We start from the raw sequence: 72,089 nt of genomic DNA on the forward strand, positions 1-72,089 counted from the left end.
AGATGAGATACGTAGGCATAAGACGCGACGTCTTACCGAGCACACTTATCTTTAACCCATAGGTAGTCGAGCTACGAAGACTCTGATTCTCATACTCAGATGAGATACGTAGGCAGTGGAAGCGACATCCTTGCGAGTCATTTTCTTTTAACCTTCCTTTTAGTAAATAGTACTTTAGATATACCTACACCCTTTAGACTAGAACAACAGTTATGAAAAGGGCTCCCTAGGAGTACCTAGGATGTTTTGGGGTGCTTAAAACCTTCCCATTGCATAACCAACCCCCTTACCCAGATCTCTGGCATTTTTACAAGTTTTTGATTCGATAAAACTTTTAGGTTTTTGTTTGCTTTCTAACCATTCCTTTGGATAAATAGAAGTGCGGTGGCGACTCGACTTATATGGTTTACCTCGGATTTAGTCAATATCTCTAATGGTAACGAATACCCCGCTATAGTGCCTAAGAAAGATGGAAAAGTCAGAATGTGTGTGGACTATAGAGACTTGAATAAAGCCAGTCCGAAAGATGATTTTCCTCTACCGCACATTGATATGTTGGTAGACAATATAGCTAAATTCAATGTCTTCTCATTTATGGACGGATTTTCCGGTTATAACCAGATTAAAATGGCACCCGAGGATATGGAGAAGACAACATTCATCACACCTTAGGGAACATTCTGTTATCGAGTGATGCCCTTCAGTTTGAAGAACGCCGGAGCCACGTATCAACGTGTTATGACTACCTTGTTTCATGATATGATGCACAAGGAGATCGAGGTGTATGTTGATGATATGATTGCGAAGTCGAAAACGGAAGTTGAACATGTAGAACACTTGTTGAAGCTTTTCCAGCATTTGAGGAAGTACAAACTCCGCTTGAATCCGAACAAGTGTATATTTGGAGTCTGTTCCGACAAGTTATTCGGCTTTATTGTCAGCGAAAGAGGTATTGAAGTTGATCCTACCAAGGTCAAAGCAATATAAGAGATGCCTGCGCCCAAAACAGAGAAGCAAGTCTGAGGTTTTCTTGGCCGCTTGAATTACATTTCGAGATTTATATCCCACATGACTGCCACATGTGCGCCTATATTCAAGCTCCTTTGGAAAGATCACTGTCATGATTGGACCGAGGATTGCCAAAAGGCCTTTGACAGTATTAAAGAGTATTTGTCTGAGCCTCTGATTCTGTCTCTGCCTGTTGAAGGGAGATCGTTGATTATGTACTTGACCGTGCTTGATGATTCTATGGGTTGTGTATTGGGTCAGCAAGATGAATCAGGGAAGAAAGAATATCCAATATACTACTTGAGTAAGAAGTTCACTGATTATGAGTCTCGGTACTCAATGTTTGAGAAGACATGTTGTGCTTTGGCTTGGCCTGTTAAGCGCTTATGCCAGTATATATTGAATCATACAACTTGGTTGATATCCAAAATGGATCCAATCAAGTATATCTTTGAGAAGCCTGCTTTAACTGGGAGGATTTCCCGTTGGCATATGTTGTTATCTGAGTATGATATTGAGTATCGAGCTCAAAAAGCTATTAAAGGTAGTATCTTGGCTGACCACCTGGCACATCAACCAATTGAAGATTATCAGTCTGTGCAATACGAATTCCCTGATGAGGAGATTCTGTATTTGAAGATGAAAGATTGCGATGAGCCTACGCTCGATGAAGGGCCAGAGCCTGGTTCCCGATGGGGTATGGTGTTCGATGGCGCTGTTAATCAGTATGGAAATGGTATTGGGGCAGTGATTATTACTCCTCAAGGCACACATTTTCCTTTTACAGCAAGGCTAACTTTCAAATGCACGAATAATATGGCAGAGTATGAGGCTTGTATTATGGGTTTCGAAGAATGTATTGATCTTAGGATCAAACATCTTGATGTTTATGGTGATTCGGCCCTTGTTGTTAATCAGATTAAGGGTGAATGGGAGACGAATCAGCCTGGCCTCATCCCATACAGATATTATGCGAGGAGGATTTCAACTTTCTTTACTGAGGTTAACTTCCATCATATTCCTCGAGATGAGAATCGAATGGCAGATGCTCTTGCTACGCTTGTTTCAATGATTGTAGTGAAGTATTTGAATGAAGTCCCCAATATCACCGTGATGCGCTTGGATAGACCAACTCACGTGTTTGCAGTTGAAGAAGTGAAAGATGATAAGCCCTGGTATTATGATATCAAGTGTTTTCTTCAGAGTCAGACTTACCCGCCTGGGGCATCTGTTAAAGATAAGAAGACTTTGAGAAGATTATCTGGCAGTTTCTACCTTAATGATGATGTGCTTTACAAGAGGAATTTTGACATGGTTCTGCTCAGATGCGTGGATAGACACGAAGCAAACTTGTTAATGACTGAAGTCCATGAAGGTTCATTTGGTACTCATTCCAATGGACATGCTATAGCAAAGAAGATGTTGAGAGCAGGTTACTATTGGTTGACAATGGAGTCTGACTGCTGCAAATATGTGAAGAAATGCCACAAGTGTCAGATTTACGCGAATAAGATTCATGTTCCCCCGACACTTCTGAATGTTATTTCTTCACCATGGCCTTTCTCCATGTGGGGAATTGACATGATTGGCATGATTGAGCCAAAGGCGTCAAATGGTCACCGTTTTATTGTCGTAGCTATTGATTACTTCACCAAGTGGGTTAAAGCAGCATCATATGCAAATGTGACCAGGCAGGTGGTTGTGAAGTTTATCAAGAATCAACTCATATGCCGATATGGTGTTCCAGACAAGATCATTACTGATAATGGATCTAACTTGAACAACAAGATGATGAAAGAGATGTGTAGCAAGTTCAAGATTGCACATCATAATTCTTCTCCCTATAGACCCAAGATGAATGGGGATGTTGAAGCTACTAACAAGAACATCAAGAAGATTATTCAGAAGATGGTTGTTACATACAAAGATTGGCATGAGATGCTGCCATTTGCTTTGCATGGCTATCGTACATCTGTTCGCACTTCAACAGGGGCAACCCCTTTCTCTCTTGTGTATGGCATGGAGGTTGTGCTCCCCGTGGAGGTTGAGATACCATCAATGAGAGTCTTGATGGAAGCCAAGTTGACTGAGGCTGAATGGGTTTAGAGTCGTTATGACCAGTTGAACTTGATTGAAGAGAAGAGATTGACTGCCATGTGTCATGGTCAGTTGTATCAGCAGATAATGAAGAAAGCCTTTGATAAGAAGGTCAAGCCTCGTGTGTTCCGAGAAGGCGACCTCGTGCTTAAGAAAGTCTTGTCTTTCGCGCCCGATTCCAGGGGCAAATGGACTCCAAACTATGAAGGTCCATATGTTGTTAAGAGAGCCTTTTCAGGCGGTGCTTTGTTGCTTACAACTATGGATGGGGAGGATTTCACTCGTCCTGTGAATTCAGATGCAGTCAAGAAATACTTCACCTAAAAATAAAAACAGAATAGCTCGCTAAGTTGAAAATCCGAAGGGGTGGCTTAGGCAAAAATGAGCGTCTCGGTGGATTGAAAACCCGAAAGGGCGGTCCAGGCAAAAGACTTTGTTCTATAGCTGTCGTCTGTCAAAGATTCTTGCTCAGTCATCGTCAACTGAAGCTTCAAATACATTGGATTCAGAGTTGGTGGAGAAACAGTCATTATGTTAAATGTAGCCTTTTTTCCAATATATATCGCCAATTTCAAATTTGTAAAGATCCATGGAGTGTCGCCATTTGTGGACTACCATCCTATTAAATAAATTTGAGCCTTTATCCAATTCTTGGCACTCTTACTTGTTTCTGTTTAACAAATGTTTGCATGTTTTAATTAATAAGTATCATTGTTTTAAACTGTTAGTACCTTAAGATTGACATTAATTTTGTAAAACAAATAATGTAATCACCTCTGTTGTTTTAATATGTTGGGTTGAAGAAGTTCAACATCTGGACCAACATGTCATGTAAGATGTCACGACATCGGGACTGTGACATCTCACATGTGTATAAAACTGAATCAGTTAATTCTGGTTTGGTTTGTGATTAATTAGGAGATCTGGTGAATATCCTAACTCCTGTGTGGAGATCTTGAAGATTCAATCAGAAGATTTGGTGAATATATTTGGTGAATATACAGTTCCCAAATATGGAGATCTTTTAGGAAATAAAAGATTGAAGACCTTGATTGTAGCAGAAGGATTCTGCCAGCTCTGTAACGGCAAAGGGAAGATTTGCTGCGATTTTTGAAGGCCCAAATCCAGTTGGGTGGTTAGGTTATAAATAGCAGATTGTAACCTAGGTTTTGTAAGCCTCAAACAATGTAAAAATTAGAGGTGTGTGTGAGGTAAACCTCCCAACCTGTGGGAAGGTTACCAGGTGTTTCTCAGTGCTTGAAAGCATGAGATTAATTGTAACTTAAAGCCTGTAGGCAAGAGTTGTTATGTTCTTGAACGAAGTTGTGAAGCATGTTCAAGTTGTTTAAACATTACATTGTAATTGTAGTGATAGGAATGGAAACTGGAGGTTTCTATCTAGGAGTGCCTAGGTATAGATTGCATTGGGTAGGGATTAAGTGAAGAGTTGTAAACGGGGGAGTTTAACTCTGAATTAATACTGCTAATAGTGGATCTTCTTCCTGGCTTGGTATGCCCCCAGAGTAGGTAATGTTGTACCGAACTGGGTTAACAATTACTGGTGTTTTTACCTTCTGCACACTATATTCTGTCTGTTATAACTCAGTCTGGTTTGAGTCTGTTTATGAAGGGAATAACAGACCTGACACATAGCCTGCAGTCTGAATGCAAAACAGAATGTTATGACATTCATCATTGACTGCTAATACTGATGTATAAGACTGGGTGGTCTGTTACAGTTCAACCATCTGTAATGTTGGAACAGGTGATGTTCAAATCAATGTTGAGACATCATGCTGATAACTGGGCAGGATCAATAAATATAAGTGTTATGTTTGATCTCTACTGTGTCTTTGTACTAGATGGACAAAACTGGATGTTCTTCTGTCCATGGTGGTATAGTAGCAGATGTCATGACATCTGTGACTGTGTGCATATGAGTACTGGGTTTTAATTTTTATAATTGTCTTGCTGTTTTAGTAACAATGTTGGATCAGATGTCATGGCTTTGTGTAGAACATCTGAACTCTGACTATATCAGAATTTTAATTGGTATCAGAGCAGACATCCTGTTCTGTTTCTGGATGAGATCCATGGGTGATACTTTCTGGTATCTTGCAAGGAGTTATGTTAGTACTGATGGTGGAACCTGTGGTAGGTTTTGTGATCCCCCTGAATGGTCCCTTGAAGTAGGTGGATGGACTATTCATGACAGGAACTGTGTGCACCTGTCTCTGGAGGTTGGCAATTGGCTTGTGTGTGGAACAGCTCTGCTAGTATTGAATCATATTCAAACTTTGTATGTGCTTAGAGGCTGATCTGGTGAAGTGTGTGTTCATAGGTTGAGTTGTATTATGATTTCCGCTGCATAATACCTGGCAAAACTCAAACTCTGATGTAGTTTCCCCTTATGTGGATGAAAGGCTGCTGTATTCAAGATTTCATCATAATCTACTGAAGATGTCAAAGATACTTGAGTCTCCTCAAGTCCACTCATCATGCCGTTCTCACTTCAGGATGGTAAGAATCACCTGATCACTGATTCTTTTACTCTCTTGGGTAGTGTATATGAAGACCTTGAAGACTTTCAAGGAGGGTTTGTTCCAAGGAGGTGGAACTAATGTTCTATGTGATGATAGAACATGTTGTTCAACAAGTATGCAGCTACTGGTTGAAGAGCAGATGTGTTTAGGTGTCAAACAAAGGGATACTTTTGTTTGGAACCTACTCCTGACCTGGAAGAGGAGACATCTGTGTGTGCTAAGTGTAGCACCTCAAAATTAGCCCTCCCCATTCATGCATTCATTTCATTTTTTAGGTCATTAACATTACATATTGCATTGCATCATATCCATAAGAATTGGCATCAAGAGAATTCATCAGTACAAGAGAGCAAGTCTTTCCTTGAGATGAAGGCCACATGACTATTTTAAAGAGCTTATATGAGCCAAGGTTCATTTTGAGGCAGTTTTGTCAAGTGGTAGAGGTCCAAAGTCGTCAGTGCATTTTCAGGTCATCTGAGACCCATACAAGTCAACTGTGCAGTCAACTGAGGGCTATGAGGTGGAGAAATGGTTTGAGACACTTCATTCATGTCCAAAAAAGGCTTATTCATCATGTCAAACACCTATCTTGAAGATTTTGAAGTCAAATCAAAAGTTTCCAAAAATGGAAAGTGACCTGTAATTTCAAGTTTCCAAAAATGGAAAGTTTTTGGACCACATTCAACTTAACTTTCCAACATCAAAGAAGCTTCAAATGAAATTTTGGTGAACATGAAAGTTGAATATCTTTCTCTCCTCTTTTCAAAAAGTCCAAGATCATGAGCATCTGACGAAGGGTTGAGAAGTTATGAGCAAATGATCACCAAGTGTGCATGGAAGTTCAACATCGCATAACTTTGGCTACAAAACTCCAAATTGAGCCACTCTTTTTGCAAAATGCTTGTCATGACCAATAGTTTTCAAATCAAACATTGCATTGCATGAAATTAACTCACATGATCATTTGTCCATGCATGTTTATTTTGGAGGGAAAATGGAGAATTCAAATTCTATTGATCATACATGAAAAATACCAATGCCATTGTGATCTTTGGATGATTTTAAGTGACTCTAAACCATGCATGTGCACTGTTCACGTGTGAAATCTCCATGCACCACACACTTGCCAAATTGGTCATACACCTCATTTCTCATTAAGTTTCCATTAGCCGAGCTTAATTTGGATTAGCATGGTAATTAACACAGGGTATAAATAGATAATCCTAACTGTTTTGCTCAGTTTTTCACATTCTAGATCTAGAAATTGCATTTCCCTCCAAAAATCCCCTCAATGCAAACTTGAATTTTCTACACATAACACATCAATATTATCGCATAATCATGTTCACAATGCATCATTGAGTATGAATCAAGGCTTGGTTTGAAGAAATTGGTGCAAAAAACGTGCATACACAAAGCTTGAAGATGAAGATGGTGTTCTGAAATTTAGCAAGATCCAAACCATTTCAGCTAAAATTTCGTGCATAAAGCTTCACCACGAGGTTGATAGAGGAGATCTAGAGCATTTGAGACCTTGAACACACTGTTTCATCACACTGCATAACAGGTTGGTGAAAATTCGAATCTCATTATTTGCCAATTCCGTGCCATGATCTTGTAGTGCGTGCTCCACTGATGATTCTGATATGAATATTATTGATTTTGGTTGGATATTGAGTAAGTTATGTCAATTTAAAGTTTGTATGTTCAATTTGTTCTTGCTCGATCCATGAGATATATGATGATTTAGAGTGAATTAGGCATGGATTTGGAACGTACGTTACGAGACCTTTCGAATGGTGTGCTTTTTAGAAAAATCTGGAAAAATTTCATGGAGGACCACCGGCGTGTGACCGGAGAAGATGACCGGAATCACTATTCCCGCCATCTGGTCCAGCGCCTAGGGTTTTCAATAGGACGCGCTTGCAACCTTCAGTTCCACGATTCGATTCTCTGGCCAGGCATTTTTTTAAATCCATTTGCTTCCTCCTGTTGGAACGCAGCGTTTTGAACGCGCCTATGACCTCATCCACTTCAGTTCGATTCTTGGCCTGGCGTTTGTTTCTTTTAATTTCACTTTAAGCGCACCTGTAGCCATAGAGACCTGAGTTCAATACTTGGTTTCAGCTTTTTTTTTCAGACTTCATTCAACCAATTAATTGCCATGCATATTTCTTGTATTACGTTATTTTATTTCATCAATTTCCAAAAATCATAACAAATAGAAAACTTGTCCAAATTGAATGCAACTTTTTTCCACATGATTGTTGTGATGTCTATTATTTTTTGATGTCATTTGCCTGATTTTATTGTGGCTGGATTTTTAAATGTGCTTGAGTGTTTGAACATGATACAAATTTGACATGTTGTGCTAATTGATTTGTGAAATGCTCATATTTGATCCAATTGCTTTGAAATTTGACATGCTCATTCATAACATGTTACAGGATTTTTGAGCTTTTGTTTGGCATTTTTAGCACATTTCGTCTCTGTTCTAGACACATGAATGTATGGTGTGACAATTTGTGTCACGCATTTGGATGTTGCCTTTGTTCATTTTCATTCTTATGCCATTGGATATCTTCTGGACCTAATTTTTTGCATGATGCTTGTGTTTAACATGTTGATTTCACATAAAAAAAATCATGATCATTGGATGCTTTTCTGTTTTAATATGGTTTTTCCCATTTGAATGTCCAATTGTGATCATCTTGTGTGCCTTTGCCTTATCTTGATCATTGGATGGCCTTGCCTTATGATTTGAGTTTGATCATTTTTATGACATGTTCTTATTTGATTAAACATGCTTCATGTGGATTGTTAGCTTCTGTTTTGGCTATTTGCTCTGCCTTTGACCCTAGTCTTGGTACTAGTGGTTTGTACTCACCTTTTGAGCTTTGTATTTCAGGTTCAAGCATTTAGCTCTAATGATTGATGTGATCTCATGACTTGAGATGCTAATTACTTTGTCCACTAACCTTTGTTATGTTATGTTGTAGGTCCATTGGTGATGAACTCACTTGAGTTGCTTACACTTTGACTTACCTTGTGTAGATGATGAATAAGCACCACTGTTGATTGTCTGTTTGGTTTTCTGAATATGATCTTGACTGTGTTGACTTTTGTACAGGTACATTAGTCGCTTTTAGCTCTTGTTTCAGCTTTGCTTTGGAGTGTGGTTGGTACAACACCTAGGTAATCACTCTAACTCCATGTAGTCTGGAAGCCCTGTCGTTTCTTTTGGCAGGCATTTGGCTGAAGTCCTCCTTAAGAGGCAATGACTGTGTTTGTTTATATTTGTGCTAAAGACCTCCTTGTTGAGGCATGTTACTTGTTAAGTCCTCCTAAGTGAAGAGGCAATTGACAGATAGAAGGGACTAGCAATCAGTCCCCTGTTAGTCGTTGAGTCGTTCATTATGCTCGCACTACGTGCTGATACTCTTGAACCTAACCCAAGATCCTTGTATATAGTGTCAGTCAAGTGGAATAGGGTCCCCCATTCTGGATCCCCACGTTTTCATTGATTTGCAGCTCACTCAGGCCAGGGTTAAGAGCTATGAGGTCTTATCCTCATTACCTTTCATCTGCTCACCCTGACGGTCAATGTTAGTGGTTAAGAGCTTCAGAGCACCCCTACAATTTTGGCTTGTTTGTCGAGGTTGATATGACCCCTCTTGACTAAAGCCTTACCCTCGGATGTTTGAGCCCCCTTGTTGGTGTGTTTACTTCATGTATATGTGTTTGTGTGGTGTGATCGTATCCCCATAGGATTGCTAGACTTCGTATAGTCTCTCGTTTGCATGTCAATTAAGGTAGCGCGGTTCCTTCGTCTAGGACTTCCTTTCTTGCGTGAGCATTCCTAAAACACAAACAAACTTTATCCTCTCTTAAGGACACGTTGACTCCTTCTACTACAGGCGAGTAAGTCTCCCAAGGTCGAGCATCCGGTAGATTGCGTAGTAACGTTGTTCATCTAAAAAACACAAAATAAACAGAAATAGGTTAGCCGAACTACGGCAACTCTGATTCTCATGTTCAAATGAGATACGTAGGCACGAGATGTGATGTCTTGTCGAGTTTGACTGACGACTAACATTTAATCCTTGCTGGTTTTCGCCCTCGTTGTGATCCTTTTCTCTCACCCTCGCTACGATCGAGACCTTCCTTTTCTCTTGCCCTCGTTGCAATCGAGGCCCTTTTTTCCCTTTTCGTGTGTGTTTGGAGTCGGATGTAAGTCCAGGGATTGGCATTCTGTTTCCTGTTCGTGTTTGTTGTTTGGAGTCGGATGTAAGTCCATCTATTGGCATTCTGTTTCCTATTTGTTCTGAGGAGTCGGATGTAAGCCCATTTATTGGCATTTTGTTTCCTGTTTGCGTTTGTTTGTTCGGAGTTGGATGTAAGGCCATTTATTGGCATTCCGTTTCCTGTTTGTGTTTGTTTGTTCGGAGTTGGATGTAAGGCCATTTATTGGCATTCCGTTTCCTGTTTGTGTTTGTTTGTCCGGAGTCGGATGTAAGTCCATCTATTGGCATTTCGTTTCCTGTTGTGTGTTTCTTTTGACGTCGCAGCGTCTCTTTTCAGTGTTTTGTTTCGGCGTGCGTTAGCTGAGCTACGAGTGCTCTGATTCTTACTCTGGTTAGAGAAGATACGTATGCATAGGATGTGATATCCTAGCGAGCACGCGTCCCATTTCCCCGAACTACGTCGACTCTGATGTTTGTTTCTAACAAACTGCGTAGGCCTAGGATGCGACATCCTGTCGAGTCCGCTTTCCCCGTCGTCTTTCACCTGTGTTTTATTCCAGTGTGTGCATTCTTTGAGCAGTATGTTAGCAACCTTTTCCTATTCTGTTGAGCGTGGATCCCGTCGAGTACGACGGACGTGAGAGGTGCTAATACCTTCCCCTTGCGTAACCGACTCCCGTACCTAGCAATCTCTGGTCGTAAGACCATTCCCTTTCCTTTTTCAGGTTTACTTCGAGCGTTTCCTTTCCCTCCTTTGGGATAAATAACGCACGGTGGCGGCTCTGTGTCTTTTCCCGTCGGTTGTTTTTCGCGAATGCGACAGCTGGCGACTCTGCTGGGGAGATTTCCCTAAGCGAGTCAATCATAGCGCTCTCTAGGATAGTTTTGGTTGCTTTTACTGTTTTATTTATGGCATTTATGATTATTATGCTGTGATTGTATATATTTGCATATATGTTTGCATACATCATATTATCATTGTGCTGGCTGTGTATCTGTTCCTCTGTTGGGTGGGGGTCACAAGAGGTAAAAGGCCCAATACACAGGCTATGAGTGAACTTTAGGACACCTAGGAATAGAGTGATTCATGGGAAGCGGTTGGTATGGCGCCACTTAGCGGAACATGACATCACGAGCAGTTCAGATTCTGATGGGGTATTATCGTTGCATACATCTGGTGTGCATATGATGATATTCTTGAAAGGATTGTTTATCCTGCGTTTCTCTTGATCTTACCTTGGCCTAGATGACACCCGTGAGTGGGGCGGGAATGAATCATTTGCAGGTACTGATGGTGACTATGGTTCAGTTGGATTTATAGATATTTATTTCCGGCACACCGGAGTGCTGTCCGTAGCATTTATCAGCGGGTTCCGTTTATTTCGGATCCCCAGGTTGAATTTGAGGGTACTTTTCCAGAGGATCTTGTGGCTATCTGTCCAGTGATTGTCCTGTGATGATGGTGGTATATCCTCCGTTCCGTTTATTTCGGAACTCCCCAAGTTGGATTTGTGGTTACTTGGTCCCTCAGATGGCTGTGATCAGTTCAAAGACCCGAATCTAGTACAGTTGATGTTCAGATGACTTGGAGGATGGCACAGTGACTTGCATTCATGCATCTGCATCATTCCCATTTTGCACTCATTTGCATTTAACCCAGGTTTATCCATACTCAGGGTACATTCTCGATTGAGATTCTGGTTGAGAGACATATTGATGTCAGAATGTTGTCGAATTATTATCCGTCTCGATGAAGCCAGAATCGAAGGACCGAATGTTCCTCATACGGATAGACATTGCATTCACGTGTGAGTCATATTAACCTGTCTTCTGTTTTGTAGGTGTCAGTATCTAACCTGTGTGATTGACTTAGGAATCACTGTTCGCGCATGCCGAGTCATTCCTTTGCACATAGCTCGTCCGCACTAATACCCCACCAGGCGGAACAAATCCAAAATGATGGATCCACCCAACGCTGACATTCTCGAGCTGAAAGAGAAGATGAGTGAATTGATCAACGTCATGCAAGGGTTCGCCTTGGGGCAGAAAGAAATCGCTGAGAAATTGGAGAGGATTAAAAGCTGGCTGAGAATGGGGAAAATACAGGGAAATGCTCCGTCGTCTGGAGTAAAGAAGCCCTTTGGTAATGGTCAGCACAAGAAGAAGGGTGAATCGAGTGATGTGTATGCCCGAAGGGAACACGGAAGGGATCGTTACCACCCGTATGCTGCTACAGTAACGATTACTACTGGTAATCAATCTGTGCAACGGCAACAACAGCCACCTCAACAGAGAGCACAGAGAGCTGGGTGCCAAGTGAGAAGAGGGACAACAGATCGTCAGTTTGATAGGCCACCCGTGACGTATGCCTTTCTGTACAAGAAGTTGAAGGATCTAGGGTTGGTTCAGCCGAGGACGTTGGCTCCGTTAAGACTAGATCAAGGGTCTGCAAGTCACGATGAGAACGCCAAGTGCGAGTTTCATTCTGGTGCACCCGGGCATAACATTGAGGGTTGTAGAGCTTTTAAGCATGTCGTTCAAGATTTGGTGGATTCTAAAGCCATCAATTTTGCACCGACACCGAATGTTGATGCTAACCCCATGCCGATGCATGGTCCTGTGGGGGTGAACGTGACACCAGAGGATAAAAAAAAATAGAGGTGACGAATGTGGATCAGTTGAGGACCCCAATGTCTATGGTCAAGAGACGTCTGATGAAGAGCGGAGTTTTCCCTGGTTGCGATAATTGTTGCACTGATTGCACTGTCACTATAAATGGGTGTGTAATGTTGAGAGAGACGATCCAAAGAATGATGGATGGGGGACGTCTCCGATTTGAAAAAGTTGATTGGGGAGAGGAGGGTATCTTTGTCATCCCATTGTCATCATTCAAATATGGGGAAATGGACGGTAAAATATGTGAAACATCATGTCAGGCATTTGAAACCGTCAAGGTGGAGAATGCCATTTTTACTGAGAAAGAGAAGAAGTCGTCCATCACTTCTTACAAACAGGCCATGGAAGTGGTGAAGAATGGAGAAGCACAAGGCTGGGGCAGAATGATAGACATTGCGGTGAAAGCAGATAGGTTTGGGGTTGGCTATCAGTCGGGCTAAGGCTCGTTTGGGCAAAACAAAGGACGTCGTCAACCGTTCATGTTCACCAGTGCTGGAATGCTGGATCCAGATCACGCCTGTGCGAAGGGTGAAGAGATTGACAGTGACTGCGAGCTCGATCGTTGGATAAAATCGTGCGTACCAGGGATGGAGGTCCAGAACTGGAAGGCCTAAAAGATCATCACTGTCACTCTGCGTGAAGAGTAATATTTCTGTTTTTCAATTCTATTTGCATGAAAGCCATACGTTTTGCCCGAAACGTAATGGTCCATTGTAAGGGTCACCTCATGTGTTTCATTTTGCAACATTTTGCATCATTAATAAATGGATGTTTTTGTATTAAAAGCGGTGTTCCCTGTTTTTCATTTATTTTTGCAGTTTAAAAAAATAAAAATGGCAATGTTTATTTTCATTTTTCCTTCCTTTTGATTGGCTTCGTTCCGACTTTTGTATTCTCCGGATCTCATTGATAACAATCCTATTACACCCTCATATGACTTTGACAATCCGATCTATCATGCCGAAGAAGAAGGCGAATAAGATTGTGAACTGCGGGAGGAGTTAGCCAGGTTGTTGAAACAAGAGGAGAAGGTGATTCAACCGCCCGAGGAGCGAGTTGAAATAGTTAATCTAGGCACCGAGGTGGTCAGAAAGGAAGTGAAAGTTGGGGCCGCTTCAGAGGAAAATGTCAAGAGCAAAATGATAGCCCTATTGAATGAGTATGTTGATATCTTCGCCTGGTCTTATCAAGATATGCCAGGGGGGAATACCGATATTGTTGTGCGCAAGCTACCATTGAGAGAAGACTATCCTCCAGTAAAGCAGAAGTTGTGGTGCCAAAGAAGGATGGAAAAGTGGGGATATGTGTGGACTACCGTGATCTGAACAGAGCTAACCTGAAAGATGATTTCCCATTACATCAGGTCGATGTGTTGATGGATAATGCAGCTCAATTCTCAGTGTTTTTCTTCATGGATGGCTTCTCTGGCTATAATCAAATTAAAATGTCGCCAGATGATATGGAGAAAACAACGTTCATCACACCATGGGGCACTTTTTGTTATAAGGTAATGCCATTCGGTCTCAAGAACGCCGGTGCCACGTATCAAAGAGTTATGGTGCTTTGTTGCATGATATGATTCATCATGAAATCGAATGTTATGTTGATGACATGATAGCAAAGTCCCAAACAGAAGAGGGGCATTTGGTAGATCTGGCCAAGTTGTTTGACCGGGTGAGACAATTCAGACTGAGGTTGAATCCGAATAAGTGCATGTTCGGAGTGCGGTCCGGTAAGTTGTTGGGGCTTATTGTGAGCGAAAGAGGAATCGAGGTCGATCCTGCTAAAAAAGAAAAAAAAGCAATACAAGAAATGCCTGAACCGAGAACAGAAAAAGAGGTTTGTGGTTTCTTAGATAGATTGAACTACATTTCATGGTTCATATCTCATCTAACAGCCACGTGTGAACCCATATTCAAGCTGTTAAGAAAATATCAAACGGTCAGGTGGAATAATGATTGTCAGGCGGCATTTGAAAAGATAAAAGAATATTTGCAGGAGCCTCCGATTCTGATGCCTCCTGTGGAGGGACGACCGTTAATTCTGTACTTGACAGTCCTCGAGGGGTCTGTGGGGTGTGTACTGGGGCAGCATGACGAGTCTGGTCGAAAAGAGCATGCAATTTACTACCTTAGCAAAAAGTTTACCGACTGTGAAACAAGATATTCACTACTCGAGAAAACTTGTTGTGCTTTGGCATGGGCTGCTCGCCGACCGAGACAGTATATGCTAGTTCATGCCACTTTGTTGATTTCCAAGATGGATCTGATCAAGTATATATTTGAGAAGCCAGCATTGACCGGACGGGTTGCATGAGGGCAAATGATTTCTGATTGAATACGATATTCAGTATACCTCTCAAAAAGCAATAAAGGGGAGTGTATTGTCTGATTACCTCGCCTAGCAACCCATTGAGGATTATCAACCGATGAAGTTTGAGTTCCCTGATGAGGACATCAGGTTTCTCAAATCGAAAGATTGTGAGGAACCAATCCCTGAGGAAGGGTCTGACCCTGAATCCGAACGGATTCTGATGTTTGATGGGGCCGTTAATGTGAATGGTAGCGGAGTTGGAGCTGTTTTGGTTACGCCGAAAGGATCCCACGTTCCTTGTGCTGCCCGGCTGACGTTTGAATGCACCAACAATGTGGCAAGTACGAAGCTTGTATCCTGGGTATCGAACCTCGGTGCGTCCATCTACTGGGGCAACGCCTTTCTCGCTTGTGTATGGTGTCGCATTACGCGAAAAACCGGCGGGAAACAAGAACAACAGAGCCGCCACCGTGCGTTATTTATCCCAAAAAAGGGAAAGGAAACGCTTAGAGTAAACCTGGAAAGAACATGGTCTCACGACCAAAGAGAATGGGATCGGGAGTCGGTTATGCGAAGGGAAGGTATTAGCACCCCTACGCATCCGTCGTACTCGACGGGATCCACGCACAATAGGAAGGAAAATGGTTGCTAAAACACTGCTCAAAACAATCATCTACACAGGCTGAAAGAGACACAAGAAAACAAGAGACTGACTCGGCAGGATATCGCATCCTGGGCCTACTTAGTCTATCAAGCATAGACATCAGAGTCGAAGTAGTTCGGACCGGGGAAACAACACATGCTCGCTAGGATGTCGCATCCTATGCATACGTATCTTCTTGGACGAAGAAGAATCAGAGCATTCGTAGCTCGGCTCACGCACACCAAACAAAACCACACAAACACGGGCGAACATGGAACCCGAATGCCAATCGCTGGACTTACATCAGCTTCCGAACCAAAACGCACCCACACTGGAAACCAGATGCCACTTGATGGACTTATACCAGACTCCAAGCACACAACAAGAGGATACGGAATGCCAATCGCTGGGCTTACATCCATCTCCTAACACCAACACAGGAAGAAGAAGGGTCTCGATTGCAACTAGGGCAAGAGAAATGGAAGATCTCAATCGCAACGAGGGCGAGAGAAAAGAATTAGTGTTAGTTGTCAGTCAAACTCGACAAGACATCGCATCTCGTGCCTACGTATCTCATCTGGACATGAGAATCAGAGTTGCCGTAGTTCGGCTAAACTATTCCTGTTGGTTTGTGTTTTTTTAAGTGGATAACATCACTACGCAATCTACCGGATGCTCGATCTTTGGAGACTTACTCACCTGTAGTAGAAGGAGTTGACGTATCCTTAAGAGGGGATAATGTTTGTTTGTGTTTTAGGAAAGCTCACGCAAGAAAGGAAGTCCTATACGAAGGAACCGTGCTACCTTAGTTGACATGCAAACGAGACTACGCGGAGTCTAGCAAACCTAGGGGATACAATCACACCACACAAACACATACAGCATGAAGTAAACACACCAACAAGGGGCTCAAACATCAAGGCTAGGCTTTAGTCAAGGGGTCATGTCAACCTCGACAAACAAGCCTCTGTATCAAGGTGAGGTTAGCTCTTAACCTTGACATTGAGAGTCAAGGTGAAGCTGATGAAAGGTGAGTGAAGATGAGACTTCACAGCTCTTATCCCTGGCCTGGGAGAGCTTTCAGACAAATGAAGTGTGGGTCCAGAAAGTGGGAACCCTTCTACACTTATGACACTGACTCAACTGATCTTGGGTTTTTACTCACTATGCATCAACACATGTGGTGTGAGCAAGGTGAGTGACTCACAGAATAGTAGGAGATAGGCTACATATCTCTTTTGTCTACCAATTGCCTCATATGAGGGCTTTTCCTGCTTGGGGACAAAGTAAACAATCACAAACATTGCCTCTTAAGGAGGACTTCAGACAGTTGCCTGGCCAAGTAATAGGTCAGGTCTTCCAGACTACATGGAGAAAAGAATGTTATACCTCAATGCTTAAGCAAATCAAAGCAATAGCAAGTTCTCAAAGGAACTAAAGCAACTATGGTACCTGAAATCAATCAAATATAATCAGTATTCAAGTCACAAAGTCAAAACAAACAGCATAAGAACCAACAGACAACACAATCAATCACATGTGCAAAGCATAAGCTCAAGGCAAGTGAGCTAAGCATCCTACAAAACAAAATAAGTTAGTCCATCACAATCAACTAAACCCAATCAACTCGCATTAATCTCCTTAAAGCATTTGCTTCCTAACCTGAAAAGCAAACTCAAACATGAGAAACAAGACCACTAGGACAAGCCTAGGGTCAAAATGAGATCAAAAATCCAAAACAGCAAGTGAAAATTATCCAAAATCAAGATCAAACAATTAGGAACCCAATCCAAGTGGTTTCACATCAAAACTATGCACCAAATCCATTTCATACACAAAACATGTCAAACTATGCACTTTGGAATCACATTGGAGCAAACAGAATGATCACAATCAAACCAATACCAAAATAGCTCAATAAATTCCCAGAAAATTCATGATCAAACAGCATCCATAACATGTCAATCATACCAAATTTCAGCTCATTTGGACCAAGGAAAGCAAGTCAATGAAATTCAAAAAGTTCAGACAAGTTTAAACAAGTCAATACAAGGCATCAAAACATGCATTCACTTCAACCAATCATAAAACAGAGACAAAACATGATAAATGAATGGGATTAAAACCATGATGCACTTCAAGATGTCTACCATACACATGTCAAATTTCACATCCATCCAATTAATAACCAGAATTTCACAAATCAAATAAAAACATGTCTCACAAATGGTCAACAAATGGTCAAGCAGCAAATAAAATCCCAATCAAATAGGAAATGCCTTCAAAAATTCCAGAAAAATTCACATGTATTCTCAACATTCACAAGTATTCTTCTGCAAAAATCCAGCTCAATTCAAGTTCAACAAGCATAGAAAATAAAATCAAGAAGATGCACAAACATGGCATGGCATAAAATGTAACACCTCCAAGGATCATGTCATAACTCTCAATCCAGGAACTCAAAAATTACAAACCACATATCAAAATGACCAGGAATGAGTCTAGAACATGCATGCAAAATTTCATGAATTTCTAATGAAGCATCATCATTTTATGATCAAAAGAGTAAGCATGGTGCACAAAAGGACACATTCAAACAAACCCTAGCCATTTATTTTTTTCACACGTGCACAATATTATTAAAAATAACCAGAAAGTCCAGCACATCACAAGGAGAATGGCACAAAAAATTGCATCAAATTTGGATTAAAATTGAGTGAGATACGAATTTTTGATTGTGGAAAGAAATAAAAAAAATGAAGAATGAAGCATGGAATTATGTGAACATGTAGAAAATAAATGGAAAAAGCCAAAGATGGACTTGGCACCAGCAAGGATCGAAGTCGGTCCTTATTTGAACAGAGGCGCGCGCAAACACAATTAAGCATGAACAGTAACGTGAATATGGATCTAGCAACCAAATTCTGGAAAATTTCTAAGCATTCATACGCGTTCTTGACCAAATCCAACATGAACAAATCTTAACCAAATTCAACAAACCGCATATCACCAGAAAGATCTCTCAATGCACAATATGAATATCAAATTAATTTGACCTAATTCCTCATAGATTTAAAGAATCGATGGCAAACATTACCACGCATCAAAATTCAACTCGACATAACTATCTTGTTTCTTAACCAAATTAAACGATTCAACTTGCAGAATTCTCTACGTGCTACGATCTACAAGAACCATATCAAGATTGCAAGAATTAACGCGGTCGAATTTTACCTTGATGATGAAGCAGCCGTTGGATTCGTGCGAATTTTGCTTGGATAGGTTGAAACAGATCTTCAATAATGATTAGGAAGATGTATGGAAGCAATGCTTTAGCTCAAAACTGCTTGAATCAGTACAAATCTCTAACTGCCATGTGAACCTTCAATGTCCAAAAGCCACGATCTAACATGGATTCTCCACTCTTTGCTTCAACAGAAACTCAGCAAGGCCTGCAAATGATGAATCAAGCAAAAACAAGCAGAAAGAATGATGAATTGTGATGAAAGAAAGTAGAAAAAGTTTGAACAAAATTGAGAGAATTTGGATGAATTTTCTGTTTGGATCTGAAAAAGTGATTGTGATTATCCTTTCTGTTATGATTAGGAACTTTATATGATGTGCTAATCCAATTTGTTAAACATGATTAAGCAAATTCAAGTGGATTAGCAAAAATGCAGTTTTCATGTGATTTGGCCAAAATGACCTTTTTCAAATGCAGCCAATAAAACAGTGCAAATGCAATTGTAGCAAGTCCAATTTTCAGTTTATAATATGTTGGAAGTGGTTTTGTATGGAAATTTCATGTATTTTTCAAAAACACCTTTTTTCCCACCAAAATGCAAAATGAACACTTGAAAAATGGACTTTTGCTATGATGATTTTTGATGAAATGTGATGATGCATCATGAAAGTTCATGTCAAATGTGGTTTGCTCAAAAAAAGATCACCCAATTTGGCCTTTCCATTCAAAAGTTATGGCACTTTGAATTTCAACTTTTTCTGAAAATGATTTGATCATAACTTGCCAACCACACATGAGAAATGAGTGTTCTTGGACTTTTTGGAAAGGTGAGATCAAGATCTTCAACTTTCATGTTGGACAAAATTCCATTTGAAGCTTGTATGATGATGTAAATTTGAGGAGAAGAACTTTCCATTTTTGGCAGTTTCCAATTACAGGTCACCTGCTATTTTAGGAAACTTTTCATCTGACTTCAAATTCTTCAATCTTGATCTTTGATAGGTCAAATGAGACTTGTATGGACATGAATGAAGCCTTTCAAACCATCTCCCACCTTTAAATCCATAAAATCAGGCACAGTTAACCACAGTTGACCACAGTTGACTTTCTAGGGTTTCAGCTGAAATTCAGCTTGACTGGTGACTTCTGAGCATCCAATCTTTGGCCAAACCACTTCACAATGATCACATAATCATATGAACTTGATAAACCAACCCTAGGGCTTTGTCTCAATGGAAATTGCACTTGCTTGCTTGATTGACTGATTTTCCTGACCAGTTGACCTAATCTTGTCTGATGACTTGCACCTGGGCAAAGGACAATGCAATGCTATGCAGTGGACTATGTTATGTTAATGACCTAATAATGAAAATGTATGTACACAAGGTAGGTGCAAATTTGAGGTGCTACAGCTGCCCCTATTCAATCAATTGGGAACCCGAAGGGATGAGAGCAACGGCTGTCAGACTTTCAGGGTAAACAGGGATTGAATACCAAGAACCGTAGAATTTGCACAATGCGGGGATCCACCAACGGAAACGTCCACTGGGATCTGCTGTTTATCACTGGGAATTTTGATTTTTCTGCTTCTTCTTCTCAAAGGCACAACCACCTCCAGACATCTCAAGACGATGAATGGGAACAGAAATCACAACTAGATGCCAACGGACAACTAGGAAAAACTCGACGTTTACCAAGACCAACGGAGAGGTAAATCAACTGGGGACGACCAGGAAGGGATACAACCATACGTCAGCGGACGACATGGGAAAAACTCATCGTTTACCGAAACCAACGGAGAGGTAGATCAACTGGGACGACCAGGAAAAACTCGACGTTTACCAAGACCAACGGAGAGGTAACCAGACATCAACGGACGACGGATGAACTGGGAAGACTCGACCAGACGTCAACGGACGAAAGGGAGAAGCTCGACGTTTATCGACACCAACGGAGAAGGACACCAGACATCAACGGACGACGGATGAACTGGGAAGACTCGACCAGACGTCAACGGACGAAAGGGAGAAGCTCGGCGTTTATCGACACCAACGGAGAAGGAGACCAGACATCAACGGACGACGGATGAACTGGGAAGACTCGACCAGACGTTAACGGACGAACGGGAGAAGCCACTTCACTGAAGAAGGGTACAACAACCTGAAACCAAATAGGACGTCACTAACGACTCTACTGGGGGTTCTGGCTGGGAATCAACCAGACATTAACGAATGACTGGAGACAGGGTATACAATCAGACGTCAACAGACGAATGAGAAAAACTCAACGTTTACCGAGACCAACGGAGAGGTAGCTCTGCATGGGGAAAGATGCAACTAGACGTCATCGGACGAATAGGAAAAACTCGACGTTTATCGACACCAACGGAGAGGAGGATCTGAGGGGAATCATCTGGCATTGCCAAATGATCTGTGGGGAATAAACAACTATTCGTCAACGGACGCATAGGAAAAACTCGACGTTTATCGACACCAACGGAGAGGAGGATTCTTCTGGGGATAATGAACACAACCAAATCATCAACGGATGATCGGAAAAACTCGACGTTTATCGACACCAACGGAGAGGAGGAATACTTCACTAGGGAAAGAGGACACAACCAAATCATCAACGGATGATCGGGAAAAACTCGACGTTTATCGACACCAACGGAGAGGAGGAATACTTCACTAGGGAAAGAGGACACAACCAAATCATCAACGGATGATCGGGAAAAACTCGACGTTTATCGACACCAACGGAGAGGAGGATACTCTTCTGAGGAAGGAGGACGACGTTACGAACATCGAAAGATGATGTTTACCGACATCAAAAGAAGACCAGACACTACGCATGACTGGGAAATCACCGAAAGATGGTGTTTACCGACACCAAAGAAGACCAGACACTACGCATGACTCGGAAATCACCGAAAGATGGTGTTTACCGACACCAAAGAAATAACACACGCTGGTGCTGACAGGATACTGACATCTACATGTGTCAGGGCAAGGCTAAACACTTGCAGGGGATCTCATTGGGGATCAAGGTCACGACAGCGAGCAAACAGGAAGGAACACCAAGGATATCGGGTCGTAGGTATGAAATAGGTGACCGACCAAAACGTGAATTGGTTTGTTTTCCAAAATACTCATCATCCTGAAGAAGGCTAGAAAAGCAGTCTTGTTAAAGGATGGACATCCGATTCCACAAGGAATACGAATCTTACTCAGCTGGGGAAAACAATCAAAAGATTGACCAAAGAGTGCATGAGATATATTATCTATAGCCGTCAAAACGTAGATAATACACTCGCAAGGAAGATTATCCATAACCGAGTGGCAGGTTGGTAAATGGATAAACGACCGAAAAGAAAGGCATCGGGGTACCAGATTAGGTATGCAAAAGATGACCAATCAAAAAGGGATAAAGTTGCTTACTCAAAGCAAATATCCGCGAGGTGAAGGGAATATCAATACCGAGACAGGATAATGATAACCACAAAGAGGGGATTACATCTACCGGTTAGTAGGTAGAAAACCCCGGAAAACAGTAACCGTCATCAATCAGGATGAGCACAGAGGGTTAACTCCACCAAGGGGAGAACGTGGGGTTTACATCTACAAGTTGACAAGTAGAAGACCACCAAGATAGGACTTACAACTACCGGTTTGTAGGTAGAGGCCACAAATTCCGCCAACAATCAGAATGAACCACAAAGGTTACCTCTACTAGGGGATGAAAGTGGGATTTTACAACTACCAACTAGCGGGTAGAAAACCACAAAGATAGGACTTACAACTACCGGTTTGTAGGTAGAGGCCATATTCCGCTGAGGACGAGATGAATGAGTGCCGGTTAGTGAGCAACTACTCATATGTACCACAGGGAAGCACAAGAGACAGCCACAAGGAAGCCAATTTAGGATCAATCCAAAGAGGCAAACTGAATCAAGACATCCTAATGAGGAAAGAACTCAATAGGGAAAACCCATCCCATTGCGTGTGCAAGGAGGGAACGGAAACAACCGTCGTCCACGAGGGTATAACTCAGTGGGGAGCACAGAAGGAATGGTAGACACTTTCTGCTTAAGGAGTCGACTCTATATGGAGAGATCAGACACACCCACATCTGCTAAGGGAAATGACCCAAGCTTGCAAGATGCTGCCAACTTCGGGAGTAACACTGCTGGGGATACCCACTCAACTAAGGAGTCACTTGTTGAGAAAACACCAACCTCTCAACCATGCTGGGGAACCCAATTCTGAATTCGATCCCATGGCGCAATGCTAAACTCTTTCCAACAACCCATTCTCGGATGATCACCACGGCCTCGGACTAATGGATGCGTTTGCAATGCTGATGCATGAGTTTTTTTTTAGCGCAATGCCCCATGATCATGGAAATGCTACGCACTAATGATGCAATATGCTATGCTTATCTAAATGATGAATGCATAAAACACACGTCTCCTCCAGAGACAACACCGGAGAGCTCCAGGAACTTTGCTGAAGACTTCAATACCACGTCCACTTCCACCCTGTTGGGGGAGAGACAGTCCTTGCTGGAGACGACCTCCATCGAACCCGAACTGCTTGGTGATTACTCTGCTAGAGGAGGCAACCCATGCTTATCTCTACTGGGGATGATTTTCTCCGAACCCGATCCGCTTGGGGACTTCGCTGAGGGAAAACCATCAACACAAACTCTGTCGGGAAGGCAGTAACCTTCAGACTTGCTAAGGAGACACTGATCTCGAATCTGTTAGGGAGATAACCCTCTCACACCCACTGGGGAAATACAGCCTGTTGGACACGGAACACCTGTCGAGTCGCCGAACAGCGACATCCATCGTCCACCCACAGTGTCGGCTTTCCACTTTTGAGAACTCCCAAACTCGCCCGGACTTTCCTGATTCATCTCACGAAGATCGAATTCCTGGGATTCATACAAACTTTCCAGTCCTTAGGCGTCTTCTTGATTAGCTTTCAGGGATCGTCGTCACAACTCTGTCACGGGCTTTTCACCGTTCGTCTATCCATTGCCCCTGGTCGGGCTCTGCAGGGATCTCCTTTGTCAAAAGGTTTCATACCACTACCTGCCAGCGAATGAAGATATCTAACAGTACCTGCACAAGAGATTGTTAGATAAAAGCGTGCCCTAGGCGTGCCCCGTATTTCAACATCTAGGTCACTCAAACTTCCGAATAAGATTTCCAGATTTCAATCTTATAAGCATGCACCGGAAGGGACCTCTATGTTTCAAAATGCAACTATTCTTATCAAAACGAACGGATGTTTTCGTAATCAAAGCGGTAATGAAAACAAAAACAAAACTATTTGACTGAACGCATTTATTGATTGAAAAAAGGTGGCTCAGAATCGAGCAACACACAGGAGGCAAACCCTGGAAAGAGGTGATTGCGCACAAAAGGAAAAATCTATCCTAATGGCAATGTGAAATCGTGATCTCATCGGGTTCCAACTCGGTTACACCCCATATGTCCTCAAGACTTTCCGCACTTTCGGCCTTCTGAACCAAACGCTTCCGATCGATCTCTGTCGGAGATTAGCCGAGTCATCTAAAGCTCAAACGATCATGCTAGACGCAGTTGTTCGTTTCAATCCCTCTTTTGCCTGGACCTCCCTTTCGGGTTTCAGTCCACCGGGATACCCTTTTTTGCCCAAGTCGCCCTTGTGGGGTTTTCGACTTGCCGGGTGTACAGTTTTTTCCTTTTTTATTATCCCTAACTTTTGCCCGAACCTTTTCTCTTTTTCTTGGTTCGCCGGGATGCCCTTTTTTGCCTGGACTCTTTTATTCTTTTTGTCCAGCGGGTCTTTTTTTTTTTTGAAGTATCTTTTAACTGCGTCTGCATTCACAGGGCGTGGCAAATCCTCACCATCCGTGGTTGTCAACAACAAGGCTCTGTCAGAGGAGACCTCTTTGACCACGAATGGACATTCATAACCGTTTATCCGCTTGCCCCACGACCGTTGAGGAGGAAGGATCCTTTTCAACACCACATCTCTTCCATGCTACCCACGAGGTCGCACTTCTCGGTTAACAACACGCTTCATTTACCGGGTACAACTGCCCCATGACAAGTAACTGTCAGCCCTTTTCTCCTCGGTCAGGCTCAACGTGTCATACTGAGTCCTTATCCACTCATCCTTTTTCAAGTTTACGTCCAACGGGACCCCATGACGAAACCTGAGTCTCAAATGGTAGTACAACCTTCATCCCATACCGGAGTGAGAAAGGCGTTGCCCCAGTAGATGCACGCACCGAAGTACGACACTCAGGATACCAACTTCGTACTCAGCCACCATCGTTGGTGCATTCAAATGTTATCGGGGAAGCACTAGCTCATTCACTTTAAACTCTCCCCATCAGACATCAGAATCCGTTCGGATTCAGGGTCAGGCCCCTCCTCCGGGATCGGTCACTCTCAATCTTTCAATTTGAGCACCTCGAGATGTCCTCATCAGGGACCTCAAGCTTCCTTGGTTGGGAATCATCAATGGGTTACTAGGATAATCGCACAGTACTCCTCTTGATTGCTTTCTGAGAGGTGTGTTGAATATCGTATCCAATCAACATCATTTGCCCTCTCGCAACCTGTCCGGTCCATGCTAACTTCTCAAGCACATACTCGATCAGATCCATCTTGGACATCCACAAAGTGGTATGAACCAGCATACTGTCTCAGTCGGCGAGCTGCCTATGCCAAAGTACAGCAAGTTTTCTCGAACCGCGAATGTATTATTTCACGGTCGATAAACTTTTTGCTTAGGTAAATTGCATGCTCTTTTCGACAAGACTCGTCATGCTGCCCCAGTACACACCTCATAGACCCCTTGAGGGCTGTCAAGCACCAGATTAACATTTGTTCCTTCCACGGGAGGCATCAGAATCAGAGGTTCCTGCAACTTATTCTTTTATTTCTCAATGCCCCTTGGCAATATCCACCTGACCGTTTGATCTCTTTTTGTTTTCGGTTCAGGCATTTCTTGTTTCCTTTTTTCCTCTTCTTTTCTTTTATTTCTTTCTTTCTCTTTGTTTTTTTTTTTTGCAGGATCGACCTCGATTCCTCTTATCCGCTTACAATAAGCCTCGGCAGCTTACCGGATAGCACTCCACAAGTGCACTCATTCGGACTCAACAGTCTGGGTTGTCTCAACCTAGTCAAACAACTTGATCAAGTCCACCAGATGCCCTTCTCTTGCTCGGGACTTTGTCATCATGTCATCAACATGGCATTCGCTTTCACGATGAATCATATCATGAAAAAAGTCATCGTAGCCCTTTGACTCGTGGCCCCGGCCTTCTTCTTCACCTTATAACAAGAAGGTACTCTTTGGTGTGATGGATATTGTTTACTCCATATCATCTGGCGACAATTCAATCTGGTTTTGGCCCAGAAGCCATCCATGAAGATAAACACTGAGACCTGAGCTATATAATCAACCAATACCTCATTGTGAAGTACCGGGAATTCATCTTTCAGATTAGCTCTGTTCACATCTTGATGGTCCACACACATTCTCATCTTTTAGCACCGGTTTCCGCTTCACTGGAGGACAGTCTTCTCTCCATGGTAGCTCGTGCCCCACAACATGGGTATTCCACCCTGGTGTATCTTGATGCAACCAGGTGAAGATATCAACCTGCTCTTTCAACAGGGCTACCATTTTGTTCTCGACTCGCCTCTGAAGCGGCCTCAACTTTCATTTCCCTTCTGACCTCGGCGGTACTTGGGATGACAATCTTGACTCGCTCCTCGTGCGGTTGAATCACCTTCTCCGCTTGTCTCAACACCCTGGCTAATTCTAGCAGATCACAATCTTCTTCGCCTTCTTCTTCAGCATGAGAGATCGGATTGTCGAAGTCATACAGAGGTGTAACCAAATTGTTATCGATGAGATCAGGAGGGTAATCACTTTTGTGGTCAGAACCAAATGAATCAAAAGGAAAGAGAATAAAAACATTGCCATTTTTATTTTTATTTTTTAAAACTGCAAAAAGTGAAAAACAGGGAACACCGCTTTTAATCACAAAAACATCCATTTATTACTGATGCAAAATGTTGCAAAATGAAACACATGAGGTGGCCCTTACAATGGACCAGTACGTTTCGGGCAAAACGCATGGCTTTCATGCAAACAACATTAGAACACATAAATGCTACACTTCCGGATGAGCGGCAGTGATGCTTTTGGAGGCTTTCCAGTTGCCTGGTACGCACGACTTTACCCACAACTCGAGCTCGCGGTCATGGTCGGTCTCTTCACTCACTGAACAGGCATGATCAGGATTCAGCATTCCTGCACTAACAAAGATGTACGGTGGACGACGTCCTCTGTTTGGTCTAGACGACTCTTGATCTGGATAACCAATCCCGAACATGTCTGCCTTTACCACTATGTCAATGATCCTTCCCCAACCTCGAGCCTCTTTGTTTTTCACCACTTCTAAGGCTTGCTTATAAGAAGAAATGGACAACTTCTTCTCCTTCTCAGTAACAACAGCATTCTCCACCTTGACGGTTTCGATTGCTTGACTGGGTGTCTCAACTTTTTCACTGTCCATTTCCACTTCTATCATCTTCTAGGTCGGATCTCCCATCAATAAACGCCCCTCTGTGGCGATGGCAGCACAACAATTATCAACAGCAGGGAAAGCTCCATCCTGCATCAGAGGTTTTGAGACCACAGACATTGGACCCTTTAACTGATCTTCCTCAGTCACCCCCATTCCTCTCTTAACCTTTTTCACCATCTTCATCTTTACAGGACCCTGCCTGGGTACAGGGTTGGCCTCCCCATTCATTATCTGTGCCAAGCTGATGGTCTTGGAATCCACCATGTCTTGGACGACATGCTTGAAAGCCCTACAACCTTCAATACTGTGTCCGGGTGCCTCAGAATGGAACTCGCACCTGGCATTCTCATCATAGTGTCCAGGCCTCCGCTGCCGTTCTATGGGAATCAATATCCTTGTCCGGACTAACCCCAAATCCCTCAATCTCCTGAACAGAAGAGTATAAGTCACAGGTGTCTCCTCAAACTGACGATCCTCCTTCTTCTTCTTCACTTGGCTCTTAGCTCTCGGTGCCTTCTGTTGAGGTGGTGGTTGTTGCTGTGGTACAGGTGGATTACCAACAGGAGTGGTTATAGTGGCAGCATAAGGGTGATAACGATCCTGACTGCGTTCCCTTTTTACCGGCATACCAACTGACTCAACCTCCTTCTTGAACGGACCACTGTCAGAGGGTTTCTTGGCTACAGTGTCAGAGGGTTTGTTCACTTCGGAGGATGGAGCTTTCCCCTAAACTTTCTCCACTATCAGCCACTTCTCAATCTTTTCCAATCTCTCAACCATGGCTTTCTGCCCCAAGGCAAGCCCTTGCACAACACTGAACAAATCCCTCACCATCTCTTTCAGTTCAAGGATGTCGGCGTTGGGAAGATCCATCAGCTTGGATTTGTTGCTTCTAGCAGGATATCTGAGCAAACGAGCTATACACACTGGTTGACACCTACAAAACAGCAAATGGGTTAGTATGACTCACACATGCAATGTCTATCCGTACAAGGAATATTCCGTCCTTTGATTCTAGCATCACTGAGACAAATAATTTTTCATCAATAACAATCTGACATCTGGATGTCTCTCAACCAGAATCTCAATCAAACAATGGACCCTGAGTACGGATCGACATGGGTTGAATGCAGATGAATGCAAAAATGGGATAGTGCAAATGCATGAATGCAGGTTACTGGGCCACCAAGTTATCTGAAGACCCATTCTCTGAACCAGTCACAGTCAACTGAGTCACTATAAATCCGACTTGGGGAGTTCCGAAATAAACGGAACTGGAGATTACATCATCATCACAGAAACATCCACTGAACAGATGACAGCCAGGTCCTCTGAACAGGTACTCTCAAATTCAACCCGGGGATCCGAAATAAACGGAACCCGCTGATAAACCACGGACAGAACTCCGGCGTCCCAGAAATAAATGTCCATAATCCATAGTCACCATCAGTACCAAGAGTCACCAACCAGCCACCAACAAGTCAGCAACAGTACCTGTAATAATTATCCCCTCCCACTCACGGGTGTCATCTAGGCCAGGGTAAGGTCGAGAGAAACGCAGGATAAACGACCCTTTCAAGAATATCATCCTGTGCACACCAGATGTATGCACCGATAATACCCCATCAGAGTCTGAACTGCTCGTGATATCAATGTTCCGCTAAGTGGCGCATACCACCCGCTTCCCATGAATCACTCTATTCCTAGGTTTCCTAGATTTCACTCATAGCCTGGGTATTGGGCCTTTTACCTCGAGTAACTCCCCCCCTAAATAGAGAAACACAACACAGCCAGCAGATGAATATGAATGAATGCAAACATTAATGCAAACAATAAACAATGAATGCAATAAATAACAGCTAATAACAACCAAAGCCCTAACCTAGAGAACGCTAGGAGAGACTCGCTCGGGGAAGATGGACCAGCAAGAGGTCAACTTCTCTAAAATCCCCAGTGGAGTCGCCAGTTGTTGCATTACGCGAAAAACCGGCGGGAAACAAGAACAACAGAGCCGCCACCGTGCGTTATTTATCCCAAAAAAGGGAAAGGAAACGCTCAGAGTAAACCTGGAAAGAACATGGTCTCACGACCAAAGAGAATAGGATCGGGAGTCGGTTATGCGAAGGGAAGGTATTAGCACCCCTACGCATCCGTCGTACTCGACGGGATCCACGCACAATAGGAAGGAAAATGGTTGCTAAAACACTGCTCAAAACAATCATCTACACAGGCTGAAAGAGACACAAGAAAACAAGAGACTGACTCGGCAGGATATCGCATCCTGGGCCTACTTAGTCTATCAAGCATAGACATCAGAGTCGAAGTAGTTCGGACCGGGGAAACAACACATGCTCGCTAGGATGTCGCATCCTATGCATACGTATCTTCTTGGACGAAGAAGAATCAGAGCATTCGTAGCTCGGCTCACGCACACCAAACAAAACCACACAAACACGGGCGAACATGGAACCCGAATGCCAATCGCTGGACTTACATCAGCTTCCGAACCAAAACGCACCCATACTGGAAACCAGATGCCACTTGATGGACTTATACCAGACTCCAAGCACACAACAAGAGGATACGGAATGCCAATCGCTGGGCTTACATCCATCTCCTAACACCAACACAGGAAGAAGAAGGGTCTCGATTGCAACTAGGGCAAGAGAAATGGAAGATCTCAATCGCAACGAGGGCGAGAGAAAAGAATTAGTGTTAGTTGTCAGTCAAACTCGACAAGACATCGCATCTCGTGCCTACGTATCTCATCTGGACATGAGAATCAGAGTTGCCGTAGTTCGGCTAAACTATTCCTGTTGGTTTGTGTTTTTTTAAGTGGATAACGTCACTACGCAATCTACCGGATGCTCGACCTTTGGAGACTTACTCACCTGTAGTAGAAGGAGTTGACGTATCCTTAAGAGGGGATAATGTTTGTTTGTGTTTTAGGAAAGCTCGCGCAAGAAAGGAAGTCCTATACGAAGGAACCGTGCTACCTTAGTTGACATGCAAACGAGACTACGCGGAGTCTAGCAAACCTAGGGGATACAATCACACCACACAAACACATACAGCATGAAGTAAACACACCAACAAGGGGCTCAAACATCAAGGCTAGGCTTTAGTCGAGGGGTCATGTCAACCTCGACAAACAAGCCTCTGTATCAAGGTGAGGTTAGCTCTTAACCTTGACATTGAGAGTCAAGGTGAAGCTGATGAAAGGTGAGTGAAGATGAGACTTCACAGCTCTTATCCCTGGCCTGGGAGAGCTTTCAGACAAATGAAGTGTGGGTCCAGAAAGTGGGAACCCTTCTACACTTATGACACTGACTCAACTGATCTTGGGTTTTTACTCACTATGCATCAACACATGTGGTGTGAGCAAGGTGAGTGACTCACAGAATAGTAGGAGATAGGCTACATATCTCTTTTGTCTACCAATTGCCTCATATGAGGTCTTTTCCTGCTTGGGGACAAAGTAAACAATCACAAACATTGCCTCTTAAGGAGGACTTCAGACAGTTGCCTGGCCAAGTAACAGGTCAGGTCTTCCAGACTACATGGAGAAAAGAATGTTATACCTCAATGCTTAAGCAAAGCAAAGCAATAGCAAGTTCTCAAAGGAACTAAAGCAACTATGGTACCTGAAATCAATCAAATATAATCAGTATTCAAGTCACAAAGTCAAAACAAACAGCATAAGAACCAACAGACAACACAATCAATCACATGTGCAAAGCATAAGCTCAAGGCAAGTGAGCTAAGCATCCTACAAAACAAAATAAGTTAGTCCATCACAATCAACTCACATTAATCTCCTTAAAGCATTTGCTTCCTAACCTTAAAAGCAAACTCAAACATGAGAAACAAGACCACTAGGACAAGCCTAGGGTCAAAATGAGATCAAAAATCCAAAACAGCAAGTGAAAATTATCCAAAATCAAGATCAAACAATTAGGAACCCAATCCAAGTGGTTTCACATCAAAACTATGCACCAAATCCATTTCATACACAAAACATGTCAAACTATGCACTTTGGAATCACATTGGAGCAAACAGAATGATCACAATCAAACCAATACCAAAATAGCTCAATAAATTCCCAGAAAATTCATGATCAAACAGCATTCATAACATGTCAATCATACCAAATTTCAGCTCATTTGGACCAAGGAAAGCAAGTCAATGAAATTCAAAAAGTTCAGACAAGTTTAAACAAGTCAATACAAGGCATCAAAACATGCATTCACTTCAACCAATCATAAAACAGAGACAAAACATGATAAATGAATGGGATTAAAACCATGATGCACTTCAAGATGTCTACCATACACATGTCAAATTTCACATCCATCCAATTAATAACCAGAATTTCACAAATCAAATAAAAACATGTCTCACAAATGGTCAACAATTGGTCAAGCAGCAAATAAAATCCCAATCAAATAGGAAATGCCTTCAAAAATTCCAGAAAAATTCACATGTATTCTCAACATTCACAAGTATTCTCCTGCAAAAATCCAGCTCAATTCAAGTTCAACAAGCATAGAAAATAAAATCAAGAAGATGCACAAACATGGCATGGCATAAAATGTAACACCTCCAAGGATCATGTCATAACTCTCAATCCAGGAACTCAAAAATTACAAACCACATATCAAAATGACCAGGAATGAGTCTAGAACATGCATGCAAAATTTCATGAATTTCTAATGAAGCATCATCATTTTATGATCAAAAGAGTAAGCATGGTGCACAAAAGGACACATTCAAACAAACCCTAGCCATTTATTTTTTTCACACGTGCACAATATTATTAAAAATAACCAGAAAGTCCAGCACATCACAAGGAGAATGGCACAAAAAATTGCATCAAATTTGGATTAAAATTGAGTGAGATACGAATTTTTGATTGTGGAAAGAAATAAAAAAAATGAAGAATGAAGCATGGAATTATGTGAACATGTAGAAAATAAATGGAAAAAGCCAAAGATGGACTTGGCACCAGCAAGGATCGAAGCCGGTCCTTATTTGAACAGAGGCGCGCGCAAATACAATTAAGCATGAACAGTAACGTGAATATGGATCTAGCAACCAAATTCTGGAAAATTTCTAAGCATTCATACGCGTTCTTGACCAAATCCAACATGAACAAATCTTAACCAAATTCAACAAACCGCATATCACCAGAAAGATCTCTCAATGTACAACATGAATATCAAATTAATTTGACCTAATTCCTCATAGATTTAAAGAATCGATGGCAAACATTACCACGCATCAAAATTCAACTCGACATAACTATCTTGTTTCTTAACCAAATTAAACGATTCAACTTGCAGAATTCTCTACGTGCTACGATCTACAAGAACCATATCAAGATTGCAAGAATTAACGCGGTCGAATTTTACCTTGATGATGAAGCAGCCGTTGGATTCGTGCGAATTTTGCTTGGATAGGTTGAAACAGATCTTCAATAATGATTAGGAAGATGTATGGAAGCAATGCTTTAGCTCAAAACTGCTTGAATCAGTACAAATCTCTAACTGCCATGTGAACCTTCAATGTCCAAAAGCCACGATCTAACATGGATTCTCCATTCTTTCCTTCAACAGAAACTCAGCAAGGCCTGCAAATGATGAATCAAGCAAAAACAAGCAGAAAGAATGATGAATTATGATGAAAGAAAGTTGAAAAAGTTTGAACAAAATTGAGAGAATTTGGATGAATTTTCTGTTTGGATCTGAAAAAGTGATTGTGATTATCCTTTCTGTTATGATTAGGAACTTTATATGATGTGCTAATCCAATTTGTTAAACATGATTAAGCAAATTCAAGTGGATTAGCAAAAATGCAGTTTTCATGTGATTTGGCCAAAATGACCTTTTTCAAATGCAGCCAATAAAACAGTGCAAATGCAATTGTAGCAAGTCCAATTTTCAGTTTATAATGTGTTGGAAGTGGTTTTGTATGGAAATTTCATGTATTTTTCAAAAACACCTTTTTTCCCACCAAAATGCAAAATGAACACTTGAAAAATGGACTTTTGCTATGATGATTTTTGATGAAATGTGATGATGCATCATGAAAGTTCATGTCAAATGTGGTTTGCTCAAAAAAAGATCACCCAATTTGGCCTTTCCATTCAAAAGTTATGGCACTTTGAATTTCAACTTTTTCTGAAAATGATTTGATCATAACTTGCCAACCACACATGAGAAATGAGTGTTCTTGGACTTTTTGGAAAGGTGAGATCAAGATCTTCAACTTTCATGTTGGACAAAATTCCATTTGAAGCTTGTATGATGATGTAAATTTGAGGAGAAGAACTTTCCATTTTTGGCAGTTTCCAATTACAGGTCACCTGCTATTTTAGGAAACTTTTCATCTGACTTCAAATTCTTCAATCTTGATCTTTGATAGGTCAAATGAGACTTGTATGGACATGAATGAAGCCTTTCAAACCATCTCCCACCTTTAAATCCATAAAATCAGGCACAGTTAACCACAGTTGACCACAGTTGACTTTCTAGGGTTTCAACTGAAATTCAGCTTGACTGATGACTTCTGAGCATCCAATCTTTGGCCAAACCACTTCACAATGATCACATAATCATATGAACTTGATAAGCCAACCCTAGGGCTTTGTCTCAATGGAAATTGCACTTGCTTGCTTGATTGACTGATTTTCTTGACCAGTTGACCTAATCTTGTCTGATGACTTGCACCTGGGCAAAGGACAATGCAATGCTATGCAGTGGACTATGTTATGTTAATGACCTAATAATGAAAATGTATGTACACAAGGTAGGTGCAAATTTGAGGTGCTACATATGGGATGGAAGTTGTGCCACCAGTTGAGGTCCAGATTCCATCATTAAAAGTCTTGATGGACGTGAAATTGGAAGAGGCTGAGTGGGTAAGGACTCGGTATGAAGAGTTGGGCCCAATTGAGGAAAAGAGGCTGGCAGCCATTTGTCATGGGCAGTTGTACCAGCAGCGAATGAAGTGGGCTCTTAACCGAAAAATGCGACCTCATGGGTATCATGTGGGAGACGTAGTGTTGAAAAGGATCCTTCCTCCTCAGAACGAACGTTGGGGCCAATGGACACCCAATTATGAAGGTCCGTCCGTGGTCAAGAAGGTTTTCTCTGGCAGAGCCTTGTTGTTGACGACCATGGATGGTGAGGATTTTCCATCCACTGTGAATGCGGACGCAGTTAAAAAAAATACTTCGTATAAGAGACCCACTGGACGAAAAGAATAAAATAGTCCAGGCAAAAAAGGGCATCCCGGCGAACCAAGAAAAGAATGAAAAAGGTTCGGGCAAAAATTAGGGATAAAAAGAAAAAACTGTACACCCGGCAAGTCGAAAACCCCACAAGGGCGGCTTGGGCAAAAAAGGGTATCCCGGTGGACCGAAAACCCGAAAGGGCGGTCCAGGCAAAAGAGGGATTGAAACGAACAACTGCGTCCAGCGTGATCGTTTGTACTTTGGTTAAGACACCTGGATAATCCCCGACAGGGATCGATCGGAAGCGTCTTTTTCAGAAGGCTGAAAGCACGGACAGTCTTGAGGACATATGGGGTGTAACCGAGTTGGAACCCGATGAGATCACGGGTTCACATTGCCATTAGGATAGATTTTCCTTTTGTGCGCAATTACCTCTTTTCAGAGATTGCTTCCTGTGTACTGCTCAGCTACGAGCTACCTTTTTCAATCAATAAATGCATATTCAGTCAAATAATTTTGTTTTTGTTTTCACTGCCGCTTTGATTGCAAAAACATCCGTTTATTTTGATAAGAATCTTTACATTTTGAGACATAGGGGTCCCTTCCAATGCATGTTTATAAGATTGAAAACCGGAAATCTTACTCGGAAGGTTGAGTGACCTAAGTGTTGAAATTTTGGCACGCCTAGGGCACGTCTTATCTGACGATCCCTTTTGCAGGTGCTGTTGGCTATTTTCACTCACTTGCAGGTTGCGGCGCGAAGCGTTTTGACAAAAGACCCTTTGAAGTCCAATCAGGGACGAGGGATAGAAGAATGGTGAAAAGGACGGCGAAAGAATGGCGACGATCCTAGAGGGTAATCAAGAAGACTCTTCAGAGTCTGAGGATTAGAGAGTTGACCCGGATCTGAGGAGATCGTTTGTCTCGAAGTAGAGAGAAGTCGAGAATACAAGGTGATGAATCAGAAGAGACCGGATGAGTCTGGGAGCTCTCAAAAGTGGAAAATTGACACCATGGTTAGATGGTGAATGCCAGCGTTCGACGAGTCGACAGGTGTTCCATGTCAAAAATTCGTACCTCCCCAGCGGGTTCGAGATTGGTGTTTCCTCAGCAGCCAGGCCTGAAGTTTGCTTTTTCCCCTAGTAGGGTTGAGAGTGTTATTTCCCCAGCAAGTCTGAAGGTTGTTGTTTCCCCAACGGAGGTTTGCGTTGGTAGTTTTTCCCCAGTGAAGTCCCCAAGCGGATCGAGTTCAGTGGAGGTCATCCCCAGTGTGGATTATCCTTTCCCCAGCAACAGTGCTATTCCCCAGCAGGGTGGAGATGGGAGTGATATCAAGTTCCTCAGCAGGGTTACTCGTGCCGTCCCCGAAGGGGGATATCTTTTTATGCATTCATCATTTAAAGGAGCATAGCATATTGCATCATTAATTGCGTAGCATTTCCATGGTTATGGAGCATTACGCTATAAAATTCATGCATCAGCATTGCAAGCATAAGCTAGTCCCAAGCCGTGGTTACCGTTCGAGGATCGGTTTAGCTGGTTGGTGAATATGTTGCTCTGAGGAGTTTAACATCACGACGTTGGGTCATCTAGGTCGATTTCAGATTTTGTTTCCCCAGCATGGTCGAGAGGTTGGTGTTTTCCCAACAAGTGACTCCCTATTTGAGCTGGTTTCTCTGCCGTTCCGAGAATGTCAGATCGGTAAGTATCCTCGGCAGAATTGTTGCGTGTCCCCACAGAATTGGGAGATCGAATCAGGAATTGTGGGCTCAGCAAAGTGATCATTTGCTTTCCCAGCAGGAGTTTTCCTCCCCTTGCGTCTTGCAGATTGGATCATATCCTCAGCGGAGGCGGATCATTTTTCAACATCTGTATGGCACATTGGCAGCAGTAGCTCTTGGCAGCATTCATAATCGATAATCCCCAGAGAGGTTTATTTCCTCACCCGTCCGTGAAAGGAAAGCTTGATTACCTCCCCAGCATAGTCCACGGCAAGTGTCTGCCTTGTTTTCTTTCTTCCCATTCATCGGTAGATGTCTGGTCGTGGTTTCTTTCTTCCCATTCATCGGTAAATGTCTGGTCTTGGTTCCTTTCTTCCCAGTCATCGATGAATGTCTGGTCATGTATCTTTTCTTCCCAGTCATCGGTAAATGTCTGGTCGTGTATCCTTTCTTCCCAGTCATCGGTAAATGTCTGGTCGTGTATCCTTTCTTCCCAGTCATCGGTAAATGTCTGGTCGTGGTTCCTTTCTTCCCAGTCATCGGTAAATGTCTGGTCGTGTATCTTTTCTTTGATAAATATCAATTCCTCAGTAGAGTCGTCGGTAAAACGTCTGGTCTTGTTCCAGTTGTAAACATCTATTTCCTCCCCAGTAAAGCCGCCATCGGTAAATGGCCTCACTTTCCTTAATATCAGTGCATATCAAGTCTTGTTTTGAAGCCGCCATCGGTAAATGGCTTCGCTTTCCTTGATATCAGTGAATATCAAGTCGACTGTTTTGAAGCCGCCATCGGTAAATGGCCTCGCTTTCCTTGATATCAGTGCATATCAAGTCTTGTTTTGAAGCCGCCATCGGTAAATGGCCTCGCTTTCCTTGATATCAGTGAATATCAAGTCGACTATTTTGAAGCCGCCATCGGTAAATGGCCTTGCTTTCCTTGATATCAGTGTATATTAAGTCGACTATTTTGAAGCCGCCATCGGTAAATGGCCTCGCTTTCCTTGATATCAGTGAATATCAAGTCGACTGTTTTGAAGCCGCCATCGGTAAATGGCCTCGCTTTCCTTGATATTAGTGAATATCAAGTTGACTGTTTTGAAGCCGCCATCGGTAAATGGCCTCGCTTTCCTTGATATCAGTGTATATCAAGTCGACTGTTTTGAAGTCGCCATCGGTAAATGGCCTCGCTTTCCTTGATATCAGTGTATATCAAGTCGACTGTTTTGAAGCCGCCATCGGTAAATGGCCTCGCTTTCCTTGATATTAGTGCATATCAAGTCTTGTTTTGAAGCCGCCATCGGTAAATGGCCTCGCTTTCCTTGATATCAGTGAATATCAAGTCGGCTGTTTTGAAGCCGCCATCGGTAAATGGCCTCGCTTTCCTTGATATCAGTGTATATTAAGTCGACTATTTTGAAGCCGTCATCGGTAAATGGCCTCGCTTTCCTTGATATCAGTGTATATCAAGTCGACTGTTTTGAAACCGCCATCGGTAAATGGTCTCGCTTTCCTTGATATCAGTGTATATCAAGTCGACTGTTTTGAAGCCGCCATCGGTAAATAGCCTCGCTTTCCTTGATATCAGTGAATATCAAGTCGACTGTTTTGAAGCCGTCATCGGTAAATGGCCTTGCTTTCCTTGATATCAGTGAATATCAAGTCAACTATTTTGAAGCCGCCATCGGTAAATGACCTCGCTTTCCTTGATATCAGTGTATATCAAGTCGACTGTTTTGAAGCCGCCATCGGTAAATGGCCTCACTTTCCTTGATATCAGTGAATATCAAGTCGACTGTTTTGAAGCCGCCATCGGTAAATGGCCTCGCTTTCCTTGATATCAGTGAATATCAAGTCGACTGTTTTGAAGCCACCATCGGTAAATGGCCTCGCTTTCCTTGATATCAGTGAATATCAAGTCGACTGTTTTGAAGCCGCCATCGGTGAATGGCCTCGCTTTCTTCGCCTCATCCCCTGCAGAGTGCAAATTTTACGGTTCTTTTGGTATTCAATCCTTGTTTACCTTGAAAGTCTGATAGCCGTTGCTCTCATCCGTTCAGGTTCTCAGTTGATTGAATAGGGGCAGCTGTAACACCTCAAAATTTGCCCTCCCCATTCATGCATTCATTTCATTTTTTAGGTCATTAACATTACATATTGCATTGCATCATATCCACAAGAATTGGCATCAAGAGAATTCATCAGTACAAGAGAGCAAGTCTTTCCTTGAGATGAAGGCCACATGACTATTTTAAAGAGCTTATATGAGCCAAGGTTCATTTTGAGGCAGTTTTGTCAAGTGGTAGAGGTCCAAAGTCATCAGTGCATTTTCAGGTCATCTGAGGCCCATACAAGTCAACTGTGCAGTCAACTGAGGGCTATGAGGTGGAGAAATGGTTTGAGACACTTCATTCATGTCCAAAAAAGGCTTATTTATCATGTCAAACACCTATCTTGAAGATTTTGAAGTCAAATCAAAAGTTTCCAAAAATGGAAAGTGACCTGTAATTTCAAGTTTCCAAAAATGGCAAGTTTTTAGACCACATTCAACTTAACTTTCCAACATCAAAGAAGCTTCAAATGAAATTTTGGCGAACATGAAAGTTGAAGATCTTTCTCTCCTCTTTTCAAAAAGTCTAAGATCATGAGCATCTGATGAAGGGTTGAGAAGTTATGAGCAAATGATCACCAAGTGTGCATGGAAGTTCAACATGGCATAACTTTGGCTACAAAACTCCAAATTGAGCCACTCTTTTTGCAAAATGCTTGTCATGACCAATAGTTTTCAAATCAAACATTGCATTGCATGAAATTAACTCACATGATCATTTGTCCATGCATGTATATTTTGGAGGGAAAATGGAGAATTCAAATTCTATTGATCATGCATGAAAAATACCAATGCCATTGTGATCTTTGGATGATTTTAAGTGACTCTGAATCATCATGTGCACTGTTCACGTGTGAAATCTCCATGCACCACACACTTGCCAAATTGGTCATACACCTCATTTCTCATTAAGTTTCCATTAGCCAAGCTTAATTTGGATTAGCATGGTAATTAACACAGGGTATAAATAGATAATCCTAACTGTTTTGCTCAGTTTTTCACATTTTAGATCTAGAAATTGCATTTCCCTCCAAAAATTCCCTCAATGCAAACTTGAATTTTCTTCACATAACACATCAATATTACCGCATAATCATGTTCACAATGCATCATTGAGTATGAATCAAGGCTTGGTTTGAAGAAATTGGTGCAAAAAACATGCATACACAAAGCTTGAAGATGAAGATGGTGTTCTGAAATTTAGCAAGATCCAAACCATTTCAGCTGAAATTTCGTGCATAAAGCTTCACCACGAGGTTGATAGAGGAGATCTGGAGCATTTGAGGCCTTGAACACACTGTTTCATCACACTGCATAACAGGTTGGTGAAAATTCAAATCTCATTATTTGCCAATTCATTGCCATGATCTTGTAGTGCGTGCTCCACTGATGATTCTGATATGAATATTATTGATTTTGGTTGGATATTGAGTAAGTTATGTCAATTTAAAGTTTGTATGTTCAATTTGTTCTTGCTCGATCCATGATATATATGATGATTTAGAGTGAATTAGGCATGGATTTGGAACGTACGTTACGAGACCTTTCAAATGGTGTGCTTTTTAGAAAAATCTGGAAAAATTTCATGGAGGACCACCGGCGTGTGACTGGAGAAGATGACCGGAATCACTATTCCGGCCATCTGGTCCAGCGCCTAGGGTTTTCAATAGGACGCGCTTGCAACCTTCAGTTCCACGGTTCGATTCTCTGGCCAGACATTTTTTTAAATTCATTTGCTTCCTCCTGTTGGAACGCAGCGTTTTGAACGCGCCTATGAACTCATCCACTTCAGTTTGATTCTTGGCCTGGCGTTTGTTTCTTTTAATTTCACTTTAAGCGCACCTGTAGCCATAGAGACCTGAGTTCAATACTTGGTTTCAGCTTTTTTTTCCAGACTTCATTCAACCAATTAATTGCCATGCATATTTCTTGTATTATGTTATTTTATTTCATCAATTTCCAAAAATCATAACAAATAGAAAACTTGTCCAAATTGAATGCAACTTTTTTCCATATGATTGTTGTGATGTCTATTATTTTTTGATGTCATTTGCCTGATTTTATTGTGGCTGGATTTTTAAATGTGCTTGAGTGTTTGAACATGATACAAATTTGACATGTTGTGCTAATTGATTTGTGAAATGCTCATATTTGATCCAATTGCTTTGAAATTTGACATGCTCATTCATAACATGTTACAAGATTTTTGAGCTTTTGTTTGGCATTTTTAGCATATTTCGTCTCTGTTCTAGACACATGAATGTATGGTGTGACAATTTGTGTCACACATTTGGATGCTGCCTTTGTTCATTTTCATTCTTATACCATTGGATATCTTCTGGACCTAATTTTTTGCACGATGCTTGTGTTTAACATGTTGATTTCACATAAAAAAATTCATGATCATTGGATGCTTTTTTCTTTTAATATGGTTTTTCTCATTTGAATGTCCAATTGTGATCATCTTGTGTGACTTTGCCTTATCTTGATCATTGGATGGCCTTGCCTTATGATTTGAGTTTGATCATTTTTATGACATGTTCTTATTTGATTAAACATGCTTCATGTGGAATGTTAGCTTCTGTTTTGGCTATTTGCTCTGCCTTTGACCCTAGTCTTGGTACTAGTGGTTTGTACTCACCTTTTGAGCTTTGTATTTCAGGTTCAAGCATTTAGCTCCAATGGTTGATGTGATCTCATGACTTGAGATGCTAATTACTTTGTCCACTAACCTTTGTTATGTTATGTTGTAGGTCCATTGGTGATGAACTCACTTGAGTTGCTTACACTTTGACTTGCCTTGTGTAGATGATGAATAAGCACCACTGTTGATTGTCTGTTTGGTTTTCTGAATATGATCTTGACTGTGTTGACTTTTGTACAGGTACATTAGTCGCTTTTAGCTCTTGTTTGAGCTTTGCTTTGGAGTGTGGTTGGTACAACACCTAGGTAATCACTCTAACTCCATGTAGTCTGGAAGCCCTGTCGTTTCTTTTGGCAGGCATTTGGCTGAAGTCCTCCTTAAGAGGCAATGACTGTGTTTGTTTATATTTGTGCTAAAGACCTCCTTGTTGAGGCATGTTACTTGTTAAGTCCTCCTAAGTGAAGAGGCAATTGACAGATAGAAGGGACTAGCAATCAGTCCCCTGTTAGTCGTTGAGTCGTTCATTATGCTCGCACTACGTGCTGATGCTCTTGAACCTAACCCAAGATCCTTGTATATAGTGTCAGTCAAGTGGAATAGGGTCCCCCATTCTGGATCCCCACGTTTTCATTGATTTGCAGCTCACCCAGGCCAGGGTTAAGAGCTATGAGGTCTTATCCTCATTACCTTTCATCTGCTTACCCTGACGGTCAATGTTAGTGGTTAAGAGCTTCAGAGCACCCCTACAATTTTGGCTTGTTTGTCGAGGTTGATATGACCCCTCTTGACTAAAGCCTTACCCTCGGATGTTTGAGCCCCCTTGTTGGTGTGTTTACTTCATGTATATGTGTTTGTGTGGTGTGATCGTATCCCCATAGGATTGCTAGACTTCGTATAGTCTCTCGTTTGCATGTCAATTAAGGTAGCGCGGTTCCTTCGTCTAGGACTTCCTTTCTTGCGTGAGCATTCCTAAAACACAAACAAACTTTATCCTCTCTTAAGGACACGTTGACTCCTTCTACTACAGGCGAGTAAGTCTCCCAAGGTCGAGCATCCGATAGATTGCGTAGTAACGTTGTTCATCTAAAAAACACAAAACAAACAGAAATAGGTTAGCCGAACTACGGCAACTCTGATTCTCATGTTCAAATGAGATACGTAGGCATGAGATGCGATGTCTTGTCGAGTTTGACTGACGACTAACATTTAATCCTTGCTGGTTTTCGCCCTCGTTGCGATCCTTTTCTCTCGCCCTCGCTGCGATCGAGACCTTCCTTTTCTCTTGCCCTCGTTGCAATCGAGACCCTTTTTCCCTTTTCGTGTGTGTTTGGAGTCGGATGTAAGTCCAGGGATTAGCATTCTGTTTCCTGTTTGTGTTTTTATTGTTTGGAGTCGGATGTAAGTCCATCTATTGACATTCTGTTTCCTATTTGTTCTGAGGAGTCGGATCTAAGCCCATTTATTGGCATTCTGTTTCCTGTTTGCGTTTGTTTGTTCGGAGTTGGATGTAAGGCCATTTATTGGCATTTCATTTCCTGTTTGCGTTTGTTTGTTCGGAGTTGGATGTAAGGCCATTTATTGGCATTCCGTTTCCTGTTTGTGTTTGTTTTTCCGGAGTCGGATGTAAGTCCATCTATTGGCATTTCGTTTCCTGTTGTATGTTTCTTTTGACGTCGCAGCGTCTCTTTTCAGTGTTTTGTTTCGGCGTGCGTTAGCCGAGCTACGAGTGCTCTGATTCTTACTCTGGTTAGAGAAGATACGTATGCATAAGATGCGATATCCTAGCGAGCACGCGTCCCATTTCCCCGAACTACGTCGACTCTGATGTTTGTGTCTGACAAACTGCATAGGCCTAGGATGCGACATCCTGCCGAGTCCGCTTTATCCGTCGTCTTTCACCTGTATTTTATTCCAGTGTGTGCATTCTTTGAGCAGTTTGTTAGCAACCTTTTCCTATTTTGTTGAGCGTGGATCCCGTCGAGTACGACGGACGTGAGGGGTGCTAATACCTTCCCCTTGCGTAACCGACTCCCGTACCTAGCAATCTCTGGTCGTAAGACCATTCCCTTTCCTTTTTCAGGTTTACTTCGAGCGTTTCCTTTCCCTCCTTTGGGATAAATAACGCACGGTGGCGGCTCTGTGTCTTTTCCCGCCGGTTGTTTTTCGCGAATGCGACACTAAGTTGACAAGGGTAGGGTCAACTGTGTGTGTGCTCAAGAAGGTCACTTTTAGAAGTCTGATCTCTAGAAGTGGAGCTGGTTGAGATGTGACATTGTGATATTTCCTGCTAGAGTGATCAGAGTTGGATAGTTGTTCCCTGAAGTACTATATTGTGTTGGAAGACAAGTCCCCTGGATGTTAGAAGTCAATAATGGGGTAACCTGATTGCTATTAAGAGGATTGGGACCATGAATCTTGTTATTCAAACACCACGCTCAGAAGTGGCAGTTCTTTCAAGGAGTGAGAATATGAAGATTCAAAGGTTGGTTGAGGTAGTATGCTCTGGCAATGCATATCTACTATTGACTGGTGTTGTTTTCTTTCACTAAGTACTTATGGTCAGCTGGAGTCTGATTGGTGTGATTGGAGTATGTATAGGTATAACTCATAGAGTTACTTGCCACTGGTAGGGGTGATGTATGTCATGTTGAGACATTTGTGTACAATGCATGGATATTGGTGTGAAGTTTCCATGATTGTTAATTTGAGGGGGAGTTTTGGTTAACCTCCTCACGTTCGGTCAGCCTAGGGTCTGGTTGGCTGTTGACCTGTGTCACATGGGTTCTGGTGGTTGTGTGACACATTTGCAAGGAAGAATTCATCTCTCTCATTCCTAAGGGTGAATTTAACCTGGGAAGATTTTCAAAACTGTTGAGGTGCTTGCAAGCAGAAGATGTTGACACTAGAAGAGTATTTTCAAAGTAGTCTTATGGTGGAAGTATCTGAAAGGAATATTGGGAAAGGATTTAAGATCAATGTCTACTTGTGCCAAGTACAAGTATTTAATTGATTATCCTTGGAGCTCAAGATAAATGATGTTTTTAAAAGATCCTGTGCAGAATCACAAGAAGGATAATACACTGATTTATGATCTATCACTTTGGTGGCAGCAAAAGCATATGATCTCTGAAAAGGTTTCCTGGCAAGAAACATGTTCAGCCTTGGTGTGTACAAGAAGAAGAAAACATCATAGTCCTGATGGTGGTTACTTGGATCAGTTCACTTCTGATCTAGGTAAGGAAGTGCATTAGCTAATGCACACTGTGGAGTCAAGAACAAGTGGCAGCGGTCTTGACATCATGGAAATAACTTTGCTTTAGGAAGTGGAATCCTTAGTATAGCTGAAGGGATAGTTTCTAACTGGTCCTTCTGAAGACTCATGCATCAGAGTGTCTGATGTCTTTGGAGAAGAAGCAGGGTTTCATCAAGGTGTGAGCTTGGATGATTTAACTGCAAACTTGCAGGATGGAGGATGTTTACTCAAACTTGGTTCCACAATCAAGTCTATGAGAACATTGAACTCTTGTTCTGTGAAGGGAGGAAGTTCTTTCAAGTGGCAGAAGAAGGAGCTGAATTCAACAGCTAGATTTTAAAACACAATGTTGTGACATTTGGTTCAACATCAGAATCTTAGTTGGTGAAGTGGCACATCAACTTGAGATAGAAGGGTCTACAGGGTTGTAGATTGGATACTTCAAAAAGATCGTTCTCATTGCAGTTCTTTGGAGTTGCTGGATGGAGAGGATGTTACATGTTCATGTCTTGGAAAATCTAAGTTTTGTTCAACATGTAGCTTGAAGTTCAAGTCTCACTTGGAAGGCCAGAATATCTTTGGGAGATGTCTGATAAACGGGGAGAGGTCAAAGAATGGCATTTGACTTTTTCATATGAGGATTCATGAAGGAGGTAATCAACCAGTGGCATTTGGTCTATCTCAGAAGTGAGTTCGAAGAATCAAGACAATCAACTTATGGCAGCTGATTATTCTTGAGGAAGGTCTGAGACAAATTACCTTAGGCAGAAAAGGAGTAAGTTGAAGATAAAAGGAGGTGTTTTCTATTCATCTCTTGGAGCTTGTGGAAGGAGTTCTGAGCTATCTATGGAAGAGTATCTCTTGATGGGATGAGAATGCATATGTCCCAATTGTGGTCTGGATCAAGCTTATGATTCAGTGATATCTGAAGAATATCAGATGGTGTCATGTTGTGAATTGGTTTTCTGTTCTGGTTAGAAGAGAGATAGTCACAGGGTGTGGATGTGTTCAGCCAAGAGGGTTGAACAGGGAGTGTGCTCTTGAAGACATGAAGATGCGTCTTATGTTTTCCATTCATCAAGTTGTATGGGTTCTCTTTAAATCAGGAAGTTTGTGAAGGTCCAACCTGGGGGTGTTGGATATGTTCATGTGTGATCTCCATGTTTCAAGAGGAGAGTTAGTTGTTCATGACAGGGGGAGTTCTGTCTTTGCATTGCAAGTAATCAACAAGCTTGTGGTCTATGTGTTCTCAAATAACAAGGTATGGAACCTTGTTAGTTAGTGGGATGTTATGGTGTGTGTCAAGACTGAGTAAGCAGAAGAATGTCTGATCGGATGTCATGACATTGCCTTGGACAATATTGTTATTTCCTTCTGAAACTTACAGTCATAAGGAAATATGGATGGGGTGTGTCTCATTATGTTATGAGCCTGTGTATTACAGTTGTGTGGAACAGGTGCTGGAGTTGCTGTTATGTTTGTTGTATGCACAGTTTTAGGGGGAGAAGAAGTACCCTGGTGCATTATGCATTTGTGTGTCTTACTAGTTGCATCCATAACTAGTAATTCTGTGGTTGTTGCACAGATTTAGGGGGAGGAGAAATACCCTTGTGCATATTACTAGTAGCCATAGCTAGTAATTGTTCTGTTTCTACTGTTGTTTAAACCTCTGACAAGTTGTTTAACTGTTGGTAGTTGTCCTTGTGAACAAAAAGGACAAAGTGTTCACAAGATGTCATAGGAGATGTCTTAACATAAGATATCCTATGTTCCTGCTGGAAGTTGTATAAGGATATGTGAATGTGTGGTGCCAGATGTCAAGCTACCACTGGAGGTGAGAAAGTGGTTTTAGGAAATGGTGATAGGGAGAATACATGAAGAATGCAGACAAAAACAGTGTCAAATGTTAAGACATAGCTTGCAACGTGTCTGACAGCATTTATGGAATAGTCTTGGAACTGTTGTTTCTGGAAAGAAACAGTCAAGAGCTATAAAAGGTATTCAAAGATAATCTGGGATATTGGTGGTGATTCTCTAACTGATTCTCAGCAAATATTTATGGATCTTGACCAAGCATTTACTCCTACCGTTAATTCCTTAGCATGGTCTGGCCTATTTAAAGGATGTATTAGCACTCCTCTTCTCACAAGAGCGACATTTCATTCCCTCTAAACCATGAGGTTTGTTAAGATCTGGGCATATTGCTCCTGGATCTGGTTTTGTGAAGGTGTCATTTATAAATGTTTAGCTAAAAAGGGGGAGAGAAACATTGTCCTGAGGATGCACCAGAAACAAGCAATATCTAGTAGCAAGGAGAAGATGGATTTAGACACAAAAGTCACTAACTGGGTATATCAGTTGTGTCTTGTGATCTGAGTTAAGAAGACAGTTGTGTCTTGTGATCTGAGTTACATTATCTATGTACTCAGCATTACATATTCTTCAGGAAGCCCTACTGTTGAGGGGAAGGGTTGTGGTGGAGTTGATCCTTGTACACCTTCTTCCTCATGTACACCAACAGTGGTGGTGGCATTGGGGCTGTCAATGCCAAAGAGGAAGTGCAGACCCATATTGGGTTATTTGTTTTAGCTAAAATTTGTCAAAGGGGGAGATTGTTAGTACCTTAAGATTGACATTAATTTTGTAAAACAAATAATGTAATCACCTCTGTTGTTTTAATATGTTGGGTTGAAGAAGTTCAACATTTGGACCAACATGTCATGTAAGATGTCACGACATCGGGACTGTGACATCTCACATATGTATAAAACTGAATCAGTTAATTCTGGTTTGGTTTGTGATTAATTAGGAGATCTGGTGAATATCCTAACTCCTGTGTGGAGATCTTGAAGATTCAATCAGAAGATTTGGTGAATATATTTGGTGAATATACAGTTCCCAAATATGGAGATCTTTTAGGAAATAAAAGATTGAAGACCTTGATTGTAGCAGAAGGATTCTGCCAGCTCTGTAACAGCAAAGGGAAGATTTGCTGCGATTTTTGAAGGCCCAAATCCAGTTGGGTGGTTAGGTTATAAATAGCAGATTGCAACCTAGGTTTTGTAAGCCTCAAACAATGTAAAAATTAGAGGTGTGTGTGAGGTAAACCTCCCAACCTGTGGGAAGGTTACCAGGTGTTTCTCAGTGCTTGAAAGCATGAGATTAATTGTAACTCAAAGCCTGTAGGCAAGAGTTGTTATGTTCTTGAACGAAGTTGTGAAGCATGTTCAAGTTGTTTAAACATTACATTGTAATTGTAGTAATAGGAATGGAAACTGGAGGTTTCTATCTAGGAGTGCCTAGGTATAGATTGCATTGGGTAGGGATTAAGTGAAGAGTTGTAAACGGGGGAGTTTAACTCTGAATTAATACTGCTAATAGTGGATCTTCTTCCTGGCTTGGTATACCCCCAGAGTAGGTAATGTTGTACCGAACTGGGTTAACAATTACTGGTGTTTTTACCTTCTGCACACTATATTCTGTCTGTTATAACTCAGTCTGGTTTGAGTCTGTTTATGAAGGGAATAACAGACCTGACACATAGCCTGCAGTCTGAATGCAAAACAGAGTGTTATGACATTCATCATTGACTGCTAATACTGATGTATAAGACTGGGTGGTCTGTTACAGTTCAACCATCTGTAATGTTGGAACAGGTGATGTTCAAATCAATGTTGAGACATCATGTTGATAACTGGGCAGGATCAATAAATATAAGTGTTATGTTTGATCTCTACTGTGTCTTTGTACTAGATGGACAAAACTGGATGTTCTTCTGTCCATGGTGGTATAGTAGCAGATGTCATGACATCTGTGACTGTGTGCATATGAGTACTGGGTTTTAATTTTTATAACTGTCTTGCTGTTTTAGTAACAATGTTGGATCAGATGTCATGACTTCGTGTAGAACATCTGAACTCTGACTATACCAGAATTTCATAAGCAAATAAAGTTTTTATAAACTGTTTTTAAACAAAATGAACATTCACAATGACTGAAAGGATAGTTAAAACGTCTTTAGTGCTCTCCCAAGGATAGTACGATTTCCAAAAGGTAAGACATTTGTTCATATTCTGGCATGTTTATATCCTCTTCATCAGCTTTCAATTGTTTCCTCATCGAAAAGTTATCTAGAGCAGTTTGGTGAAGGGCTTGTTTCCCTTTTCATCCCCAGCATGACAAGTGTTGACAAAGGTTTCGTTTCTGATCCCCTTTGTCAGGCAGTTTCCTTTAAGGGTCGCCTACAGTTCATCCCCAGTAGGGTTGCTTGATCCGAGCTCGATAACTTGTATCCCCTCCATGGTTGAAGGTTTCTTCTAAGTATTGAGAGGTGATGAGGAAGATGTGTTGTTTCCTTCCCCAGCAGAGTAAATTGTTCTTTCTCCCCTTGCCCCTGGAATCAGAGTAAATTGAAATGCGAAGAATTTGAAAGTTTAGTGGGTAAGAAGAGCTTTTTAAGAATGGCGATGGTGATTGTTATGGAGGTGTGTTTAAATAGGAGTGAGATGGAGAAGTGAAACATTGGAGGATTAATGAGGGAATATTTTGGAATGTGTAGGAAATGGGGTGGTTAGAGGTTGGGTAGGTGGGGAGGTAGAGTTAATAATGGGGAGAGTAAGTTTGAAAGGCAGAAACTGCAACTTTTTTTGTTTCTGTTCAGCATGACGACCGCCACAAAATTAAATCATGACGAGCGCCAGGTAGGTGTGGCGAACGCCACACGTGTCAGGAACAAATTTTTCTCACAGACTTCTTTCCTTATATTAATTTGTTTGACCTACATCATGGTTAGTGGTGCATAATTTTTTTTATAATGAAAATGGAAAATGTAATTCATAGAAAAATATAGAAGTACGACAATAATATGTAGATAAATGACTAACAAAAAATATAATCAAGGGAAATTAAACAAACAAGCAAAAATTTATTGAATCCAGATGGTAAACAATCATCATAGTAGTGAATGAATGTCATAAAGCAAAAAAAAATTGTCATAATGTAAATTAGCATAAATGCCAAAACAGAAAGAGAACAATAATAAAACGGGAGTATCACTATAAGAGAGAGAAAGAGAACAATAATAAGGTTAGTAGAAATATGTGTTAAGGAGAGATGTAGCATGCCTGAAAAGAATACAAGAGAAAGTTAGTAGATAATCTATTAAGGTTAAATTTCCCATTTATATATTCAGATAAGAAAATAAAAGGAAACGATAAACAAAATTCGTGGGTTACCTCCCATGCATCGCTTTGTTTAACGTCGGTAGCTCGACGACTCAAAAGTGTAAGTACTCATGGTGGTTCTTTCAAGGATGAATCCTCTGTCAAACTTTTAATTATCCTCGATTTCCAGGGTTACTTATCAATCCATCTCTCATATCCACCACCTTTTCTTTTCTTCCTTCTGCAAGGTGGTTTTTCCTTCTGAACTTGTGGTGGTGGTTCTGGCTCTATCCTGAGAACTTTTGGTTCAATTTTTTCATCCACCACCTCAAGTATAACTTTCGCCTCTTAATACTAATGAGTTCCCTAGTTTCATGGCCTTCTAATTTTCTTTTCTTATTAATGATCTTAAATAAAGGTGCATTGGTGTGGATATTTTCCAATAACTCCTCATAGCTTTCGGATTTAGAGTGTACCTTAACTTACATAGACCTTCGCGGGAAAGGAATCGGTGACTTATAGGGAGGAGGAACAACACATGATGCTTCATTATCTACCTCTTCGACAACCTCTCTTTTGGGTGGTGTCGGTGGATCTTTCTCAATCTCTACTCTTTTCTCACTTGAATCATCCTCATTATCACTCTCCTTAGGATTTTTGATAGATTTTTCACTAGTGGTTGTTAGAACATCCACATGTTTCTCAGGGAAAGGTCCTAAAGGTGTCTGTGCAAGTAGGGAGATTTTAGTCTCCATTGCCTTGTTGTGAGTCACTAAGGACTCGACCACAATGTTTAGATGCCTAAGGGTTTCATTGATATAGAGACTTTGTTTTCTAAACTCTTCCTTCTGGAGAGTTTGTGTCACCATAAATTTATGCATGGTGTATTCTAGTTTGGAGAGAGTTAGTGTCTCAACGTAATAATCCTATATAATCTTAAGATTGGATTTATGAGACTCATGTGATACTTCATAATATTGAGAGTGGTAATTGTAAGAATTTTTTTGTTAATGCATAGTAATAGAGACTAGGGTTCCTTAATCTAGACGGTGTAACAACAAGTTATGGTATTTTGACGTAATTAGTCCCCAGCAACGACGCCAAAAACTTGATCGCGACTTTATGAGTCTATCGGATTACCTAACTGTAAGTATATAGTCTATCACGTAGTTTTAAAAGATATTGATCCCACGGAGATCAATAGTCAAATCCATCGTTTCTAATTGTCGCGGTGTTTATCTAAGGCGATATCAAAAAATGTTTGGAACGGAAACAAAATGACAATAATAATGTTTAAACGAATTCAAAAATGTAATATTGGAACATGGATCACATAAATGTAAGAAGTTGGATATGGGAGACATGAAACCTACGAATGTGTCCTTCCAACTTGACGATAAATCGATTAAGTATCTTGTAGGCGTGTTAGAGGATGTCCCGGTGAGTGTTGAAGAGTATTATATTTCGGTTGAATTTATTATAATGGACATCGATGAAGATGGTCGAATCCCGATAATTTTAGGAAGGCCTTTCTTAGCTACGGGGGGGACCGTTATAGATGTCAAGAGAGGGAAATTGACCTTTGAGGTAGGAGATGAGAATATTGAATTCATTTTAGAAAACTATTGAAGAACCCTTATTTAAGGGATTCTTGTTGTTTGGTTGACTTACTAACCGATTATGTTCAAGAGAGTGCATTAAGACCTCCTCCGACCACTGAGTTGGAATAGAGGTTGCTCGACGATGCTAAGGTTGAGAAGCTTGATACCGAAGCTAAAGGCTGTGAGAATGTCTTGAGATAAAATCCCATTCCCATAAACTAAGGCCTTGATGCGTCTGCTATGAAAGGTAAAGAACCCAAGAACCATAAGGGTCGTCTAGGGCCAAGTAAGAATAGCCTAAGGAAAATAAGAGAGTGAAAGAGAAAGTCCATGAAAAACTGGACCAAAAGTATGAGCCTTCGCATCGGAGGACGAAAAAGGAAAAAGGATGCATCGGAGGGGAGATCAAAACTTCAAAAAAATAATAATTCAAATTCAAATACTTCTTGGGCCCCACACACCTCCATTTAACCAAATCATCACCCATTAACTTTCTTTAAAAATACTAAATATGATTTTCTAACCATCATTCATTATCTTTCTAAATATCTCATCTTCCCCAAATTCTCCAAACCTTTTCCAAACCATAAAAAAACTCCATTTTTTTCAAACACAAATCCTCCACCTTTAACCTCGTACTACCCCTAATCACCAAATTACTTTCACAAAAAGTTCACTATCCATCATCCAATTCTACTTCCGGGCACAAATTTCCCAAATAGATAGGATGTTCCACTCAATTGGTTTACTTGATTTCATGCAAAGGGAAGCACCAACCTTTGAGTGCATCACCATTCAATTTCTTAGCACCTTGGACTTTAAGTTGCAAAAGAACTATGTCGGCGGAACGAGATACTACTATGGTACTCTCAAATTCTGTCTTTTTAACCAAAACCATGAATTGAGTGTAGAGGAATTGGGGCATATCCTCCAATTACCCATCTATTGACCGAGAGATCTCCTGAAGGAGTTTCATGCTAAGAGTTTTTTGGTATTCTATTTCTGGCAACCACTTTTACATTGTCGCGGGGGCTAAGGCCTCAATTATCCAAAACCCATGCTTTTGGTATGCGCAAAAGACGTTTGCTTTCACATTGTTTAGACGAGGTGATAAAACCAGTGTGGCTACCCAAAGGGAGCTCTTTTTCTTGTATTGCATGACCACTAATGGTATTCTTAATGATGTAGTCTTTGCGGCAAATTATTTGGATAAGGTTGCTCGAGAGGTCACCAGGGACATTTCGGTGGGGGGTATGACTATCTAAACCACCGAGTTCCTTGGTTTTTAGTTCAATTTGGCTGAGGCCCATGCTTTTGAGGGGAAAAGTAAGATTGATATGGAAGCCCTTGTTCATCAATGAATGATTTCTGTGGACGAAAGCACCTATACGGTGATGATTTATGTGGACGGAAGCACCTATAAGGTGATAAATGTTTTATGTTCTGATATTGATATTATTAAATTTTAATTTCTTTAAGTGGCCAATTTGATGCATTTATTTGTACCGAACAATTTTATAAAACCGACTCAGATTCTTTGAGTCGAATAGTTTTGAACAGTTCAATTCAGTTTTACTCCAGTTTTGACTCATTAGTAATTTTGAAAAGTTGACAGGATTAGATTCAACTTCGGTTCCCAGTCCAACTAATTGAACCGCCGGTTCGATCAGTTTTGAAAACATTGTATACTGTCACAAAGATAAAGATAAAGAAAGTCTCTCAAACGTAAATAAAGAAAAATATAAAAAGATTATGACACATAATTGCCCTTTATATTTTAAATATTGTGTTGTTTTCTTTGTGATTAGGAGTTAAAAATTAAATAAACAACCATCATTATTTTATAAAGTCGAAAACTAAATTGAAATATTATATTTTCAGAGACCAAATTAAGAGTATGCTAGAAAGTAATGAGCCATTTCAAATTTAATTTAATTTAAGCAAACTATTAAATTATACTATACTCATCTAATTATAAGTTATTGACAAACTTAACATCTGATTAATCAGTAGTTTAATAATATATATATCTATTTAAAGCATTCGTAAGCAACAACTCCGCAGTAGCACTACTGGAAAATTCAACAGATGAATTCTGGGTTCGAATCCCAGCTGCGGAAAATATTTTATATATATATTTTTCTTTTTGGTTACAAAAATTATAAATAAAAAACGTCCAAACTTTTTTGTAAGGCCGTAACTTTAGAGGATAGTCCAATACCAAACCCAGTGTTGTTTTCGGGTTTTCACTCTCTTGTTCTTTTCTGCTCTGCGATATACAAACTTGCTTCCACCAAGCCGCCGTTACCATTTCGCCGCCGATGGGTTTTTCGAAGGAGCAGCTACTTCACCGGTTACAGGTTCTTTCATGCAACCGTGTCTTATCTTACTTGATTATTATCACATTCTTCGATTTTCCCCAAATTTCAGCGGCAATTATATTAATCGTTTATTTTCTTCGTTTCTTCAGGAGCTTCAGATTGAGTTCTCTAAGTATGAGCATCCCGTTGTTTTGACAGTTGAAGCTCAGGTAAATAAATAAATGCCTTCATAATTCAAATTCTATCATTTTTTTTCTTTCTGATTTAGTGTCAATTTTTCCCCTTCAGGCAAAGTATGTTGGAAATTTGGGTGGTGGACTCAGTAAAAACTTGTTTTTGAAGGTATATTTGTAATATAAGAGAAAGTAATCTATGTTTCTGTTACTTTGTTTTTGTTGTTGTTGTTAGAGATTGTATGTGACCTGATTATTTACTGGCATTGTGAAAAAGGATAAGAAAAACAGGTTTTATATTGTTTCTGCTTTAGCTGATACCAAAGTAGATCTGAAAGGTATGCATAATTTTGTAAATGTGGAGTTTCTTCACTTGCCTGTATTGGCTCGCGTATTAATGAAACTGCTTTGTTGCTTTGAAGCTGAGCAGTGTTATCTCAGCGGCTTGGTTTGGGAAAAGGTGGTTTAAGAATGGCACCTGAAGAGGCTTTAGGTGAATTACTTCAGGTCTGTCTGTGCCTTTGTTCTATCGTTTTGTTGTTTGAGTGTGTGTCTGTGTGTGTGCATTTTTTAGGATGTGCACATTATGTATTTTTTCTTTTCCTTTTCAATGGAAAGTTAGGCTAGTTACCTTTTTCATTGCTGGGCGTTATATATCTTCATGCGAAGAACATGGTTGATATTGTTGTGTTATGTGAATACTTATCTTTCAGGTACCCTTGGGCTGTGTAACACCATTTGCAGTAGTGAATGAATCAGCACGGTATGCTTCGGTTCTTATTGTGTCTGCATACACAAATTGATTGCATACCATTCTTTGTCATTTAGTAAACATATTTCCCTCAGTCAGTTGCAAAGATGTTTTGCCTTGAAATCTATGTTTACATTTTTTTTTTGTTAGTTTTCTCTTTTTAGTCTTAAACTTTTATATCAACTATTCTTGTTCTTTTAAAGGTTTCTTGTTTATTTTAGAAAATTCTAATAGTTCTAAATAGCTATTGCTGCTTTTCAATCTTCATATATCTTGAATGATTGAACTTGGATATGTTAAATGATTGCTTATGTCACGATCTTTGTGAACTGTTTGATTGAGCGCTAGCTTGGTTAATAATCATCTTCGTTAGAGGTGTTTATGTTTTTGATTATTAGACTGTTCAAAAACATTGTTCTCACCCACTTGGAAAATCTATATATAAGGAACTGATCTATTTTTTTCTCTATAAAAATGCCACATCTTTCACTTTCTGAAGAGATGTTTCGCTGCTATTAGATCAAGGATTCAAGACACAGGAGCATTGTTTCTTCCATCCACTGTCTAATGACGTGTCAATATGTAAGTGAGCCGTCTTTCTTATTAAAGAAAAAACAGATCGTTAAGGTCATGAAACCATGAGACGAGTCCACCAATTGATACCCGAAGTCTAACCAAGGCTTCCTTTCATGGCTATATACTATTGTCATTTTTTAAAATTGAAAGGTTATAGTTTTTGTGTCCACTTGACATGTCAATAAGGTCTTGGATTTGTCTGAGATCTCTTACACCATGATGTGCTACACAGTTCAATAATTAAAATTAGATGATCCTTTACAATTGCAGCTCTAAATGTACGAGGTCTTGACACATTTCTTAAATCAATCGGAAGAGATCCCTCATATGTCGATTTGGAGGTGAGTTAATTTAAGGTGACACCTCTTGTAGGTTTTGTTTTTTAATAATAAATTCTCCTATCCTACCATCATTTGTCTTGCCTTATTGCCATCCAGGCCAATCCTACAGTGGGCAAAGATCAACCCCCTGACCTAGCCGCATTAGTTCCATCCGGTTCAATAGTTTTGCCTGATCAACCAGGAAAACAATCATCTGCAGTAACTCCTAAGGACGGAAACCTTGTTTCTGAGGAAAATAAGTCCAAGACAGTTCCAGGTAAAAATTATACAAACTGATTAGTTCAATTTGTTTCAGTTGCCTTCATTTAAAAAATTTGTTTAGTAGAGAGGATTGTATACTTACATTATAACTGAATATTTTTTTCTTTGCATGATAGGTCCTAAAAATGTTCAGCACATATGTTATTTTGTAAGGGTAGCAAAAACTGTATCATAAAAGTCCTAGTGATTACTTACTAATGAATTTAAATCTTTCTGGTGCAGCCAAAGTTGTCAAGCCATCCGTAGCTGGGAACAATTCAAAAGGAGCCACGGGAAAAAATGTTCAGTCCTCAAGATCCTCTGCGGACGTTGGGAAATTAGTTGAAGAGATATTGAATAAAACATCAAAATTATTGCTTTCAGAGGTAAAAACAAACACATGCACTTTCTTTCATTTTCAAACAAATGCTATACTTTCTGCATCAGGCTGAATTGTGTTGGCTATACAGATCAATGACGAAACTATAAAGACACATGGAGACCAACTGGGTACTGTGGTATCCGACAAATTACAGAAAAACCTCATCTCAGATTTTAAAAATCTTGCTGTAAGTATATGACCATGGCCGTGCCTTCAAATTTTCCCCCATTTTAAAAATCAATGTCCCCCTTATATGAAAAAGTTAATTTCAATTTTTTTATCAGTATCACTATATTATTTTTACAGCTGATTATGTTTAGGATCACCAAAGTCTTATCACTAGATTCCTTTTTATTGCAGATGATATTTAAGAGCACTGCATATACAGAAGGGTTCCATGCTGGTACTCTCCATCAGCCAAAACGTTGATGCTGAGGTTTGTGTAAGAACATGAGATTTGTTGGCAGGAATACAAAAGAGGGATTGAAATTTTAACTCTATTTTGTCAGTGTTTTGATTGTGAGAATGCCATGCATTAACAGAATATTCATTTGTAAAAATATTTGATAATTCCGACGATTTCAAACAAATTGACATGAAAAAAAATGAAGTGGCACCGATTTGCATACTATTTCGGTTACAAGAGCAAATTTCACATTTTAGATTCTGAATCTAAGGCTCTATATGGTAAAATTAGCTGATGACTGATATCGGGTAGTTCTGGTAGTTGATACTTAATAGTGATGACGGATAGGTGATATGTTATTTTAAATGTTTGGTAAATTTACTGTTACATTATGTCATAAATACAAAGTGACATAAAATAACATTTTTAATTAAGAAATTAGTGATTTTATTATATTATTAAATTACTTTTTATTTAATAAAAATAAATGTATTTATAAAAAAACATGAAAAACATTTTTAATATATATGAAAGGTAGTAGATCGAAGGATAAGATTAGATTTTATTAAAAGCTACAAGCTTAAAAATTATTTCAAATAGTTTTTGAGAAAAAAGTTAAAACTTAATAGGAAAAACTATAAGCTAAAAGCTTAATGGCTTTTATTAAACAGAGTATTTTTTTTTTTTTGTTAATATGAGCTGAACATTGTGATTGGTTTAGGCATTCTCAAAACTGAGCTAGATTTAATTGGCTTTTAATCATTTACTTTTATCAGAGGTGGAAAACATTATGGAAATTCGAAAATATTTATTTGATTTTGAAAATAAATTTTCGAACGTACCTCATATATATAAACAATTAATTTATTTTTGAATCACACTTTAATTTTATAAATAAATTTATTCCAAAAATATATTTTCGATTTTTAAAAAAAATATATATTTCTGGAACCTATTAAAAATAAGAAATTTAATTGGTCTTAAGAAATTTGTTATTGCATCAAAATAATCTCTATTTTCAGATAATATTTTCTTTAAAATTAAATTTATTTAAATTTTTATCTATCTTGTGTTAATTTTGAGTTTGTATTTCATGGAACACAACGTTCACGTCTCAAACTTTTTATTAATTTTTCCTAGGGAGTTTAAATGATTTGTCGCTGCACAAAATTGAAATTACCAATCGACCAAGACAATTAAATACCCAAATTTAATTTGAAGATTCTTTCTTTTGAACCTTTGTCATAATTGGTGATTTTCCTCTATGGTTTCAAGGATGTACAAACATACTACAATTCTTGGTAATTTGTGAATGTTTATGGAAGAATATATAGAAAACCCACTACTATGATTAATAGGTTTCTGAAATGCATTTTCGAAGAGTCTCCAAAAATGTATTTTTGAATTAAGTTTTTACATAAAATTGAGTGTGACTCAAAAATAAATGAAATGTGTATAAAAAATGTATTCAAGAAAGATGTATCTTTGAAATTTAAAAGTATTAATCTTCAAAATTTAAAGATATTATTGTATTTCTACCGGGTATACTAATAATCTATAAGAGTACTTAAGAAATCCCCATAGAAATGGTTTTTATTTCATTCTTGTGTAACTTTTGTTATGTAATGAACTACGACTAAAAGGAACATAACACAGCAAGGAAAGTCACAATTCCAAAAACACTACAGCAAACACAATGATATATAACATGGTAACCAATTTGTTATTTTATGACAATCACCATTCCTAGTGTATGCGTATTTAGTTGATATCCAGTAACTATGTACATTTTTAGATTTAGATATTAATAAAATTAACAAATAAATGTAGCCTCTTATGAATGAAAGATAAACATCATTTACAACAAGTAACAGTTTTGCACGGATGCCTAACTTCATTTACTTAGTTTCGATTCTTGACTTCGATAGTAAGACCATTTTATTCCTGCAAAACATTACCAAACAATCCTTATTTAGAACCAGACTTTTATACTACAAAGTGAAAATACGTTGAGAGTTTGTCAATAGTAATAAAAAGTGCACGTATCAAGATTCAACCTATAACTTACTTGTGACTATGACAACCAGTCTACTGCGTTTACATGTTAACAACCTGAAATGATATTCATGATTTCAGCCTCAAGCTGAAGAAGTTAATCATTGGATTCATGCATTAAAGAATGCAGCAAAAATGCCACCTTGAATTAGATTCTGAAAAGAACATAAACGACAAATGAATTTAACTCTATGGAACTAATAATATTCAACCCCCAATCATAAGATGCATTTTCCATTTTTTAGTATTAATTATTTAAGTAAGCATTACTATGAACATGAATTATCATGAAACATTAGTTAATTTAATTAAATTATTATTAATCACCCCTTGTTGTTGAAGAAGCAGAACCAGAACCATTGTGTCTTTGAGGATGAACTCTTCTATACCTTCCATGAAAAGGCCAAAGAGACGAAACACGAGTCCACCTCAAGCACCTTCGTAACCTACCTCCACCACCTTCTTCTTCACTACACTCATCATCAGAACCTACAGGAACCTCTTGACGACAAATTGGACAAGAATTATGAAGTCTAAGCCACGGAACAATGCAATCAGAGTGATATATATGTTTACATGGAAGTTCCCTCGCTTCACCGCCAATTTCAAACTCTTCCTGACAAACAGGACAATGAGAATTCTCTTTCAGATTCTTACTCTCGATTTTCACCGTCGGAATCGCGTTTATGCCTCTCTCCGGCACCGGCGGCGGACCTTGCCGGTCGTTTTCAGTTATTTGGTCTACCAGTTCGTTAAAACCGGGGCCGAAAAAGTAATCTCCTGCATCAACGCCACGCGGAATCGGTATTGATCCCTGTCGTCCACGTGGATTAATCATGGGTTGAAACGTGTTTGAATCTGAAGGATCCACGGGTTGAAGGATAACCCATGTACGTGGATGATGTTGGATTCCGGGCTCGGGTTGTGTTCGGGTCGGATGATCCCCTGTGCGGCGGTGCACGGGAACTTCTCGTGGGCGTGGTGTTCGGGTGGGTGGGTCGATGATGAGGGAAAGTGCTTCTAGCAAACGCGCTTCTGGGGAAGGATCGTGTGCGGTGAAGTCTATCATGAGTCTCGGTCTTGGTATGGTGATTTCGCATATGAATTGACCGAAGCAGCGTGGGCATATTAATTCTGTGGAGTTATCGGATGCGACGCGGACGGAGCGGTTGCATTGGAAGCACCAGTAGAGATGGAAGTTCCTATGTTGGCCGTTGATTCTCTCTCTTGGAGGACTCAAAGACATGGTGATGATTATGATGATGTAGGAAGTTGATGAAAGAGGAAGGTTTTATATATGGAACATGGAGGAGAAGAAAAGGATTACTTATGCGGTTTGTACAAAGTGATTCCTTTCAATGAAACCACTGTTCCTTCCATTGGTAGGAAAAGGATAAGTGTTTGAGGTAAAAATCCAGGCAAAGTTTTTGTGATTTTGGAGGGAAGAGTGGTAACGGCTTACTTTTCTAACAAGAATGAACAGAGAAGCTCTAAAAGTCAGAATTCTTCTGATTGCCATACCATTTTGACCAAATTGTTCATTTACAACGTGCTTTGTAATCTTAGGCTTGAGTCGCGGTTAAATCGGACTTAAACTCTAACCTTCCACGAGTTATGATAGAAAATTTTACCCTATATTCTAATATTTATCCTTCCATATTCCTACAATTTATACATTTTAATCAAAATATTCATGTATAAATAATTTAAATTTGAAAATTTTATATTTTTTCCTTCATTTCATTTTGAAGACATCCAAGTTAAGAGAATTTGAAAAAAAATTTATTCATTTTATTTCCGAAGTGCTTGTCAAAGAATTTTAAAAATTTACGTATGACTTTTATATATATATATATATATATATATATATATATATATATATATATATATATATATATATATATATATATATATATATATATATATATATATATATATATATATATATATATATATATATATATATATATATATATATATATATATATATATATTTCTTTAGAGAAATCGTTAAGCGGATTAAGAAATGGATAACTTGTCGCAAATTTATCCACGATTTATCTGTGGATAATCTACGCTACTACAAATTACACCTAACATAACATAGTACTACATTGATTATTAAGCCAACCGAAATAATAATTTGTTGTGAAAACAATGTCGGAATAACGAAGTATAATCTGTTTCTTGATCGACAAGAAACCCACAAGGATAGAAAAGAGGGAAGCAAGAAGAACACAATGAAATTGATTATAAACTGCTATTCTTTACTTTCTCTTCGGAACAAGATTACTAGTGTTACAAATTAACAAATAACCTTTCTTATCCTATTTATAAGAAAACTAACACACTAAACTAATGGGCTTTTACACACATGCCCATTACACAAGCTAACTTAGAGAACAAGCTAACTTAAAAAATTGAGCATAACAAACATGCCAAATTCGACATGCTAATAATCTTAGCATACTCCGACTACAACATGTGAACAAACTTCAACGACATGCTAAGGTCCAGCCGAATTTCGAACCAAGAAGTTAATCTTCAACCATACTAGAGTTCGATCTAATATCTCATAAATCTCCACCTTGAAACAAACTTTATAGCATCAAGAGAACAAACTAGCTTTCTTCATGCAACTTTATCAACTACATACAGAGGAAAAACTTGCAACTTGATAATGTCTTGGTGATCATATCAATAGCAATGTCATCTGTCGAAACCTTTAACACTTGAACTTCTCCACGCTCGATTATCCCTCTGACGAAATGCAGCCTCACATCGATGTGCTTGGTTCGCTTATGATAGGATGACTTCTTCGACAAGTGTATAACACTCTGACTATCACATTTAACAGTGATAACTCAACCTTGAAGTTTGAGCTCCTTAGAAAAACCTTCAAGCCACAATGCTTCTTTTATAACTTTAGTGAGGGCGATATATTCCGCTTCAGTGGTTGATAAGGCAACAACCTCCCGAAGTGTTGCTTTCCAACTAATTGTTGTGCCAAACATAGTGAACACATATCCGGAAATAGATTTTCTGGAATCCATACAACCTACATAATTTGAGTCGACATACCCTTCGGTTTGTGCTTTACTATTTTCACCACATGCTCCACCATAAACCAGGACTCTGTTTAGAGACCCATTTATGTACCTTAGAATTCACTTCAATGCTTGCCAGTGAGTCTTTACAGGATTCACCATGTACCTTCTTACAAGACTTATTGCATATGCTATGTCGGCTATAATATAGACTATATCATACATAAAAAACCCTACTATGTTAGCATATGAGATGCTATTCATATAAGCTCTTTCGACCTCAGTACTAGGACACTGATTTGTACTCAGCTTGAATTGAGGTTTTGTCGGAGTCATAACAGGCTATGAATTCAACATACCAAACTTGTTGAGAATCTTTTGTAGGTATGTCTCTTAAGATAAGCATAATTTCAATTGCTTTCTATCTCTTCGAATGTCAACCCCAAGAATCCTGGATGCAACTCCCAAATCCTTCATATCAAACTCCTTATTGAGTTCTTCATTCACCTTCGTTATTTCCTTGACATTGTTGTTTGCTTTGAGAATATCATCCACATAAAGCAAGAAAATAACAAATGAATTTCTAGGTCAAAATCTGAAGTAAACATAATGGTCGAACTAAATTTTAATGAAACCAATTGTTGTACCCTAAAATTTACTTTCTTCTTTTCAACCCTAATTGGCTCATGTCTCATTATCATATATACTCATGCATATCATTGGTTCTATGGTTATGAGATCAAGGTATCTTGTTCTATTGACTCATCTCAAGCAAGAAAGAAGAAAGACAGGTATTTAAGTCAATGGTGAGGGGATGTCCTCAATCTTTTGGTTCACTCAAGCCACAAGGTTTCCATATGCCTTAAGAAGTTTCAACATGTTCATTGTATCCTCAAATGATTGAGATTGACAAGGGATTTGAAGATGATCATCATTCTCATATCATTTGGCTATTAACTAGGGTTTTGGTCAAAGTCAGTTTGTGACTAACTTTTTGAGCAAAACTTGTTTCCATGGTCTTATATATGTATCGAAGCATTCATGAGTGCGGTATTGGTCATTGGATGTAATCAGAAGAAGCTCAATTGATCAAGAGCATAGAGGAATTGACTGTGTCGAACAAAAGTCAACCGTGCAACCAAAAAGTCAACTCTTGACTTTTTAAGGTTAAACTTGTGTCTCATGAGTCAAATATGGCCAATGATTGATATTTGTCCAAGTGGAATCACAAGAATCAAGAAAGTCAAGAGATTTATCAAAATTGCCTAATTTGGGAATTAGGGTTTTATGGAAACTTACTATTTTTGGCAAGTTTGGTGTTAATAATCAGCTGTCTTCATGACCAATTTTCCCTATGACCAATGTTTCAAATCAAGTTGACCTTAATATGAAAGTTGTTCTCCTTTATCCTAGCTTTAAGGAGATACCAAGTTTGTGGCATTTAGATCATCATGGTTCAAGTTATGATCATTGTAAGATTGGTGTTTCAAAGTCATTAAAAGCTCAACACATAGAAAATTTTCTAAGTGTTTCAAGTCAGAACTTACAAGCAAGTTCATTACAATTTTAAGGAGTTTTATAGGCTTCATTTCAAAATACACTCAACATGAAAACTGTTCCTTGGTCTTCCCTCTTCCCATTGGTACCAAGTTTGTGAGTTTTAGTTGAACATACATCAAGTTATAGTCGTGCCAAGTTGACTGCATAGTCATATATTAAGCTTGACATGAAAACATGCAACAATTGATTTTTACATTTTGCTCCAAATGACCAAGCATGTTGCATTTCCATCACACATACCATCATGACCTTTCCTTAAATGGCCCAAACAAAGCAATTTCCATGCATAACTTTGTTCTCATGCATTTGGCAAAAAGAAGAAATGTTCAAGTGTGCAAACTTGCTGATTTTTCTCTCCCTCACGTTCCAACCTTCTCATGCTTTCTCAACTTCATTCTTGTTGTTCGAAAACACACCAAACATACCATTAAAACAACATGAAACACAACCATATGACCTCACTCTCATTTTGCACTCAAACTTCCAATCATGCCCCTCAACGGATTTCCAACCTTGGGCAACACTTCACCTCACTCTACACACTCTATATAAGTCCCTCATGACTTGATTTCACAGACACACACCATTAAAAAGAGAGAAATTGGATCTGCATATTGAAGCTTGCAAACATTTTTCTCCATTTGAAGCTCTTCCCTTTTCATTTCTCCTGCTCCTTTACTCTCATTTGAAGACCACAAAGCATTTTTGGTGGGGTTTCTGAAGCTTAAACAAGCACAAGAGGCAGTGGGCCTTCTCCACTAGGTAATCTTCTCCTCTCTTCATCTCCTTCATTTTGGATATGAACATGCCATGAATGACTTACATACATTGTATATGAATGTTTTAAAATGATAGCTCTGCTTGATTGTTTGAATGTTGGATGTTTGAGTTGCTGAAACTTTTTGAAAACAATTTGTTTTGCTTGACTTTTGTGCTATTTTTATCTATGATTAATCCATCTTTTTGAGATTTTCTTGACATGGTTGTGTTCTACTCTACGAGATCTGTATTTTTTGCTTTTGATTTCGTTTAATTTCCTGGATTGTGGATGAAGTTATATGCATGTGAAGTTGTTGGGTAGAGATCGAAGGTGGAGAAAAACAAGAAATGGGAGTTTGAATTATTTTCACGGTAAATAAAAACTTTTGCAACACCACACACACGAAAATAAAAGCAGATAACACGAGGAATTTATCCTGTTCGTTGTAAAATCAAAGCTACTCCAGTCCACCCGGCCAAGGTGATTTTGCCTTCAATAAGGACTTAATCCACTAATCTTGAAAGATTACAACAAACGTCTAAGAGCTCAGTGATCTTTTAGTCCTCTCAAGTCTACATACTTCACAAGTCACTTATATATGTGTATTTTAGAGAAATCGTTAAGCTGATTAAGAAATGGATAACTTGTCGCAAATTTATCCACAACTTATTTGTGGATAAATCTACACTACTACAAATTATATCTAACATAACATAGTACTACATTGCTTATTAAGCCAACCGAAATAATAATTTGTTGTGAAAATGATGCCGGAATAACAAATTATAATCAGTTTCTTGATCGACAAGAAACCCACAAGGGTAGAAAAGAGGGAAGCAAGAAGAACACAATGCAATTGGTTATAAACTGTTATTCTTTACTTTCTCTTCGGAACAAGATTACTAGTGTTACAGATTAACAAATAACCCCTCTCATCCTAATTAGGATTTGCATTATACAATCATGAGAGACTAGTTTCCTATTTATAAGAAAACTAACACACTAAACTAATGGGCTTTTACACACAGACCCATTACACAAGCTAACTTAGAGAACAAGCTAACTTAAACAATTGAGCATAACAAACATGCCAAATTCGACATGCTAACAATCCTAGCATACTCCGACTATAACATGTGTGTAGCGGTAAATTCATGATCATAAAGCTATGGATAAGCAAGACATCAAATAACAAGAGTCGCCACCGCACCTTTATTGTTTCCAAGGGAAAAGGGAAAAGTACGAAAAAAAACCCCCCAAAAAAGAAGTTTTCAAATCAAAACTAATAAAATGCCAGAGATTACAGGTAAGGGGGTTGGTTACACAGAGGGAAGGTGTTAGCACCCAAAGTGTCCTAGGTACTCCTAGGGAGCCCTTTCTTGTGTGCATATGTGTTTTTGTACAAATGATGTTTGCAAACAAATAGAATAAGGGGATGAGAAAAGAGTTTGTTAATTATATTTTTGTGTTTGACAAGACCTTCAGACATGTGCCTACGTACCAACATAAAAATGAGGGATCAAAACCTCGTAGTTTGTGGTATCAATTTCAAAATGGATGCACTTCTTTTAACAAAATTTTAAGTTTGAAAGGCACAAAGGCCTAAAAATGGTTTTAATGAGTTAGTTCCTTTTAGATTTTGAAATTTTAAGTCAAGTATGGTTAAGTTTATTTACAAGTTTGATTAACAAAATGAGTTTAAAAATGCAATGGCATAAGGCCAACGTTTCTAATTTGCAAAAGTGGTCAAAAGTTTAAAAATTAAACACAAGCAAATAAGATTTTTGAAAGGAGGGAGAGATTTTGAAATTAAAGAAGTGGGGAGGAGATGAAGAGACCAATTCTAAGAATAAATTTAAAAGTTGAGAGTTGAAAAGATTTAACCAATGGGCTGCAATCCATCAGACAAGAATGTCATATAGAAACCCAACTTTGCATTGGACTTTAGAATCAAGCAACAAACAATGTACAGCATATCAACTTGAAGAGAAAGGCATCAAATAAAGATAGCCACATCCAAGTTTAGCAACTCCATGATCTTCTTCAAATTTTCCCATGTAGCAGATGAATTCCATAATGCATAAATCACAGGTTTAAAGTAACAGTTTCACAATGATCATGTTACAGATGAACTCAAATGGATCTCCACTGATGTATCAGATGAAGCTTCAAATTACAAGCACTTGGTTACATGAAAGTTGGCATTGGCCAAGTCCTTTGCAAAGGGGAATGTTTCCTAAATTCTAACTTTGCATTGGACTTTAGAATCAAGCAACAAACAATGTACAACATATCAACTTGAAGAGAAAGGCATCAAATAAAGATAGCCACATCCAAGTTTAGCAACTCCATGATCTTCTTCAAATTTGCCCATGTAGCAGATGAATTCCATAATGCATAAATCACAGGTTTAAAGTAACAATTTCACAATGATCATGTTACAGATGAACTCAAATGGATCTCCACTGATGTATCAGATGAAGCTTCAAATTACAAGCACTTGGTTACATGAAAGTTGGCATTGGCCAAGTCCTTTACAAAGGGGAATGTTTCCTAAATTCTAAGTCCAATTGTCTCAGATCAAACCAACAGCCCACACAAGATATTTTTTAGGGTTTTTGTTCTTATTATGTATATTATTGGTCAAAGACCATACAAACAAACACAATATACACAAACAAAATATATCACACAATATGGTCCAAGTGGACAAAGTGAAAATGACATTAACATAAATAATTAGAATGGTATGAATAATGGAAAGTGAATAATGCTTAAAAATTAAATTGCATTGAAAGTAAAGGACTTGAAATTAAATGTTAGTTGTTAATGAGTTAGAAGTTAGTATTGCTTTTGCTTTGCATTTGTTTAAGTCATTCTTTGGAGAACACTCAACCCACTTATCACAAGTATGGATCCTTGAACCAAGACATCTTCCAAAGAAAGGAAAAAAGGCCATATTTCCACACAATACCATGAAAGATGTGAGACTTACAATTTCACTAACTAGAAGTCACAAATATTTAAGGTCGGGCAATAGAATTTTGGTGTTAATGCATGTTAGAGACATAGTATGATGGACTATGTTCATGAAACATACCACACACAAAAAGAATATGCAAAGTGGGGGGGACCTAATCTCATCCATACTTATGTTGATTTTGTAACCAACTAGCCTTATGATATTGAGATATCATAGGTCCATGACATGAATGCATAAGGAAGAGGAATGAGATGAAGAGGGAAGGGAAATGGATCAAACTCAAATTGGACAAAGGAGGACTTTTACCAAGTTAAAATCATTCATTCATTTTGGAAGATGGAATGTACATTCCATCAATCCCCTAAATCCAATGATCTTAACCTAATAAAGTCAAATCAACCTTGACCAAGGCCCAACAACACAAGTTAAACTCAAAAAATCAATTAAAATGATTTTACACAATTATTTTGGCATTTAAACAATTAAAAATATTAAAAATAATACATTCAATTAAATATGATTGGTCAATTTCCTAAAACCTCATCAAAACACCAAAGAAATATCCATGAGATTTATCATAGGTCAAACAAAGTCAAAGGACCTTGGAGAAAAATTTTCAGAATTTTTGGAGACTTAAAAGTATTTTAAAATAATTACAAATATTCAAAAAATCAATTAAATCATGAAAAATATTAATAATGACCCAAAAAAATAATTTTAATTCAGAAAATGAAAGAGGATTTTATTTAATTTTTTTTGGTGAAACTCTCATATTTTTTTGGATCAATATTAAAATTAATATGAATTAATGAAAATCAAAGGAATAAAAAATAAAATCAGATAATCAAAAAAACATGGACCACTTGATCTGCCTTATTAATTGAGGTGGCAGATCAAGTGGTGGAGCGCGCGTTCCATGATGCACTTGAGTCAAACGTCCACACGCCTGGTAATCACAATGTATGCTCCTGATTAAAACATTTCAAACTCATCTAGTGGCTCTGAACACATCCAACGCATCGCCGAAGCCAAAGGCCGGTCATCTTCTCCGATGACCTTGGCCGGACTGGTTCAGTCATCACCATATCATAAATGAAAAAACAGGACATGATCTTAAAGATAAAATGGCGTAGATCACGAATATCACCTCAATTTTAACTAACTCCAAATATATAAAGAGATACATGGAGTTGAATTTTGATGTGTGTCAATTGAGTTGCTTCGATTTAACCTCAAAGCAACTCAATCTTCTTGCCTACATTGGTAGGACTTCAGACAACCAACGATCCAAGAGAATTGATGAGTATTCAAAGAGAATCGAAGAGAAGAAAAATCTAGAAAATTACCTTCAATGCTATGCAGAAATGGATCTCTCTTGCTTCAATTTGTGCTTGATCTTGCTTATGGAGCTTGTGGAAGTGGCTTAAGAACAATGCAAAGCTTTTGATCCTGGAGTTTTTGAATCTCCAAACAGTGAGATTCAAACTCAAATTTCAAATGAAATTTCTCAGGTTTTTCTTTGATTTGAGAGGGTTTGAAAGGTTGGGGGCAAAGCTGGCACGCAAAGGCTTTGAATTGATGTAGGGGACCTCTATTTATAGCCATGAGATATGTTATTTGCACACTTGAAAAATTCTCCAAATTTGGTAATGCAATGCACATGCTTGCATGGGCGTGTGTAGGCCCATGAAGCAATCCCTCTAGGTCTATAATCAACTGAAATAAGGTCTGCATGAAGCTTGAATGGAAAGGCAAAGTTGTTTGAACATTTGAAGCTTCGATTTTGCCAACTAATACAATTCTGTTTACACCATGCGCATACGTATCAAACCTAGTCCAAAATGAATGAATTAAGACTCTTTGGAAAGCTTAGATCAAGAGGAACAACTCTTATGTTGAACACATTTCCATTTGGAACTTGTATCATGATGCATTTTGAGGTGTAAGTTTGGAAATTTCAATATATTAAAATATTTTCTAAGTGTCAAATCACATATTCAATTATTCCACCTTGCTTAACTTTTTATGTGAGATCTAAATGATAAAAGTGTACTCATCAAAGTTGTAGATATTTAAAAGACCTTAAAAATGGTCACCAATTTGGCATCATTTGGATTTATAATGAGTGAGTTATGCATTTTTGAAGTTGAGGAAAATCACTTGTTCAATGGTATTGATCCAAAATGGCCTATAATGTATCCTCATATCACATGCTCATAAAAGTTGATTTAACCCTTAATCTAAACATCAAAGTTTAATTAGACATATTTAATTTTATTGTGAAACTTGGAAATCTTTCATCTCATAAAAATTGAGCAAGTTATGGCCTTGAGAAGTTGACTTTCAAATTAGGGTTTAGAAAAAATGACCTATAATGTTTCAACATAGAAAATGACTTTCCAAGAAAAATTATCTCTAGACCTAAACATGAAAGTTTTTTGGAATGTCATTTATATTAACTTTTCTCTTGGAATCATTTTCATATGATGAAAATTGTAGGAGATAGGGTCTAGGGGGACCCAGTTTTGATCAGATGAAATCATCTGGCCAACCATCATCAACCAACTTGTTAACTTGCAATTCTCTTGAGTTTTTAGGCTCATGGGAGATCATATATGTATAATATGATGAACTTTAAAGTGTACCTTGAGAAATTTGATCAATTGATGAGGAAGCTTGTTGAATAAGTTACACAAGATACCCAAATGAACTAGGGTTTCCAAGGCAAACCAATTTCAAACTCTTGAAGAATACTTGATCAAAATAATATGTAGGGATAATTGGGACTCATATATGATGATTAGATATTTTGGACCATTCCTTGATTGTGCTATTAGCAATGAGGGTCTTAAACCCTAGATGTGAACTTGATAGATCAAGGTGATCATGCCCTTCCTACAAAAGATTTAGGCAAATGCAAAGACATTTTTTGGTATTTTTAGTAAATGATAAAATAACAAGTATGATATAATCACATGGTTCTTGGTGATCTCTCCCAAAACAAACCCAATGAAAGAGGGGTAACTAGGATGCCAAGGTATCATCCTAATGCTAATACATATGATGAGATGGCATGAGGGATCTTAGGGTCAAAATTAGGGTCTTAGAATGTGAACAGACTTCGACGACATGCTAAGGTCCTGCCGAATTTCAAAGAAAGAAGCTACCCTTCAACCATACTAGAGTTCGATCCAATATCTCATAAATCTCCACCTTGAAACAAACTTTATAACATCAAGGGAACAAACTAGTTTTGTTCATGCAACTTTATCAACTGCATACAGAGGAAAAACATGCAACTTGATAATGTCTTGGTGATCATATCAACAACAATGTCATTTGTCGAAACCTTCAGCACTTGGACTTCTCCACGCTCGATTACCCCTCTGACGAAATGCAACCTCACATCGATGTGCTTGGTTTGCTCATGATAGGATGACTTCTTCGACAACTGTATAACACTTTAACTATCATATTTAACAATGATAATACGACCTTGAAGTTTCAGCTTCTTAGAAAAGCCTTCAAGCCATAATGCTTCTTTTACAGCCTTAGTGAGGGCGATATATTCCGCTTCAGTGGTTGATAAGGTAACAACCTTCCAAAATGTTGCTTTCCAACTAAATGTTGTGCCAAACATAGTGAACACATATCCAGAAATAGATTTTCTAGAATCCATACAACCTGCATAATCTGAGTCGACATACCCTTTGATTTCTGCTTTACTATTTTCACCACATGCTCCACCATAAATCAGGACTCTGTTTAGAGACCCATTTATGTACCTTAGAATCCACTTCAATGCTTTCCAGTGAGCCTTTACAGGATTCTCCATGTACTTGCTTACAAGACTTATTGCATATGTTATGTCGAATATAGTGTAAACCATATCATACATCAAAAAACCTATTATGTTAGCATATGAGATGGTATTCATATAAGCTCTTTTGACCTCATTATCGGGACACTGATTTGTACTCAGCTTGAATTGAGGTTTTGTCGGAGTCACAACAGGCTATGAATTCGACATACCAAACTTGTCGAGAATCTTTTGTAGGTATGTCTCTTAAGATAAGCATAATTTCAATTGCTTTCTATCTCTTCGAATGTCAACCCCAAGAATCTTGGATACAACTCCCAAATCCTTCATATCGAACTCCTTATTTAGTTCATCATTCACCTTCATTATTTCCTCAACATTGTTGCTTGCTATGAGAATATCATCCACATAAAGAAATAAAATAACAAATGAACTTCTAGGTTAAAATCTGAAGTAAACATAGTGGTCGAACTGAATTTTAATGAAACCAATTGTTGTACCCTAAAATTTACCCTATTATTTTCAACCTAATTGACACATGTCTCATTGTAATATATACTCATGCATATCATTGGTTCTATGGTTATGAGATCAACGTATCTTGTTCTATTGGCTCATCTCAAGCAAGAAAGAAGAAAGAAAGGTATTCAAGTCAATGGTGAGAGGATGCCCTCAATCTTTTGGTTCACTCAAGCCACAAGGTTTCCATATGCCTTAAGAAGTTCCAACATGTTCATTGTATCCTCAAATGATTGAGATTGACAAGGGATTTGAAGATGATCATCATTCTCATATCATTTGGCTATTAACTAGGGTTTTGGTCAAAGTCAGTTTCTGACTGACTTTTTGAGAAAAACTTATTTCCATGGTCCTATATATGTCTCAAAGCATTCATAAGTGAAGTATTGGTCATTGGATGTAATCAGAAGAAGCTCAATTTATCAAGAGGAAAGAGGAATTGACTGTGTAGAACAAAAGTCAACCATGCAACCAAAAAGTTAACTCTTGACTTTTTAAGGTTAAACTTATGTCTCATGAGTCAAATATGGACAATGATTGGGATTTGTCCAAGTAGAATCACAAGAATCAAGAAAATTAAGAGATTTATCAAAATTGCCTAATTTGGGAATTAGGGTTTTATGGAAACTTACTATTTTTGGAAAGTTTGGTGTTAATAATCAGCTGTCTTCATGGCCAATTTTCCCTATGACCAAGTTTTCAAATCAATTTGGCCTTAATATGAAAGTTGTTATCCTTTCTCCTAGCTTTAATGAGATACCAAGTTTGTGGCATTTAGAGCATCATGGTTCAAGTTATGATCATTGGAAGATTAGTGTTTCAAAGTCATTAAAAGCTCAACACTTAGAAAATTTTCTAAGTGTTTCAAGTCAGAATTTGCAAGAAAGTTCATTACAATTTTAAGGAGTATTATAGGCTTCATTTCAAAATCCCCTCAACATGAGAAGTGTTCCTTGATCTTCCCTCTTTCCATTGGTACCAAGTTTGTGAGTTTTGGTTGAACACATATCAAGTTATAGTCGTCCCAAGTTGACTACATGGCCATATATTAAGCTTGACATGAA

The 72,089-nt window shown here is 39.4% G+C and overlaps 2 protein-coding genes across 6 annotated transcripts; one reads left to right on the plus strand and one right to left on the minus strand.

Annotated features, from left to right (window-relative positions):
• The first annotated feature begins 53,158 nt into the window (after window positions 1-53,158).
• Window positions 53,159-56,506, plus strand: LOC127084098 (uncharacterized). The gene is made up of 12 exons (XM_051024486.1): window positions 53,159-53,451; window positions 53,562-53,621; window positions 53,701-53,754; window positions 53,863-53,923; window positions 54,016-54,092; window positions 54,299-54,348; window positions 54,836-54,918; window positions 55,183-55,253; window positions 55,350-55,509; window positions 55,737-55,879; window positions 55,964-56,062; window positions 56,236-56,506. Exons 1-12 carry the CDS (start codon window positions 53,413-53,415, stop codon window positions 56,302-56,304), a joined length of 966 nt encoding a protein of 321 aa, XP_050880443.1. The 5' UTR covers window positions 53,159-53,412; the 3' UTR covers window positions 56,305-56,506.
• Window positions 56,507-57,964: 1,458 nt separating this feature from the next.
• Window positions 57,965-59,864, minus strand: LOC127084099 (E3 ubiquitin-protein ligase RZF1). Of its 5 annotated transcripts, none has more exons than XR_007788620.1 (3): window positions 58,664-59,863; window positions 58,350-58,491; window positions 57,965-58,225 (listed from the first exon to the last, which is right to left on the minus strand). XR_007788620.1 is itself a non-coding variant. In XM_051024488.1 (3 exons), the coding sequence occupies exons 1-3, from the start codon at window positions 59,580-59,582 to the stop codon at window positions 58,176-58,178; spliced, it is 951 nt and encodes a 316-aa protein (XP_050880445.1). In that variant the 5' UTR covers window positions 59,583-59,864; the 3' UTR covers window positions 57,965-58,175. The 5 variants fall into 5 exon arrangements, 4 of the variants coding, with proteins under 4 accessions (XP_050880445.1, XP_050880447.1, XP_050880448.1 ...); XM_051024488.1 differs by having other exon boundaries at window positions 58,350-58,393; window positions 58,726-59,864; XM_051024490.1 differs by having other exon boundaries at window positions 58,350-58,393; window positions 58,664-59,864.
• Window positions 59,865-72,089: the final 12,225 nt, after the last annotated feature.

The sequence above is a fragment of the Lathyrus oleraceus genome, chromosome 5, assembly GCF_024323335.1.
Source record: "Lathyrus oleraceus cultivar Zhongwan6 chromosome 5, CAAS_Psat_ZW6_1.0, whole genome shotgun sequence".
Classification (NCBI taxonomy): Eukaryota; Viridiplantae; Streptophyta; class Magnoliopsida; order Fabales; family Fabaceae; genus Lathyrus; species Lathyrus oleraceus.

Coding starts and splice junctions, on each gene's coding strand:
- LOC127084099 (XM_051024487.1), bottom strand. CDS start 59,582: ATGTCTTTGAGTCCTCCAAGAGAGAGAATCAACGGCCAACATAGGAAC. Junction 58,492..58,663: donor TGCTTCTTCAACAACAAGGG/GTGATTAATAAT, acceptor TGTTCTTTTCAG/AATCTAATTCAAGGTGGCAT.
- LOC127084098 (XM_051024486.1), top strand. CDS start 53,413: ATGGGTTTTTCGAAGGAGCAGCTACTTCACCGGTTACAG. Junction 55,880..55,963: donor CAAAATTATTGCTTTCAGAG/GTAAAAACAAAC, acceptor TTGGCTATACAG/ATCAATGACGAAACTATAAA. Junction 56,063..56,235: donor CAGATTTTAAAAATCTTGCT/GTAAGTATATGA, acceptor TTTTTATTGCAG/ATGATATTTAAGAGCACTGC.